Raw genomic sequence first — 72,089 nt, 5'->3', positions numbered from 1 at the left:
TCTCCTCTCACACCTTGACTATTTTAGCAGCGTCCTCACCAAAAACCCATTAATTGGCTCCAGACACTCCAGCCACCAGGCTCTTAACAAGAATCGATAGAAGCCCTGTGTTACTCTCTGTACATCCCACTCCCACTAGATTTGAAAATGGATTTTAGGATCTGTTCACTTTTCAGGCTTACATGCACTAATGTGTCATGTGTGTTGAGACACGCATGACACATTAGTGATCTGCTAACCACAATCTACACCGAAATCCATAGAGGCAGATATTTTTGGTTTTTAGTAATACCCTTTGTTTCATTGTGTAAATGTCCCTCTATTGCTGGATTCTGCAGTATTATCTTTTATCAGAGTTTGGCCAAGAATTTGAACTAAATGAAGGGCATTTAAACTGATTGCAGAAACAAAAGTCTAAATGTATTAAAAAAATTACTTGTTGGATGTACAAAAATAGACGGAAAAAACAAAAAACAACCACTGACCAAAAAAAGGTCCAGGTACGAAAAGGAAACGGGAACATTCAGATGATAAAACACACAACAAGGAGACATGCTGAATTATCAGTACACAAGAGCACGAGTGACAAGAGTCAGGTAAGAAAAAAAGGAAGGCATTTACAGAAGTGCAGAAACACAGGAGGAGAAACACCCCACAACACACAAAGTCAGTGATCATCAAAGTAACACAGGAATTAACTATAGCAATGACACAAGGCTGTAATATAAACAAAAACAGCACAAAGGAAGAAGCGACTTTAACCCATGCAGATGACAGAAGTTACTGAAGACATGTTATAGAGAACACGGAGGTGGCCTCCGACTCTGGAATCAAACATCCCGTCACATTTGTCTGTTTTCCACTCTTTTTTTTAAATGGTAAATGGCCTGCATTTGTATAGCGCTTTTCTAGTCCACAGGACCCCAAAGCGCTTCACACTACATTCAGTCATTCACCCATTCACACACACAGGCGATGGCAAGCTACATTGTAGCCACAGCTGCCCTGGGGCGCACTGACAGAGGCGAGGCTGCCGGACACTGGCGCCACCGGGCCCTCTGACCACCACCAGTAGGCAAACACGGGGTTAGTATCTTGCCCAAGGATATTTGGCATGCAGCCAGGAGGCAGCCTGGGATCTGATTAGTGGCTGACCTGCTCTGCCACCTGAGCTACAGCCAGGTGGTTTTTTTAATGACCAGAGGCGCTGCCTCCTGCAGGTCATTAGAAATACTACAACTGGCTACACTGTAGTCTACACTGCGTTTAGTTTACAAATTATAATATGATAAGCTTCCATATCTTGGTATCATAAGCTAAATGTAGCCAGTACAAAGAATGGCAGTAGAAAACATGGATCTTACAAATGACGGCATATCACTATAATTAATCACTCATCTATTGACCTTGAAGGAGAGGTCAGAGGTCAAATGTGCCATGATATTTTAAACCTTTATAAACTTACTATATGTTGACAGTACACATAAGAATCATAGCTTCTAAGATTTTTGTCAATTTTAAAAAATTGTCATGTTTTCCAGTAAACTCACAGATCATCCTCCAACCAAACAAATCAACATCTCCTTTAATTTCCTGTAATTTGTTCTCAGTGCGTTTTTCACTTGTGAGAAAAGAAATAAAATGTCAGGATTTACCAGAAAGCTGGTGCTCATCGCACCAGGTGCATTTACATGTGCAGGCAGAAGCTTGTGCAGTGGGCTGCAGCTGAAGCTGTTCGGTTGGGCCCCAGCAGTGCATGCAGGATGGAAATGCATGAAATTATCCTGAGCTACATCTAGAACTGACTTAACTGTGGAAAATCAAAAGGAATCAAAATGTAAATGCAAGCGCAGTCCATATTTGTCTTTTACCTTTCTAGCTGAAAGCATTTTCCAAGAAGTGCACAACCGTACAGTCTGCTCTGACGTATACATTTAAATACATAAACATACCCCCCTACCACATTACATCTCGTGTTACTGCCAGAATAAAAAGGAAGCACTGGCCCTCCAGACCAAAATCTCTCAGAGAGACAAGTGTGGGCAGGTTGTGCTCCCGCCTCTTGATGCCAAAGGAGTGTCTTCATTTGACTGAGAGTGGTAGCCTTGTATCAAGGCTTCCCACTGCACCAGCCTTCAGATCTCAATTTTCGAGATTTGTGAGCCAGAAAGTGAGAGAGGGAGAAAGTGAGCGGGAGAAGATAATCAGAATGAGTGAAGCAGCGAGACAGAGAGGGAGCGAGAAGACGACGGGGAAAGAAATTAGCAGGACTCTAATGTAATTATATTAGGGAGGGGTGTGCTCGAGAATATTTGCTAATAATTTGGAATATTTGAGGGATGAGGACAGGAGATAAAGGTTTTGGAAATAAAATAAAAATGACTGCTCGCTGGTTTCAAGCTCTCAGTTTATCGCAGGCTCACTAAGTATTGCTTGTTCAGTTCTTTATTGGATTCAGAGTCCGTTTTGCAGTACATTTGCAGGCAGCATGAAGTGATTGGAGTTTGAAAGTTTGTCGTGGATTTTGTCTTCATTCCAGCATTGATTTTAAAGGACTCTGGTTCTAATATACACCCACAGGACTGCACACTAAAAGAAGCCGGAGAAATGGGCTGAGAAAAGGGAGAAATGCTTCCATCGCGTCATTAATGAAAAATCAAAATATAATAAAGCTCCTAAAAAAGAAAAGAAAAAAATGCAGGGACGGTATTTGGAACGTGAAATTAAATTATGAGACATCAGTTAAAACATATTTGCACACTAAATGCAAGTATAAAGCTTTTCTCAGATATTTAAATGAGCCAATTTCAGCATTAAGCTTTTTAATAAAGTGCATCGTACACAATGAGAGGCGGTGAAAGGCGTACAGGAGGAAATAAAGCTGGAATTATGGTGTGGAAACTATGACGCTGCTCGCTGATTACATGGCCACTGGGAATCGGTGACAGCCTGAGTGGCAGATTTACTGACAAGCCGTCTGACTCACTGGGTGACTCGTGCTTATTTGTTTATGCTAAATTGGGAAGACCAGACATATTTAATGTACAAAAATATCAGGTTTATTTGAATGGAGCTTTATTTAAATATTAATCTCAGTGCTGGTGTGACCGGGAAAAGCTAGAGTCACCTGCAGTTTGGTCTTTCAAAATCTCTACTGGTTCATTTATGGTAGAGGTTAGCCGATCGATACAGATATCGTTAGGATAGGTCCCAAAGCTGGTCGATGCTTTGTTTCTGTCATGGTCCTCCGTTTTTTCCTGGGTTTGCTGTTTTCACCTCCTCCTGCAGGGCAGCGTTTGGAGCCCCCTTTACCCAGATCACTGTATATACTTACACAACTTTGTGGTAAAAATACATTCCCCTTTTGATTGCACAGTTTGAGTCCTGCCTCACCAAGTTCAGCATGTAGCACACTGACTTATGTTAAAGAAAAACAACAACCCTCAAACGTGCGCTATGAAAAATATCTGAACCTTTTTGTGCTGACTACCATGTCTATTTTATTTATAGCATGTAGCACATTTAAACAAGAAAAGCTGAACTGAGGGCTTTAGAGACGGGCACGTCCACATCTCAGGTCTCCAGAAATTAAAAATACATTATTATAAGCTGAAAGGTGTGTTTTGTTGTGTTAACTATTCTCTCCTGCATAAGCTCCCTTTAGAAGTTAAAAGTATCAGTATCGGTATCAGGATTTACTTGGTATTGGGTCGATAGCAAAATTAGCAGTATAGCTCAGGACTAATTTGTAGACAAGGAGCAAACTGAGTCCAGCTTTCAGAGGCTCCTGCAAATTCTTTAAATCTATTTCTGTCAGTGCTGCAGAGATATTCACTTTGTGATCTTAACACTCCACACATTTATACTGCATTCATACACCCTGCACTGTAACACACATCCCGATTACGGTCTCAGTTTAAAGTCAAGATCATTTAAAATGTGGCCAAAAGAGTCTTCCTGTAAAAAGAGAAGGGACACTGCTTCTACAAGCAAGTTTGGCCACTCGGCAGCAATTTTGGTACGGACTTTTGAAAATGATGGCTCATCCCGCTGGAGCACCTAACAAGAGCAATGCTCATTCGTGACTAGGGTAGGGAAGAAAAATGACAAGTATGCTCACTTACAGCTCACAATGAACATGCAGCTGTAACTGTGGTGAACCTCTGCTGTACATGTATCAGTGCAACAACATGCTTTAACAACAGTTTTTATGCTTCCTGCTCAGCTGTTGATTGGATCCTTCTGGGCTTCTTCTCACTTTGACCATTATAAATGTCTCCCACAGATTTCTATTCATTTAAGTTTCGATCCTTCCAGTCTTCAGCCCCACTGATGATCACACAATTCATGCACAACTAGAGGAATTTGAACAGCAGCAAATAGACACTGGTGAATTCTACAGACAAATAACATGGGCAACATCTTTACACAGCTGGTAAGCACAGTCCATCCACTGTGATGTTTCAGCACCAAGATTTGATTTCTGAACACCAACCAGAAGAACAGCCTTAGCTTGAAGCTTCTTTGTCTTAACTCTAATCCTGGTTCTCTTCTCTCTCTTTCTGCGCTGATCACACCTCTTATGGCATTTGGTCCAGCAGCTCTGGTTGACAACTGGAAATTGTTTGAAGGTTTTTGTGCTTCCCTTTGATCTTTGTATGACTGAGTAGAGGACTTCTAGCTGACTTTACTTACTTAAGCAAATACTTCTTAAAGTGAAAAAGAGGAAAATTAAAAGCAAACGGAAGTTTAATTTCAGGAAAGCTACAAGCCACATGTTTCAGTGGTGAATTTAAAATTCCAAGTTCACCTCTAGCTTTGGTCTTTGTGCTGTTGTTATCCTTGCGAATGACGTCTAACTGCTGATGCATGATTCCAGCTTGTCATGCACCGACCGTTTTCTATTATCTTATGTGTGCAGCACATGCAGGCTGGGTGGAAAAAGCATGTGTGCAGAAAACAACAGAAGCCATTTAACTAATGGTGTCACAGGGAAAGCTGCCTAACAGGACAAAAAGAGGGAAAGAGTAGAAGAATGAGCACAGAGACGGACTCTGGCAGACTCAAAAACACAGACGATAGAAGCCTTAGTCATAAGAATACGCAAAGATTTTTACTGCAGAGCTACAACCAGACATGCAAGAGACAGCAGGTGGATGGGTTTCCAAAGATGAGGCAGGCTGAGGTAAAAGATACATGTAAGTAGAAGGGGAACAATGCAAACCAAGGAGCTTGATTGAGCCTGACACGCTACCGCTTAAACCACTGATATAATCTGGCGGAGAGTGGGTGGATGAAGTCCTTAAATACCACATTTAGATGATTAGTTGACACAGAAGAGGTGTACCAGCCAGGAATTCAGCAGGAACCAGTAAGTGGGCACACCCCTAAGTGGACCTCATAACCCCAGTGAAACATGTCAACTCGCACACATTGTGGAGTTACACACCGGGAGGGGGAAAGAAAAGAAAGAGAGAAACCTACACTGTAGGCAAAGGGAGAAAATAAACACAATAACATAATAACTATTCCTTTCACAGTATAACCACAACAACATACACGCCAATGTATGGGCCCCAAAGGCACAACTTTAAGTTGATGCATGCATATGATGACAATATACACTACACTGCTTTGAAAAGTCATCATAATTTCCTTTGAACATTTGAGACCTCGTGTGCATGCTCACCCACTCATTCTGTCTCCTTATAGATTATTCTTTCCATCTCATTTTTTTTGGGGGGGGGGGGGGGGGGGCAACTCTGAAAGCCATTCATCGTCCCGTTTCTTATTTTTTCTGCCACGATCTGCATGTGTGCCTCGAATAACTCGTGTATGTGCGTGCCGTGTCGTATTTGTATGCCTTTGTCATATCTGTTCATGCCGTGTCTCTGTTTTTGTGTGCCACAGCCAGAGGCAGTGGTGGGAGGTTAGAGGTTAGATGGAACCAGCTTTTCAAACCCCAGGGATCAGCTTCAACAACAACAACACCCCCCACCCAGTCTGTCTGTCTGTCCAGCTCAAGCCTCCAGCCCAGATGGTGCCAAGCTCAGGGATCACCAGGCTTGGCACTGACATGCAGACACACTCGTGAACACACATACACACCTCCTCGAGCGAGAGCTATACACTACATCCCAAAGTAACACCTCAGTACAAACTGAGCAGCACCAGCACGCTCCACCCACCTTCCAAATCGAGTAAAAACGCAGAGCCTGGAAGCTCAAGTCCTGGACTTCCAGGAAAAACTGCAAGTGTAAGCAATTTGTGCATGTAGTTAAGTCAATGTATCATTCAGTGGAATATTTTAATTGAATGCATTATCAGTTTTACCCTAATCATTTTATAATGATGCCATGCTAATGCAGATGCAACCACAATAAAAGTCTTCATATTTATTGTCATGCACCAAAAGTCTTGCTTGAAATTAGAGCATGTTTGTGCTTTTCTCATAGGAGTCATTCAATGATTGGCATCAGTACTGAAGTATGATTGGTGGTTTGCCTTTATGTTAAATGTGGGTGTTAATTCACAGCATTTGAAGAAAAAAAAACTGTACAAGTTAAAGTTAGCTTCAGGATGAGTAAAGGTGCAAAATCCTAAATACCTACTTCACAGAAACAGGAAATAAGAGCAGCATTTGCATTTTTTAGAATAGTTAATTCCTCTGTGCTCATTGGTCCATGTGCTGAGCTGATGGTACAAAACAGGAAAATGATACAGCGTGGCAAACACTTGTGTCTTTGTGACGCCACCTGTTGTCAGTACACTGACAATCAAAAGTAATCTAGTGGTTTAACACGCCGCCCTCTCTTCGAAATATGGTCACTTTTGATTCCAAAAAACCAACATGGTTGTGACCAGAATGCTAACACTGAGACTTGAGGGTCCATTCTATTTACATCTTTTATATACAGTGTGTAATAAGATGCCAGTCTCAGAATGTGTTTAATGATGATGCTCATTATTATTGCTGTGCCAAATTTTTACTGTTAAAACTTGGTTGAAGGAATTTACATTTTCAGGCAATTCAAATGTGCATGTGTGTGTACATGTTTGTGTGAGTGGGTGGGTATTGTGTGCAAACAGATGCAAATTACAAATGATTTAAATCCAAAATATATGCTGCAAACAAATTATACAGAAATAATCCAGGAAGGGAGAGTAACAGCGACATGGAAGCCATGGGAAATGTGGAGAGAGTGAAAAAGAGAAGGAGAGATTTAAAGCCCTCCTCTCTCTCTCCTTCCTCCTCTGTGTGATGAGCTGACACTTTGTCCCACCCCTGTGGGAGCAGCTGGAGGGCTTTTCTAACCACCTTACCATCTGAGGATTGAGAGCAGGCGACTGTTACAAGCTGCCACCAACAGCAAAGCTTCTGACCTTCGACTCGAGTGCAGCACAAACTCGCCAAGGCCTCGCTAGAGCCGAGGAAACAGTGAGTAAAGATAATATGGCGGTTAAAAATACATCGTTCCCTCGCTCACCTGGAGACCGCTGGAAGCACTGTGAGAATCATGTTCTTTGATTTCTCCAGTGCCTTCAACACCATTCTTCCCTCGGTTCTAAAGGACAAGCTGGTGAACTCTGGAGTGGACCATCACCTCACTACCTGGATCCTGGACTACCTCACCGACCGACCACAGTATGTGAGGACTCAGGGCTGTGTGTCGGACAGGGTCGTCTGCAGTACGGGGGCCCCACAGGGAACGGTTCTGGCTCCGTTCCTCTTCACCATCTACACTGCAGACTTCTCCCACAATTCCACCCAGTGCTTCCTGCAGAAGTTCTCTGATGACTCTGCAATAGTCGGCCTCATCACTGATGGGGACGACAAGAAGTACAGAGGTCTGACCCAAGACTTTGTGGACTGGTGCCAGCTGAACTACCTCCAGATCAACGCCAGTAAAACCAAGGAACTGGTGGTAGACTTCCGCAGGCACAAGCATTCTCCACTGCAACCACTGAACATCCAAGGTATGGACATTGAGGCTGTGGACAGCTACAGGTACCTTGGTGTTCATCTGAACAATAGACTGGACTGGACTCATAACTCAGACGCCCTCTACAGGAAAGGGCAGAGCAGGCTGTACCTGCTGCGGAGACTCAGGTCGTTTGGAGTGGAGGGCCCACTCCTGAAGACCTTCTATGACTCTGTTGTGGCTTCTGCTATCTTTTATGGTGTGGTCTGCTGGGGCGGCAGCATCTCTGCTGGGGACAGGAAGAGACTGAACAGGGTGATCCGAAGGGCCAGCTCTGTTCTAGGATGCCCTCTGGACCCAGTGGAGGTGGTGAGTGACAGGAGAACGGCGGCTAAGCTGTCATCCCTGTTGGACAACATCTCCCACCCCATGCAGCAGACTGTGACAGCACTGAGCAGCTCCTTCAGTGGGAGACTGCGGCACCCACGGTGTGGGACGGAGAGATTTCGCAGGTCTTTCCTCCCCACTGCTGTCAGACTCCATAATAAAGACTTTAACTGATCAAGCACACACATCCATACATGTGCAATAACACTAAGTGCAATAATCCTTTCTGTCATCGTTGTATTTTTACTCAGTTGTATATAGTATTTGTATTCTATTTTTATCTTATTGTATATTTATTTTATTCTACTGTATATAGTATTTTATTTTATTCTATTCTGTACAGTTGTGTACTGTATTTATTCTTATTGTATTCTAATTTTTGCCTCATAACTTTTGCACTGTCCACTTCCTGCTGTGACAAAACAAATTTCCCACGTGTGGGACTAATAAAGGTTATCTTATCTTATCTTATTAAATTAATAATCAAATGTGTTATTTTAAAGAATAATGTAATATAAAAGGCACAGTTATCTCTTTTATTGTGAAAAGACTGCCGCGGTGAAAACACTCCAGACCAAGGGTGTCAAACCTAAGACCCGGGGACCAAAATTGGCCAAGCAAAGCCTCCAATCTGGCCCACTGCACAGCTTTGGAACAAGAGAAGGAGGGCACAAAGTTTGGAAATGGGACTTCTTTTTCTAATGCCAACATATCTCAGGAATAGGGTACAAACTTCTTTATATTGACGGAAAGGGGAATTTCACTGTTCAAGCACACTTAAGATAAACATATTGTATGTGGCCCACGATGACATTGCTGCTCCAGACAAAGACAAAAAACTACAGAAAAAAAACGTGATACTTTGATAAAAACAGGAGTTTGTAATCCAGGGTTATATACAGTCTTCATCAAAATGCTTTTTGCTCTTCGCTGGATATAAAGCACATATTGGATTCGACTAAGAAGTGATATGTTTTTAAATTTTCTTTGCCTTTCTGCTTTCCACATTATTTTCTCTCTATGTAGAGATGTTAAAGTTGTGTGTCTTCTAACTATGTTATTCAAAGAGAATAAATATATTCCTAAGAAGAAAAAAAAACCCAAAACCACACACGAAAAAGTAAAGGCAAAATATTAAAGAAAAAAATAATAATGGTAACGCTTTCTCATATGTGGAACCTTGCGAAACACACTTCACTCAGATCGTCTCCTTTTGAACAAAAAACACTATTTTCATCTGCACAGCTTGAAAAGCATAAGCTCACCTTGGTGTGTTTTCATGTGCATACAAGGAAAGCTGAAGGCAGGGGAGGAAAGAGCTCAACGCAGCACAAAGAAGTCTAACAATCACAGCAGCTTGACAACAACTCATGTCAGACCGCACATGAAAAGCAGGAGCTGCAGGGGTGGTGGGTTGCAGAGTGGCTTGCAGAGGTACAGCATGGCATGCAACAGCAGCTTAACCCTCACATACTTTTCAGGCTAAACTCGACCTGCGTTAACATTTGGCAGTTTAAATGTATAAATGTCGTTTTTTTTGCCTGTAATTTGATGATCTTTCCTAAAGTGACAAAAGACATAAGAGTATGAAACTCCTACATTTTTTTTTAAAATAAAAAACATAATATATATATTGCTTTGGGGAATCTTGGAACTGAAACTATATCTCAAGCGTCAACATTTTAAGTGAATATGTGGTGACTGTGTTCAAGCGACACCTTGAAACCATCATGAGAACATGTATTTGTCAAGGCACTCATAAGTCATGTGATGGCCAAACCCATGGCCACACTCTAAAGTCGGTAACACTTGTTTATTCTCATTTTTTCATTTGAACACAATAACACTTTAGTTTCCAAGAAGTTTATTACTTGGTTTGGATACATTTGTTCTATTTCTAAGCGCGCACATTTAGTTTACTTATGTATTCATACCAGTTCATTACTTTGATTTTTGACTAACCTTTGTTTCCTTTACTTCTTACCTGCCATGATTCCCGGGAGTTGCCAGACAAAAGGTGGTGGCCAGGGTTTGAAGCTGTTAAATACAAGGATGGATAATTGGACTGCACCACCACGTCCTGCTGAAGGGGAGAATGTGTGTTTTCTTTAATTAAAAAAAACAAGTATTTGTACTTAATTAAATATTGAGTGGGCAGCACGGTGGTTAGCACTGTTGCCGTACAGCAAGAAGGTCCTGAGTTCAATTCCACCATCAGGCCGGGGTCTTTCTGTGTGGAGTTTGCATGTTCTCCCCGTGTTTGCGTGGGTTCTCTCCGGGTACTCCGGCTTCCTCCCACCGTCCAAAGACATGCAGCTTGTGGGGATAGGTTAATTGGATAATCCAAATTGCCACTAGGTGTGAATGTGAATGTGAGTGTGAATGGTTGTCTGTCCTTGTGTGTTAGCCCTGCGACAGACTGGCGACCTGTCCAGGGTGTACCCCGCCTCTCGCCCTATGACAGCTGGGATTGGCTCCAGCACCCCCCGCGACCCTGAAAAGGATAAGCGGTAGCGAATGGATGGATGGATGGATAAATATTGAGTTTAGTAGTTTAGATTTTCTTCTTTGATCTTTATTTTATTAACAAACTAGACTGTACTGCATCATTTGTGTGGTTTATGATTGTGTTGTGTAGTTACCCCTCGTGTGTCATAGTGGGCTGATCAGCCATTATATACACCCCTGTGTCATTTCACTTTTAGGTCAGTTATGCTTGTTTGGGCAGTCATTTGGTGTCTTAACTTTGTAGTCTTTGCATGACTTTAGTTTTGTTTCTTTGACTTCTTTTATGAGCTCAATATTTATCACTTTTGTAAATATAATTTTGGGTTAAATAAATGGAAATCCTATTTTTCTAATAATTACTGTTACGATCAACTCCATTACAGTTCTGTTATTAATGTTAAACTAATATTGTGAATCACATTTTCTGTTAATGATTATATATTTACATACAATGTTGTATTTGTGTTTTCATGACTAAGGTAAAACAGGACATGACAGTTTTTCTCCAAAAAACACGTGTTCCTAAAAACAGACTCTGCTCTCTGAAACATTAGTTATGCATTAATCATCCATTTCTTAATTCTTCAGGCTAATTAACAGGGAAGTCTTGGACCCTTGACCTCTATCTGCTCCAAATAACTGAAAGCATGAAACAGTATATAAAAGTTAAATAGAATCCCTTCTGTGAAAGTTAGCAATAAGATGCAATAGTATGAGCCGAGCCCTCAGCTGATGTGGGCTGCTGTCGCTGGCATTAAGACTGTCTGAGCTTGTCTTTGTGGCCCACGTGAACTAATCCTATGCTCACGGTTTTATTTAGTACGCAGTAAATAGACAGTTTATATAGACAGTCAGAAAACCCTACAAACACACCTCTGCAGACCCGCTGTGACACCTTCCAGCTAAATCCACCGTAATCATTAGAATGATTTAGACAACAAGTAACACCAAAACAGACAAAACCTCCTCTGGCAGCAGCATGTAGACGAGCAATAGAGTATACTCCAAACATATGTCTCGATTGCTGCTGTTACTGTAGCCAGTGTATTTCAGTGTGTCGCCGTAAAGCCAGTGGGATTAGAGCCGGCCTGGGGTCAGATCTGGCCCCCTTATTGGATGTTGAAGAGTGACAATTTCGGAAAAATTACACTGAAGTTTGAGTTTTTAAATCTCACTGATTGCATGACTCATGATTCGATTCCCGGGCTTTTATAATTCTAAATATTACTCACATTTTTAATCTGTCTAAATCAAGGTGGTGGTTGAGTTGTGTTCGTTTTGTGTTATTTTGCAGTGTTTTCACTGCTCTGGTGTAAATGGTGTGATTAAATTAGGCTGTATGTGGCCCACACGCTAAAATAATTTTGGCACCTCTGCTTTAAACCATCTTTTGTTTCTCAAATAGAAACTTACATGCACAGTAGAAAGACTAAAAGGTGCTGCGTGCTTTTCGTATTTCCCTTGAAGCTTTTTCATTTCACGTATATGCTGGAATGTTTTTAACACAGAAAACAGAGATGAAGGGCTCGTGCTGCTTACAGCATTTCTCAGCACAAAAGTCAGCATAAAGCCTTTCTCCTTTAAAACGCTCCGTGCTAAATAACCATTCCTTTCATTTTTCTGGAAGATTTGTCCTTGCAAAACCTGTAATTTTCCTTTTTCTTGCCTGCCTTGCCTTTTAAAGACGGCTTAAGGAAAACAGTGACCTTATTTTAACCTGTATCACTTATCAGAAAAATATGAATGTTTTATTTGTATTCTTCAACGAGACTTATTTCTCCTCATCCTTCTGAATTGGCTTTTTCTTAGGAGATTCTCAAATGGAAATGACATGTTTGCTCTCCCCCGAGTGACCCTTGTTCATATCTGCCCCAGAAGCATGTCAAAATGGCACTTTTTGTCACTTTTGATTTCTGCTGCAAGCCCTCTATTACCACAAATACACCTGTCATGTGCAGCACTTCAGTTCAAAAGTCTGAAGGCACAGACTGCCTGGAAAAATCTTCATCCAGGTGAATTCATGAATGGTGTTCTTGCTGGTTCAGTAACTGCTACCTAGGACAACAAGAGTGACTCTGAGGATGAATTTAGAACAAGAAAGGAAGGGGGGGATCCATAGAAGCTGCAGTTGATATTTGGTAAACAGCAGATAGAGCTGTAATTGACTTGAAGCAACTGTTGTTGTGATTTGGCGCTAAATAAATAAAACTGAATTGAATGGAATAATCATATACTGCCATTTTCCCTGGACCTAGAGCAGGGGTGGGGGAACTCCATGCCTCAAGGGCCGGTGTCCTGCAGGTTTTAGATGTGTCGTTGATGCAACACAGCTGATTTATATGGCTAAATTACCTCCTCAACATGTCTTGAAGTTCTCCAGAGGACTGCAATGAGCTAATCATTTGATTCAGGTGTGTTGACCCAGGGTGAGATCTAAAACCTGCAGGACACTGGCCCTCGAGGCCTGGAGTTGCCCACCCCTGGCCTATACCCTCTAGGTCAGGGGTGGGCAATTCCAGGCCTCGAGGGCCAGTGTCCTGCAGGTTTTAGATGTGTCCTTGAACCAACACAGCTGATTTAAATGGCTAAATTAGCTCCTGCAGTTCTCCAGAGGCCTGGTAACGAACTAATCATTTGATTCAGGTGTGTTGACCCAGGGTGAGATCTAAAACCTGCAGGACACCAGCACTCGAGGCCTGGAATTGCCCACCCCTGGTATAGGCTCACAAACACACAACCTTAGCAGACAGGAGAGAAAGAAAAACAGAAGGCAGACCCACACCTGGAAGATCACGTCAAGCAACTTTATATTGAAAAGTGAAGACCTGGTAATGTTATACAAAGATCAGACTATGACCTGTGAGTCACTTGGTGACGGTGGGGAGAAAAAAAATCCTTTTTAACAGTAAAAGGAAAAAAAAAAAAAGGCTCAGGGAGTCATCGTAGGCTGGACAATAAGGAAAGAGACAAGAAAAGAGCAGTACCAGATGCAAAATGAAAGCATGTCCAACACATTTATATACTTGGGAGGTAGAGCGGGTCCTCCTAACAGGATAGTAGACGTGCTGTATATTTTTTTGACAGGTCGATGAGACTGGAGAAAGCATTATGACATCCATTATTATTATTATTATAAATATTAAATCAGCATAGCATTTTGTACATGACTGCACATGTCATTATCTCCCAGGAGAGATTCATGACTTTCCCCTAAGTCCTCCACCCTATGATGCAAAGATCAGTCTAGTGGTAGCAACAGAGGATCATTTCAGCTAGAACTTTTAATCATCCTCTTTACAAGGATCTACTAAAAAAAAACCATTTTGAAAGCTGAGAGGAATTACAGGAGTCGAAACAAATGCGACCGGATGAACGAAGAGCGGAAGAGAAAAAAAAAAAAAAATAAGGAGAAAGGTTAAAAACTGCAGAGAGGAAAAGTTTAGAGGAATCAATAATACATTTGGTTTAAACCATTGTACATGCTCTTAATATTCAACAGCTTGCTGTTGTAAAACACAAATGATTATGACAATTTTACCAAGCAGCCAAGCGTGCAGCTTGCTGAGATATTTATAAGACATTTCGATAAAGGATGTCTCACAGTGGGGTGGAGTGTCTACAACATCAAACTCAATTGCTGTTCACCACAGTTTTTGTCACTTGGCATTTACTTCAACAAACCTCAATGCAGCTGGAAAATCATGACGAAAACTCATGTTTACTTTTATGCTGTCATAAGACGGCACGGTTATGTTCTGAGAACACCTGCTGTCTGTAGTCTTTCATTAATTTTATCAGTTCTCGTCTTTTTTTACCGATGAGTTTTGGTCGTGCTTTCATCCAGCCTATATCACCCGGACTCCTGATTCTCTCACAGGGCTGTTAAAATGACTGAGCCATCTGTCTTTTCTTTGCATTTTGCTTCTATACCACCCAGACTTTGTTGTAATAGAATAGGACTGCAATAGAGCATATTTATGGATTTAATGTTTAAAGAAAATGCAGGTGTAGGGTTGTGAGATACTGAGTGGATCCTAGCCTCTACTGATCAGCACAGGTATCATCTGCAGAGAGAGAGATCTAGGTGAAAGTGGATGAGCTTGTGAGTTGCAGCAACAGTGAAGATTTGCAAGCTGAGGCCTTACTTGAGATTTCAGGTGAGCAGGTGGGGGTCCGGGGTTCAGCTGGGCTCCTGTGGAGAGTGGGCATGGAGGTGAGTGACAGGTGGTTCCAAGAATCCTCGAGGAGTATCAATTAAAGGTTGAGATTGTGGGAACACTGACTTATACTTCAGAGAACAGGCTGTGGGCTTCAGGCAGGACACTAGCAGACAAACCGTGTGATGGGTTGGTGGCAGTAACACACAAAGATAAATACATATCTGAGTGAGCCTAGCTACCACCGTATGAACTGACTTAGACCAATTGAAACAGCAGGTACTTAAATCACAGCCATAATGAGAGGATTCATGCCAGGTGAGGAAGATCAACTCAGCCCAGAGAACACTGACCTGCCCACTTCTCCACCTGGAAAACAAAAACACACCCAGAAGCACCCACGACTTCCCAAACCCTGAAACTTTTCAGGCTGCTTAAGGAAAGAAAAAATAATGCATAATAATATATAGTGAGTTTGTTTTATTGCCTTCTGACTGTGAGACCAACAAGCTTTGGCATTTACAACCTAAGTGCAATGTGATGACCTTACATATTTATAAAAAAAACCTTTTAAAAAACTATATTAAGACAAAATTCACTTTGCCACTGCAGTCTCACCAACCTTCACTCATTCAACATAATATGAGGTTTACAAATGAGCGAAAGCTCATTGAAGGCCGGACGGATGATTGACTGCAAGTGAAGGAAAACATTACAGCAGGTAACCGTAAGCGGCTGTACAGCAATGAGAAGCAGTTGCTACATGAACAACCACAAAATTATTAAAGGATAGGAAGCAACAGTAATGGAGCCGCTCTTCTGACAGACTCTGACAGGCAGACAAAAGCTAATCATCAAAAACATACCCACACTATCATCTTTTCAGTAATTGTAAATATGACAGAGAAAGCTACAGAAAGTAGTCATTTAGAGGAGGACTGCTTTACCATAATAGCTCAACCACAGCTCTAAATTACAGCAAAAGTCACTGTTGCAGACTGCTTTGCAATACATAACAGGAATTAAAGTTGCAGGATAATTTTGAAAAAAGGATTTTGCCTTTAGTCTGTCCTCATGAATCAACAGGACAAAAAAAGACGATCTTGCAATGAAATCACACCAGGAGCGGCTTCAACGAGTTCTCAGTGCATGCTAATCATGGAAAATGTGATATATGTGACTTTAAATCAGATAAGCATACAAACACAACATTTAAGAAGACTGTATGAGAGGGAAAGGGGAAACAAGCTCTTTAGCTTTTTTACCACTGACCCCTATTTTTAAACCCACTGGACCAAACTCACCTTTGATTTTGTTCTTTATTCTGACTTTTTATGCAGCTGTAAAGTTCTGTGACTGCGTCTCATGATATTATCTCACTGATAAAGTCCGTGTACAGACATACATGCACCTGCCAAAGGACACTGCACTTTCTCTGCAGTGAACTGTCCTCATCATAGTCCCGTCTCTAGCAGGAGTCCCCAGCAACACATTCAGTTGCTGGGGCAAAACTGAACCAGAAACTAAACTGGGAACAGCTAAGGCTAACTATGAAAACTATGACATGGGAACATGAACATGAATCTGAGCAGGAGCATGAAAAAAAAACAAAAAACAAGACTTGAGTCAGAGAAAATCTGAACGGAAACATGAAAAACCATGAATAACCCCAGAACGTAACATTATCTCATAAGTAATCAAAAAATACAAAATAACTGAAAATGCTGGGTCACAGACTCCGCCCCCTGACAGACCCTGAAATAGTTTAAATGGGTGAGTGGCTGGAAGGATGGATGAAAAAGTTTAGTAAGTCACTGTTACTACTAACCAGATACTATGAGATTTTCCAAAGAACTGACAGGCATTCTGGGTATGATAGCACACAAATGATCCATGCATGCAATATAGTGTCTTTCTCTTTAATTTAAGACTCCAAGTGATTTGTACAACAAATCTCTTTCACCCAATCACACAAACATAACTTACACTGCTTTTATCTATGCATAAGCACCTTATCTAACACCCAGGGTTTGGTCTCTGTGGTTAGCAAGTCTTTGCAGACAAGCTGACACCTTCCATGCAAACTATGGGTGACAGCAGCAATTTTGTAGTGACTAAGTCAATCAGAGGTATTTAGTGCAACATTGTCTTTGCAACTTATTTTACCCAGTTACAGCCAGCAACCACTTGCCAAGCAGTAGGTTCCCAAGGGTTCGCCAACCAGTGTCTAGACGTGTGTTTTCACTGGCAGGGCAAGACAGAAGTCTGTGGCTACTGTTAACCTCGGTCAACAATCTGTTTAAATATTCAAGACATGTCAAATGTAATGTAACTGTCAGTGGCTGCATTAAGAAAAGGTGAGTACAAAAAATATTTTAACGCAATAAGTATTTGCACAAATTTTATGTGTCTTAAGAATTTGTTTATAGAGAAAAAGGTAACTGGTTTTCCAGCTAAAAGTCTCGAAGCATCTAAAGCAGAGAACTCTAATGGCCTAATAATTAAACTGATTTAAGTCAACTTTTGAGTCTTTGTTTTGGAACTTCAGTCTGAGCTCAGAATCTTAACTGTCAAGTCTGCAGCTCTCAAAACTACCACAACCAACAGGTTCAGTGGTTTGATGAATAAAACATGCCTTCTGACTCAGAGTGATGTGATTTGTTTACAGATCACAAAGGCAAAGTTAGTCAGACCAAGAAAAATGTTGTAACCTTGGAGTGGGGGTGTTTGTTTTTTTTATTGTTAAGAAGTGATCAGAGAACAAACAACCTGCCTTTGAAGCTCCACCTGGTGTCGCTCACCTTCAGAATCTGCCAACAAAGATCTAACGCTAACCCCAAGTGAAAATGAAATGTTCCCCCGCCCAACCGTCATTGCTTCTACACACACAGACACTCATCACATCAGATTTTGGTCTTGTAGTAAGAACACTATGTTTTTAGCCATGCTTCCCATACTCTGATTTTCTGAGCCTCGTAGTGAGGGCTGCAGGTCTCCATCATTACAGGAGCAGCAGGGATGTTGGGGGCAAAGGGCAGTGCGAAGTAAGACGGAAGCGAAGCCACCCAACCTGTCGGAAGTTATCACCATGCTTCAGTGTGCAGACAGACTGGTCAACTGGGACTTCATCTGCTCTGCTACACTGGGGAATGATGGGAGCAGGCTATTTCAAGTTGGAGGTTAGCAAAAGGCCACCATGTGGAAAGAGGACTGACAGGCCGCTGTTGTTTGAGAGCTGGCATCGATCTGAGCGGGCTGCTTGACTGAAGCTGCTTTGCGCTGCTACAACTCTCAGGTCTCACTTATTTATTGTGTCTCCTTTTCTCTTTTTTGATGTCACCCTGTCTGCAGGGTAGCAATTGATTTTAAGGTACTTTAACTGAATTGTATAAAACAGGCAGTGGCCTATGCAAAATTAATAATCCTCCTAACCTGGCAAAAAATTTGGTTTGTTACAAATGCTAAACATAGAGTTAATTTATGTAATATATGGTGCACATATACACTATATATTACAGGCTGCAATAGGCCTAGACTGTGTTCTTAACTCACCACCCCTCTGCTCTACAGTCATTAGTTCTCATTAATCTTTGCTCTCTGTCTTTGTTCTTTCTCCCATTACTGGTTACGGCACATGGCTGCCCCTCCCTGAGCCTGGTTCTGCCAGCTGTCTCTTCCTCTTAAAAGTGAGTTTTTCCTTCCCACTGTCTCCAAAGTGCTTGCTCACATGGGGCCGTCTAATTGTTGGGATATTCCCTGTGTCATTGCAGGGTCTTTATCTTACAATACAAAGCGCCTTGAGGCAACTGTTGTTGCAATTTAGTACTATATAGATAAAACTGTATTGAATTCAATTAAATAGTAACCATGCATGCTAATAACACAATGTTTAAAATGTAATATTCCAGTTTTGCAGATGCTCTTCTTCGGTGTTAAAATGTTTTAAGCCTGTTACATGTAAAAAGTGATGGGACTTAAAAATGAGAGCTGCAGACAAGTTATTTGATTTGAAATCTCTGGACATACAAGCTGGTGTAACTGATGCTATACACTTTTGCATGTTTTTCTAGCTACAACTAAGAGTACATAAATTAACAACATTGAATGCTGATGGCTTAGGACTACTCAACACAACATTGCCAATGAAAGTATTTAATTTTAACAATCTTTTGTATATAAATTTAATAGAAATATCAACCTTTTTTCTTTATTTACATCTGTAACAGTGAGTGAGAATGGATGACAGTGGAAGGCGAGTAACTGTCATGGTACAACATGTGACTTTACAGTAAGGCATACTCCTGTGATGGCAACACTTTCCAAATGATAACTAAAAGCCAGATCAGGAGTTTCAAGAATGCAACTTAAGAAAATACCACCGATTAGAAATATGTTGCAGAAGCACACATTTCTTAAGGTGGAGTGCATCTGACCTCTGTGGGACACCATAGATTTCCCAGCTAATTCAAAATTATCAGTATATTTCACTTTGAAGCCCTGGGCTGTGATATATCAAGTGCTATATGAGCACACACAATCTTCTGTCAATGCTACCTTTGGTTAGTCCACGTCTGAATGGACTCTATCCACAACATTTTCCTTTGCCCACCTGCGGTCAGGTGGGGAGTAGCAGACTCACTCTCCATAAAGCATAAAATGGATATTAATTTATTTAGTTGTTCACTGTTCCAGGATAAAACACAATGACATTAAATGAATCAAAGGGTAAAATGTAAAGCTGGAGCTGTCTGCCAAGCAACCACAAATAACCCTTTCATTCATTAATTGAAATAAAGAAAAATGACCAAACTGCACAAATAAGCATTTTGTCACATTTTATATCGATATCTCACAAACCAGACACAAACTCTCTCTCTCTCTCTGTCTCTTAGAATATTATTAATGTGGCTCCAACAACATTAAAGACTTGTGCTTTTGTGTGATTTCCCTTTGCTCCTCTCACTAGTTTGAAGTGTGGAAGGCTCAGGTAGATGAAAGTGATGTCACACACTTTTATGCAATAATGAGAATCTGGCAGAGTTTCAAAATCTGCTGACATTGAAGTGCTACCAAAAACAATTTGATCAAATCACACCCATGTGGGTGATTAGCTGATTTTAAAAAGTCACCTGAGGATGTGCGAGGCTGTAGCTTTGACTTTCTAAACAGATCTGTACTGTATTTAATCTTACTGAGAAATCATAATGATAATAAAAATCAAAGCTATGCTTTCAGCACCTGCAGTACCTTGGAGCATACACTGCTTGCTAGCTTTTTCCTGACATCTGTAACACTGACAAAATCATTGCTTCATGTAATTCACTCATGTAGAATACAATAGAAGTCCCAGAAAATGTGTTTTCTCTCCGATATAAACCTGTGAGCTATGAGTGTGGCTTTCTGCAACATAATGGACAAAACTCCCACAACATTAAGATGTTATTCATTGTGAAGGTGTAACATGACAAAAGGCTTTTTTTGGGATAGTCCTCTTAGTGAGAACCCAACATGGTGTCTAAATAGAAGTTTAGCGTCTCTATCCAAGATCCCAAACCTCATATTTCCCCCAATCCACACACTAGAGTGTGTTTGTGGATGATAGATGGAGAGAAAAAAGCATTTGTGTGAATGGGTGAATGAGGCTAGCTTAAATATCCACAGGAAAGCGCTCTACTGTACAGTATAAGCACCAGTCTCTTCCTAAACTGACACTGACAAATGAAACTGCTTTGAATGTCAGAGCATTTGCGAGTTGTTTCTACTAACACTAAGTATTGTTTGAGGTGACTTTTTTTTAAATCTTCAAATATACACACACTTCATTGCGCCGCCAGACTTTTCAGAAACAAGTGTAATCAGGCCTTTCTCTCTATCCATCTTGACACCCTCAACATTTGATTGACTGGAGTGTTAAACCTTCTTTGATCTGCAGTCTATCATAAAAATTGTCATCTTGTCAGCCGTAACCCTCATATCAGAGCTACTCCCTTGCTCATCTAAAAAATTCATTCCAAAACACATCAACAACAAAGGGATGAGGAAATTGTCAAAGTATTGCAGCAGGATTGCAGCAAACTTTGCACCTCAGAAGATTCATTTTCTATCCAGCCATCTCTAAGGTCCCTCTGCTTCAGCTCTTCCTTCACTACCTTCTTTGTACTTTCCCCTCACTAAACCCTTTCCCCTTTTATCTGTTGTTGCTCCTTTTGTGTACACATGGAGCTCTGTTTTGTGATGTAGGCGCTTTGTAAGTTTGAAACATTGAAAATGAACAAAATGAATCAGCTTTGTGCGCTATGACTCAGTGATCTGGGAAAATCTGATTAAAATGATCTTCTTATCCATGGCTCACATTTGAAGAAAAAGTACAACAATGGTTTCATAATTATTGTATGACCGTGCAGTTTGACTTCTTTCCTGTGACGATTGCCGGGCAAATATTGACTTTGAGATGATTAACCTAATCCTAATGGATGGGTGGACGTGTTGGTTTGGTCTCAGCACTCGTAACGGCCTCCTGTTCCGCAGGAAGGGGCAGATGTTCCTGAGAACGAAAACCTTGGATGCCTCTTGTGTGCTAACACTCAGCAAATGGCTACTGCTGGTGAACACAGTGGAGTGACCAGACAGTTTTCTTGGGAGCTGCTCATGATGGGTAGAACTGTCACCTCACAGCAACAAGGTTCTGGATTCAAACCTTCTTTGGGTCCTGTGTAGAATTTACCTGTTTTCACTGTGTCTGTGTGGATTTTCTCTGCTTTCCACACAAAGTCCAGAGACAGGCACTTCAGTTGGTTATTCCCAATAAGTTGCATGAAAATTTGCATGAATGAATATGCGGACATGGATACAAGTGTGTATGTAACACTCTTCCGACTCGACCGTGTGCTTTCGTCTGTAGATGATTTGTGATGTCTTTAATCAGCTCAACATCTGTCTGAAGAATTAGGATTTACAGTAACGTTCAGCCTCACGAGATGATCTCGATTTCTTTTTTCACTAGTTCTCCTGTACATATATTTATTAGTTTCAGGTTGGCCATTCTTGTATTTTGCTCGTTTGTGTTGTTGTGTTTGCACATCTCTGTTGCTTGTGGGGCTCGCACACAAGAATTTCACTTGCATGTGCTGTGCCAGTGTGCCTGCACATGTGATGTGACAATAAAAGTGATTTGATTTGATTTGATTTGATTTGCCGTACTGACTATAGATTTTGGTTCAATACATAGAGAAATAGAATACTCTCGTACTCCAGATGTGGCTTCGATATAGCAGTACAGACAGTAATGAGGTCTCCACAGGGCGTGCCATGTCTGTGCCGAGTTTGAAAGTGGAGCTTTTAGAGGTTTTCTGTACATTTTGTTTAGAATTAGTTGAACACCAAGTGAAACTTAGTCATTTCAAAAGTCCAGGTAAAAGCCTGGGTAGGCAGTCACTAAGTGGACCTCCTGAGAAACTGGGAAGCAGGGTGTCTTTACTTAGGACAATACGATTTTCAGTTTCCGACAGAAAAAGGGGTACAAGGGCAAACTGGCAGAAACAGAGCTAGGGCAGATTTTTCAGACTGTATTAATACAATAACCAACAGGAGGTCAAGTGGGTCAACAGCTCAGGTGATGCAGGTGATGGTAACACTGATATAACAGCAGGTAAAGCAAGTGGGAGCGAGTATGATGGCACAAGGAGCTGAGAGTCAACAAGAAAGAAACAGCTGAAGTGGGCAACGTGCCATCCTTCCCTGTGCTCCCATAAGATCCTTTCTTTGCTTATCTGCTTCATGATCATCACTGTTGATATTAGCATGCAGAGACAGTGTTGCCTGTGAGCCCTGGGACTGCTACTTTGACTCAGGGCAGACATGATGTGCGAGCCAGAATAATGGAGCAGTTAGATGATGTGTGTGTGTGTGTGTTTGAGCGGGGAAAGAGGAAGGAAGGGAAAGGAGGAACGAGGGGTTTGTTTGGGTGTGCATGCCGTAGAGCTCTGTGTGTGTGTATGCAGCAGGTTTGCATGCATGAAGAGCGACTCTTGAAATGAGGTTTTTCTTGAACATGCATGCGCAGGATTAGTAACACTGGGGCTGGCACAGATTTACAGCACCTTACGCACACATCATGACATTTTATGTAACACTCATAAACTCAAAACATACCATGGCTTGTGCAGAGATAAACAAACCCTAGTCTACTGGGTGAAAATGTCGTGACTGTTTCCACCACCTGCTCCTGCTTGCTGACTTGAACTTTGTCAGCCTTTATATCTGTGAAGGGAAGAAACGTGACATTGGAGCCTAACGGAAGAGACTAGGCCAACACGTGAAGGCAGTTAGAGCCTTTATTTTGAAAGCGATTCATTTTTCACTGTGGACTAGTGGAGCTTTTGCACATTTTGATGTAAGGAGTAAAGTGATGCTAACCACTGCTCACATTAAATAGGTGATGGTAATTAATCTTCCAACTCACCATAGCAAGTTTGTTGGTATGTTGACCAGTTTGTTACAACTAATGACAAAATTCTAATTTCACATTTATGACAAAATTAACAGCGAGGAAAATGTTAATCCACAAAAACATTTTATTTCTTTTTACAGTCAGTGAGTCACTCTGTCAAGGTTCAAAAACTAGTGATCGTTTTTGTCGGACCTGCTGCTTATCCTTACCTGTGACCTGGACAAGGGTAGTGGCAGAAAATGAATGCATTTCAGCCTTTAAAGGATATAATCGTCATTCAGACAATCACTCAGCTCAAGTTGTTCTGTGTAAAAGGGGAGGCTGTGCTGTTCAGACTGTACGTCATTGGTTGCTGAACTGCGTCACTACCGAGGTTGGGTTAGTTTGACATTTTCTAGTTTTATAGCTTAGGAAATGCTTCTTTTAGTTATAATTAAAGTATAATCTTTATTTCCTATTTGAAGAGGCTCAGTGAAAAAAAGAAGTACTCTTTCCACTGCTGCTAAAGCTAAACATTGTGTTGTTGTGCTTTAATGATTTCTGTTTGCCTGCCATCCTTCTGTAGCGGCGCAGCACCACGGCACTGTTGACAACTTCTGCTTCAGAGGGACAGTTGACTTTCTTCAGATAAACGCTGGCCTGCACAGGCAAACAGAAACTTCTATCATTTCTCCTGGATGACTTCACTTACCAAGCAGATTGTAAGGCTGCAAAGATAAATTCCAAACCCTTAAAAACTATGAATGTTTTTGCAAATGGTCAGAAAGTGCACAGTAGGAAAAAGATTTTTACACACAGTAAAATAACTGCATTATAACTCTGACTTTTTCTAACCTATCATCTTGACTATGAAGCAGAGAGATGGCTGACAATGACAGGAAAGACGCCTTGTCGTGACATTAAACAAGAGATGACAAGATAATTATACTTTGTGTCATATTTTTTTCCTCTTCTGCCTTCCCGCCTCTTCACTGCGAACTTTGTAATGATGGTAACATAATGGTGGGAATTATGTTTAAATGATTGCAGAAGCTCAAGTGTCCACATGCTGCATAAAGCAATAGAATAACTGTGACACAGCTCAACCACACTTTACAGAGGGGGAAGAGAAAAACAGAGAGCACAGAGAACACACGATACAGTAGAACTGAATCATAAACCTGAGGTTACATTTAATAAAAGGCCAGTGCTGTTCACAGGGAAGCTTTTAAATGTCTTTTCTGAAGTGATTTGAAAACTAAAAATTACACCTCCTGAGCTCTTCAGGCAAGCCATCATTTAAAAGTGCTCGAGCAGTCAGGAGTTCTTCAGGATAATTTGTCTAAAAAAGTAAACTTGTCTTAAGTCTGGAAAGTGTTTTTCTCTTTTTTTTACTCCTTCAGAAACTAACTGAAAATGATGATGATGATGTATCATCTTCGGTCAATTAAATGCCGTTTCTGTTTATCTCCATTCTGGATATGCACCATTTTGCAGGTGCTTAAGCGCTTATCTCTGTTTTGTCTATGAATTCTAAATGTGCATTTTTTAAAAATGCTCAACTCTTCTAGCTTCAGCTTCCAAGAGAACTAAAGCCCCATCTGGTATTGACAGGAGACCTTATGCATGGAATAAGAACACTTCGTCTTAAATTTGAATAACTGGTACTGAGTCTATGACCCAGTGTTTATGTGTTTTCTGTTCTGTCTCCATGTTTATTCATCTGTTTCCCAGTCGTGTTTCTTGCCTCCTCTTGTTCCTGCATTCAGTCAAATCGTGTCTCAGTCTGTCTAATGTTTCCTGTTTTACTTTGATAGTCCTGTCCTGTGTGCATTATGCTCAGTTTTGTTTCACTTGTTTCGTTAGTCTGATTAGTTTGAGCTGTGTTTCCCTCCTGTTTCCCATATCTAAGTCCTCTGTCTTTCTCTGCATGTTGTAACATTGTCTCTATGTGGTTGTGCATCTCTCCTCAGCTCCTGATTCCCAGTTCCCAAGTTTCTAAGTTTCCAGGTTCCGGTTTACACATCTGTTAAAGCTGCTTCCGTCAGTTAACCTTAACCTTCAGTTAAGCGGTGCGATCGCGTTACTATTTTTCAACAAACAGACGGAAGCAGCTGATTACGTAAGTAATGTGGACGCTACAGCTTTAAGCAGCTCCCGCGGACAATAATCACGATCACTTTTTGGCACAACACCTGGATTTAAGGGGGCAAAACAATTGTATGAGTGCTGCTGTTTGACTGAGGAAGAATAAAGTAGTCGTGGTAAGCCAATCATCAGTGATATATACCAGTTTATAAATTGTGTTGATAGGACACATAAAACCAGAGTCATGATAAGCAACATATACGCCTGTTTTTCCTCAATAGTTTCGTCACGTTTACTGTCTAAGGACAGCGCAGCGAGCACTCTCTGCTTATGAGCAAAAACACGCACAAAAAAAATAAAACAAGGGACGTTTTAGGAGTGAGGAGAGAGAGAGAGAGACAGCAGAAAGAGAGAGAGAGCGAGTTTTGAGATGGAGAGATTTGTGACGTTTAGCGTGTTTGCAGTGTGTACTTACTGTGTTGTCTTGTGTAGTTAGTGTGTAGTGTTGTGGATAGTTTTGTGTTGTGTGTCAGAACAATGAGGCGACTGCTGTCTCCAGGTAGAAACAGGAGTGATACACCTGCTGCTGTCAGACCTGCAGGTATCAGGCTGTGATGTTCTTCTTTATAGTGGACAGAAATAATTTTTTTGGAGTGGCACAAATAATTTGTGTGGCATCTTACTGAATGCAGAACAGCTGATTGTTATGTAAATAGTTTGAAATGGTTATTAAAAAAATCAAGGTAAAAGGTAAATGTATCATATGCACAAGTTTTGCAAACAACAAAGTTCTTTGCAAAACTTGTGCATATGATTTTAAAATTGACAATTTATATTTGAATTTAAAGTTATGAAATATGATTCATTAAACATGTTTGTGTTTCTACTCTGATTTTATGTTTTTGTCTGATTTTAGATCAATTGTGTTAATACAGTAGTCAAAATGAAAACATAACTGTAAATTCAGACACGTGAGGTTGTGCTGAAAAGAATGATAATAAACAAGGCAAAGTAAATAGTTGTTAAAGGTGAAATGTAGAGAGAAAATCAAAAGTAGTCAAAAATGGCCAATTATACCCTGGACCCCAGAGGGTTAAAAGTTTTTTAAAGTAACGCAATAGTTACTTTTCAAGTAATTAATTACTTTTAGAATATTGTAACTCAATTACTAACTCAGTTACTTTTTTGAAGAAGTAACTAGTAACACTGGTGAAAACTATGATTCTCGTTTGGCTCTTGACGAAGGCGGTCGCACTTTTACTCTTCTCCTCTCCCTTATCTTCCCTGCTTAGCCTCTATGTCCTTGTCTAGTCTCGTTTTTTTTGTATTACTTTCCCTGAACACTCTCTCACAGTCTGTTTCTAAAACCTAAAAGAGAATTATGGATTTGATCAGCTGGTCTCTGAATGCTATTGACACCCTTTTCTCACGAGAAGTCTGGGCTCGAGAGAGCCCGAGTGTCCTGGAGGGACTTTCCTTGCCGGATACACGATGGACGGGTGGCAGACATGGAGGGTCGTGTGCCTGACGGGACTGTCGATCGAGGACGCTGAAGATATCTACCTATTGGGAACCATGAAAACAGGGTTCTTGCTGATTGGAGCTGGCTTGGCCCTGGCTTATCGGAGAATTAAGAAAGCGGAACCGGCTGTTCAAACCCCCCCAAGGCTGCCCGCTGGGATTGAAACGATGGGACGAGGCGCAACTTCTCAGAATGGTGAGTGGCAGGATGGCTGCTGTGTTGCCTGGGATTACTCCTCATCCCCTACCCAACCCTGTTGCTGGTCACGTGCTCTATAATGTTGTGCTGTGGACATTTATGTGCTTTCTGTGCAGAGGAGCTTTTTTGTTTCTTGTTCTCATGCTGCCTCCTATAGCCCAGCATGAGTAGAGGTCTCTTTTTTTCCTCTTGTACTTTCCCATTGTAGTGTACATTTCAGTGGTTCTGTAATGCAACCGTTCTCTGACTTGTATCCCCATGTGATGTCTGTGTTGTGTGTGTAAGGTCGGGGGCGGGTTCATTCCACTGCAGGGCAACCTGTCACTGCATGTGGTGAATAAAATTTGAACTTGAACTTGAACTTGAATTGCAAACAGGAGGGAGACACAGCTGAACCTAATTGGGCAAAACGAGACAAGGGACGCAGACCTTCAAAGTAAAACAGGAAACCCACAGACTGAACTTCCATACACAGACTCAGGGACACGAAACAGAGGGAAGTACAGGGACCAGAGAGACACGAGGAGCATAGAGAACTAGAAATACAAAACAGAAACCAAAACAATGGTAAACATGAACCAAGAAGAAACCACAGACTACTAAAACTAATAATACAAAATCAAGACACTGGATCACAGACCCAGGACCAGGACATTTTCTAGTTAATCCAATTAAGCCTTACATAGATGCTCTAATTTTAAATGCTTTTGGTGAATTTGCATTTCCTTTGTTTTATTACATTTGCTCTTTCTTATTATCAGCTTATAAGTCATCTATGGAGCACTTTGAACCTGAATCAAAGTTTAGTGCTCTTTGACTAATGCGTCTGCTCAGCGCAGTTAAATGAGACGCCATGGGGCCTGTTTGCGAAAATCTGGGACAGGGACCCTTTTTTTAAAAATATCACCTAAACTGGATGCTGAGACAGCTTGTGCATGGCTTGATGCCCTGGAAATGAGAACAGGGTAAGATTTTGAAGAAGAAGACTAAACTCAAACTTCTGTATGTGTTTTGATGTTTTTTCGCTAAAAGTATTGGAAGTAACCATTACAAATTAAAGCAGATCACAGCTATTTTGTAAAGGTTTTTGTACCTTTCTTTCAAGTCTGGAATAAAAGTGATGTTGTGCTTCATACATCAAAAGAAATATTTAAGTACAGCATCATTTTCTGACCAGACATTGACCAGACAGAATTTAATATCTCCATTTTGTCTGTGGACGGTTGAGAATGAACATAGAGTGACCTCTGCAGTAAACTCGATTTTACCGGCTCAGAAAGAAAGAATATCTAACAGCTGCTTCCCGTGTTTCAGGTAAGGGCTGGCTGGCAGCATATTAACAGAGAGTGAAGTCAAGGGGGAAAAGACTAAGATGGAAGTGATGGATAATGACAGATGACATGACCATGTTGCCATATCAGGTTTTGTTGACCCAGCAACCCAAAGAAGGCCTTGGCAGCCAGGCTCCATTTATCTGACAGGTGTCGAGAATCAGACAGGCTCAAGGGTTCCTCTCAATTTTATCCTCTTATCTTTCTTTTCTTTCCTCATCAGCCTTTTTTTCCCCAAACATTCAAATCCCCTTGAGCCTGTCTGCAAGGAATTAGGAGGATCAGGTTAGGGAGAAAAGAAGATGTGACGGGAGAGTGGAAGACGAAGGAGTTGGGCGTACATCACAAAAGAGGCAAAAACAAGTTTACAAGACAGTAAAGTAGAAGCTTATCCCTCAAGTTCTGTCAATTAATTCTATATGAATGAGACCACAAAAGCAAAGAGACTACAACAAAGGGTTCTAACAAGAGGAGAAATGAAGGGCAATGAACCAAATCACAGACAGTCAAAGATGATGAATTGCAACAAGCCCACAATGACTATTGTTAAAGTGTTGACCCCCTCAACCCCCAACTGTCTTATCATAATGATGAATATAAACTGTTACATTTTATAAAGCAAGATAAAGTGGTTAGTTTTCTCAATTCAGTGTAATTGGCTAACAAAGAATGGCATTTTCCCCACACATCTCCACCCATGTTGGACATGGTTGCCAACCAACAAGATTAAAGTTGCTGTTTTGTCAACAGAAAAAAGAGAAATTGCTTCCCTGCAGGATGTATGCTACTGCTATGACCCAACCACTCATGGCTCAAACTCTAAAGTTGTCGAGGACATTGGAGTATGTTCTGGATTTGAGAACCTTGTTTCTGTTTATCGTTTAGCTAGGTTTGGGTATCAAAACTACTGGGTGAGGTTGGGAAATAGCCCTGAACATTCAAAACGGTGCATTCATTCATCCATTTCTCGCAGCTAGATATGATGAGCAATTGATGTATCGTGCAGGTAAACCAAGGAGACTCTTCTCAATAATGTGCACCATAATTTCCAAAAATTAGCATCATCACTGTTCAAAAGAGTTTAAACCAGCAACTAAGACTGTAAATCTATGTAATCTGTGGGCAGACATCCTCTCTACTCTTTAAGATTTAAAGCTTTTAATCCCTTATAACCTCTATAAATAAACCCAAACTGAATTGGTAATAAACTAAGAGGAGGGTGATTTTTTTTTTTTACAGTCATAAACAACACAGACTGCTGGCTATTGCAGAGAATATTGGTTTGAGACACCGCACAGGCTTTATTTTTCATCAGTCACTTTAGTTAGTGAACCTGATGTACAGGTGGTTTTGTCAGCGTCACTAACTGGAGCCCAGTTCACTATTGGTGCAGCTGGTGTCTCAAGGCATGAGTGTCAAAGAACACCTTGTGTTTATTTCTAAAATGCTACAAAAAACTGCAGCATTTGATGTCCTCAAATTGAGGAGGATCTCTCACGGGAACAAAGAAGGAGGAGGAGGACAAGGAGACGAGGCAACAAGCAACCAAATCAGACAAACACTGAAGAGGCGGTTCAGTTATTAAAGCACCAGCCACAATTTCTGTTCTGCCACCTTCTTCTGGTTCCCCCACTGAGGAGAAGATGAGCTAACATGCACCGCAACAGCATCAAAACGGTTTTTAATCACACTCTGAGAGGTGTCAACTCATATCAGAGACATTCATCACTTCCCCCTGTGTTCTTTTGTAGATAAACATAACAATACAGAAAGTCATTACACAGGTGGAGAGATAAATCTTCAAAAAGATTTCCTCTTTCCTTGTCTCCATCAATTCTAAGCCAGGTACTGCAGTCATTTAGATTGGGCACTATCTACGTGTAGGGATTTTTGGCAAAGGCTTACAGAGAGCAGTGAGAAGACTGGAATTTTAAAAAAAAAGATGTGATGGGAATTTTGAGTAAAGACCAAAGAAAAGTTGTTGTTTTTTTCTTGTGAGCCACGAATTTGATGGAGAAAAAATATATACAGAGTTGCGCTGCTGACCGACCGTGTCCTCTCCCTGCGTTAGACGTCTGTGCCCTGGGCAAGTGCGAGGAGAAAATGCAAGCAGATACAAACATGAAAAGTTGCAGTGTCTTTGCATCCTCCTCTCTTTCTCTTCCTGTATCTTTCTGCTTGCTATCACTCCTCCCTACACCACCTCAGGGGAGGTAAATGACTGTGCTGTGAAGGCAGAGTCAAGGCTGTTTGACCTTGATAGCAAACCTGCATTCCTAAATAAATATTCAGTGGCTGAGGAGCGATGGCACGTGCCTTTAATGCTCCAGATAACAGGTTATGTACAAGGCCAATGCTTCAGTTTGGTGCCTAGTGCCACTATGGACTGCAAAGTTGAGCTCACAGGAATGATTCATTTATGGATTGAATAGCTGATCATCTGTAGATTCAAACAGACACACATTAAAGCTTTGCTTAATTTGATTGAATGTATACTTTTCATGTGCAATTAACACGCACTCAACATGTGATGTAGTTTGAACTTACATCCCTTGATGTCCTTTAATTTGTAAATCATTAAAATCACGTTTTGATGTGTTTTTTCCTGTGAATTGTGTTTTAAAGATTACACAAAATAGTTTCAGTGTAGTCAAAGAAAAGTGTAAAATCACTGGAAGCTAAAACTCAATCACTAGTAAAAAGTACAGCTCACGGTATCAGACGGTATCAAAGAAGAGGAAGCCCAGTATAACTTGAGTAGATTCACTGGGATGAGACAGTGGGATGTATGTTGGGATTGATTTGTATCATTAATACTTTTGCCATTTATTCTCCACCTTATTACCAACAAAGATGAAAATAAAAGATTCAAAGATATAAAGTGCTTTTAGTCTTTAAAATCCCAAATTTGCCCTGGTTTTTCCATAATAAAGATATATGGGAATGGGTGTAACCTGCTCAGTGGTTTTGGAGTCCAGCTTTAGTGGTTTAAATAAACATGTGAGCCAGAAGTGACTATATTTAGACAAGATACTGGAGAACAAAGATATGGTAGCTAAGGAACACTACCAAGCTTGATTAAGCTGCACTCACAAGTTGTACACATGCAATAAACAGACAGACCGAGCATTGCCACAAGCCAATTATCTCTCCAAGTAACTGACCAATAAAATAGTAGAAAACACCAAAACTGGAGTGCAGTATTCTTGGATGGCATTTGTCAGATAAATCCATTAAAATGCTCGATAGAGCATCGACACCACTGCCATGTTTAAGACGCCAAGCTCATTGATGGGAATATCAGCGCTCACAACGTAAGAAAAAGTTGCTACTGCTGAGATTGAATTTACCAATAAGGAATAGAACAGGCTAGAACCCAGAACTTCCTTCCACAAACTAACACAATAAGTTAAAGTTAAAGTAATAAGTAAAGCTGTGAAAAAAATACCACGGCCTCCATCAAATAAACAAAAATGCCAAAACGAGCACCAGAGGGTTCTGGAAAGCTGCTTGGTCTTGGAGACAAGACTAAGCACACAGTCTGTTAAATAAAGGACAGAGCAATCATTAATCACTCCCACCTGGTGCACCTGAGAGAGAGAGAGAAAGATGAGGCTGGTACGGCGAGTAATAGTTTTAAAGAGGTTTTTGCCTTCAGTTTGGAGAATCTAGTCAACAACTATTAACTTTAAAAACATAAAAACAAATATAAACAGAACTTGTCAAAATTAATACTCGTGCAGAACAGACATTAACAAGAAATAAAAAATAAACCACCTTTCCAGCAGACTAATGGAGGAAGGATGTCATTAAGGCTTGCTAAGAGCGTTTCATAAACCTGTGCATGCGTGTGTGTGTGTGTGGTTGGAGTGATATTCAAAGTGGGTGTAGGATTACCTAGAAGCCCTACTTGTTAGCAAGTAGGGCTGATAGATGAGACATCATGATTTGTAATGACAGCAGTGAGCAGAGAACCTGCAGAGGTGGAGGCATGCTCTGGAGAGGAACAATCATAGTCATATCATGTATGGTGCACTATGGAGGCACTAAACTATGGAGGCACTAGACTATGGAGGCACTAAGGTGGCTAAGAAAAATACAAGTGGCAGAGCTGAAGATGTTAAAATTTTGATGGACAGGATTAGAAATGAGTCCATCAGAGGGACAGCTCAGGTTAGAGGGGAAGGCTGAGATGGTTCGGACCTGTGCACAGTGGATATACTGGACAATGGAGATGGAGATGGAGCTGCCAGGCAGGAGGAAAAGAGGGAGACCACAAGGAAGACTCATGGATGTAATGAAGGACGACATGCAGAGGGTTGGTGTGTGAGTGGAGGATGCTGGGATAGGGTAAGATGGACTATAATATAAATGAATATAAATGGAATATAATGAAATACTGTTAGGAGATATAAACTATTTCTTTTTTTTTTCCCTTTGCGTCCTTCAGGCTAGTTACACTTTCCAGTTTCCATATGCCAAAAACAAGCAGTGCTACAAATACATTGGTATTTGTGGAGCTCCAGAAAGGGCTAAATTGTTTGTTTGCCTTAAACGCTAAAGAAAAATTGTACTACTAATGAGCAACCTAATTAGCTGAGCTTCTGTACCTCACAGGTAAATAATTAAGACTCACACATTTGTTTTCACATATCTACTGATGCAGGCTAGAGGAAGCAACACAGAGACAATTAAACCAAAAAATCCTCTGCCACCTGGACAATGACAGAGTCACTACTTATCTACTAAAGTTCAGCTCTATTTTTAAATGAATGAATGAATTTATTTTAATGAGTAGTAGTGACACTTAAAACATTAAACCTTTGAAACTTAGTTTCCTGTTAGGGAGAAAAAAACTGCTTCTCCGTTGTTTGATGATAGTTCAAATCCCCAAAAGACAAATTAATGAGGTACTTTATCAAATAATGTATGATTCTTTAAAAATACGTCTCGCTTTGTATTGCAAATGGAAGTAAAGTTATTTAAAGAAAAAAGTAGCTATTTTCTGCCCCAAGAAATAAAACAGCAGCTTCTACATTAACTAGAAATGATAGCAGCCATGAGCCAAACAATAGAGAAAATCCCAGCTAACAGCTAACATAAACATCGTGTCTGACAGAACAGCTTTTAAGGCTGAGGCCAGGACAGAGCCAAACGTGTATTTAAAGACACGTGAGCTGATTGGATGAAATACTTTAATCATTTTCGCACAGGTGTTCCGACCTGTTACCACACACAGTGGCAGCAGCATCCACCTGATGCGTGATGTGTGTAGAGATCTGACACTGTGTGATAAGCACCTGCAGAGCGGCCTCGGAGCACAGGCCGTGCTGCCGAGCAGCAGCCTCTGGGGATGAAACGGATCGAGGGAACATCCGACTGTAAATCAAAGCATTTTCTACTCTGCTTTTATTTTATTACACTTTGAATATGCACCGATATACCTGGATCCCAATAAAGCACCTTTGATTTTCTATCAGACTATGGATCTTTCCTCTGTGAACCCCATCACACATGACCGTGGAGCCACAATCGCACAAGATAACCTGAGAACAAGAAGGACGAGTGAGCTAAGAACAGTGACAGTAAAAAGAGAGCGAGAGAGAGAGGGATACATTACACCTCACTCTATATCATTTCACCTGCAACATATCACACACCTGGGAATGCATAATTCTTATTTTCAATAACTAGGTGAGGTAGGATGACAGATAAGATAGATTTTAGACTCCCAGAGGAAATTTGTCACAGGCGCATCTACTCAATGAATTAATATGAAAATACAGAGTGACACAGCCTTTATTGCTCACTGGCTCACACGCTGCTATTTTAACATTACCCATCAGTCAACATACAAATAACAACACGTTTGTTATAACAGTAACTGCACTCAAAGGGAATGCTACGCTTTCTGCTTTCCCAAGGCAAACAAGAACCACTGATGACAGTGTGCTTAGATGTTGTGAGACTGCAGTGATGCATCATATAGAAAGGAAAAAGTGCCAGTTAAATAAGAAAGAAATGAATAGATTTTCACACCTAAATATCTTAATGTCTGTGTGCCCCGTAAAGGCAAACATATTGTAGCCTTGAGGTGACTGTTGTTGTTATTTGGTGCTACATAAAAAAAATGAATTGAATTAACATAACATGCTAAAGACAAGATGCAACAATGCCTTGTCTCCACTCCATGAAAAATCAAAGCTGTGAGGAGCTGCAGTGAAGCCACTTAAAAGAGGTCAAAGCAGTCAAGAAATAAAGATAGAAAACATATTTGTATACGAAGATGATAGAAAATGATAGTTTGTTGATGAATCTGGTGACTGCAATTACCTGATGAAGTAAGTGATCCCCTTCACACTATGATGACTTCCACACAGCACCTCATAGCATTACCATTTACAAATGAAAGACTCCCACAATTCAAGGGGACGATGGAATATTTCTGTGTTGCCTCCAAATTCCAGTCAAAAGTCATTAACTTGCACTTCTACAGCAACTCGCAGTGCTGCTTTCTGACAAAAACATCACTTTTCATGCAGTGCCAGGAGCTTGGACTGTTTACTGTAGGTCCAAGCCACACGGGCCTACAGAGGAGTTGGAAACCTCCTGAAAACTGTCATGGTCCTGGGTCGTGTGACCCAGTGTGTTATGCTTAACCTATTTTGATGTTTATTGTTTGCTTAGGTTCTTTAAGGTAGTCCAGCCCTTTCTGTAATTATGTCACCCTTGCATTACGTCTCCCTTGCCCTTCGTGTGTTTATGTCTGTGTGTCTTGTACTGTCAAGTTCATGCTGTCAGTTATGTCACCTCCCCCTGTACTACGTCTCCCCGGTTCATGTCTCATGTTTCCTGTTTTACTTTGAAGGCCTGCATTCACTGTCTGTGTATTCAGCTCACTCCTCCTGTCCTGTCGTTAAGTTCATGTGTGTCAGCTGCGTTCCCATGTGTGGCCACTTCCCCTGATCATCCCTCATGTGTTTCTTGCAGTCTGTGTCGCGTCGTCTGTGTTATCTCCCCTACCCCTTGTCATAGTTCCCCAGCCTTAACTAGTCCTAGTTTGTACTTTGTTTAGCCATAGTTTTCCCAGTCTATGTTCAGGTTTTCCCTCAGTTGCTTTGCTGCCTTGTTCCTTAAGTTTTCGGCCCTAAATAAAGGCTCGCCTTCTGTTAAGTCCGGTTTTTGTGTCCTCACCTCTGTTTGCTCTTGGGTCCTCCACTCACTCCACACGGTCTGCCCCGGTGGCCCGTGACAGAAAACCAGTGGTGGTGAGGGAAAATTCGCAATCCCTGGCAGCTGGTGAGTGAAACTGACTGCATACTGTAGGTGTACAGAAACACAAGGCAGTTGTTTTGGTACTGAAAAATGCATCACAACTTCAAAGGGAAAGTTACAAATGTTGTAATGTGTGGTGTTTGGAGACCAGTAGGAGTCATCAGTCAAACTTTTGGTGACCAAAGTCCTCTGTTAGTTGTTGTGGTCCTGAATGTATTCATCCAGGTTTAGTCCTTTTTCCTTGTACTCTTGCGTACTAGTAACCTTTCGGCCTCTGAGTGTCCGAGTAGGAAAAATGAAGGAAATGCAGAAGTGCTTTAAACCTGAATTCTATCTGAAAACCAGCAGATGGCAATAGTCTTGGTTGCCAAAAGTCATCTAATCTTACAGAAGTCTATGGAAAACAGCTTTCTAACTTGAGCTCTGTAAACACGTTCCTGGACAGTAACATTTTGGAGAGTTTGGACTCAGTCCCTCTTCTCTGTCAAAACAGAGATCCATCTACAATTTCACTGTACCCACCTCTCCCACCACATTCAGTTTTTGCAAACAAGATGTCAGAGGTGAAAATTCTCATCTCTTCAAAATGGGACTACAGAAACCAGTAGCTATGTCCATCTATGACTTATGTGCTAGCTGACCAGCCTTAGCTTGCTTCCTAATGTACTTTCTTTCTGAGAAAAATACCTGAAGACAGCATCACTGTTCTGTCCTCATATGGACTTTGTGTTGAAATCGGTGTTGTACTGGGACCTTCGGTGACATTAGTCGAATCCATATCTAATCTAATGTTAGCTAGTGTTCTTCAGTGATGCCACTGACCAGAGTCACTGGAGCGATAAGCCAGTAAGGCTGAACGTCAAATCAATATGTTAGAGGATGAAAAAAGCCACATGGGCCTACTGTACTTTTAAGAACATTTATACATCAATCATAAAATGTAGCAATAAAATAATATAATGGACTTTTTTCAGGTCATTCCAGGTCACAATTAAAACTGCTCAGCTCCATCTTTCTTCCTAAGCAAATCAAACCAGTGTAAATCACTTCAGACACACCGTGACAGGACAGTTTTTCTTTTTATCTCAGCTCTTGGTCCCTGTGTCCTCGGCGGCTATCGATGGTCTTTGATGAGACCCCTGAGTGATTACAGCCGGGCTTCACCTCTGTGCCCCAAGCACCCCACAACCTCGCCTAATTTGTTTTCTCACCAAGCAATTAAAAATGCAGCATGAAGGAAAGGGCTGATCAATGATACCTGGCAGCCACAGAGGAAAAGGCTCAGGCTGTCCGGCCATCCATCTGTGGCCACCTGCTGTCCATTTATCTGTCCATCCACATAAGCACATAAGTTCCTTCTTTAATCTACCGTCACCCACTGCTGACCTTGGGATAAATAAGTGTTTGTCTTGCTACGTCTGTGCGTGTGGTTGACAGGTCAAGGTGGTAAAGTTGTTTGTGCAGGCTTGCGTGTATGTTCCTCTCTGGAGGTTAAGGCCACAGTGTGAAGCAAAGCACTCACATGTATTAACACACAGCTATACACACTCAATGGCATTGAGCACCTAGAGTGGAAGAAGTGTCTGTTTTATCAGCCAGAAAGGCCACCACAACAAACACACAAACAAAGTCCAATAGTCATAAAACATGGATTTCGTTTAGTTTACAAAATATGGATTGTAATGGGCATACAGGTCTACAGTTTACAACAGATAAAAACAAATGATGGTAAATGTGAACACAGGCCTATTAACATTATTCATGGAATGCCTTTGAATTTAATCAAATAGTCAAAGGATTTTCAAAGAAAGAAAAAAGCTAAGAAGAAAAATGAAGATGTCCAGTTTTTAAATGAATGCATAAACTGAAAGACTGCATGACTGTGGAGTAACAGGTAATATACAGGTGTAATAGGAAGCCGCTGAGCTAGCGAACTGCCTCATCACAAAATGCGTCTATTGCATGTATGAATTTCCATAGTTACTGTTTTTGCTCGTTGCCAAAAAGCAGCAGCGAGTGTGGGAGAAAAGCGAGCAGAAGCCCACCAAAAAGTGGACACCCACTTGGAGTTGGACGGCTTTAGATCAGCAGCAGTAACTGCTCCACAAAGGCAGAATTAAAAAGAAAAAAACTGTTTGTGTGCTGTTGCAAAAAGGCTGAGTTTCTGATTGCCTTTCTAAATTCCAAATTCTTAAAAAAAATTGTTTCCTGTGAAACATAATCCCACAAAATCAGAGACACAAGGTCAAGGCACAGGATGGCAAGAAAGAAGCAATCAGAAGAATTTTGATTTTCACATTTTTTTCTTACCTCTTATTTAAAGGTTTTAAGACAATTTGCCTGCGAGAAGTGTTTCATAACATGAAGATAGAACATCTACACTCCTTTATACAGCACAGATGTAGTTTGAGTACTGTTTAAGATTTATTTTAGAAGGACGACAGAAATGATGGAAAGCTAAACTGGAGCAATGATGACACTGTCCTATCCTGTGACCGGTCCTCTGTACTGCTGCCATTTAGAGAATCCAATTAGATAAGACCTCAAGCAAATGTCATCAAGACCAGCTGCTTGGAATCCCTCAGTCTGGACAGATGGATCTACGTGAGCCACCTGCTGGGATGTTGTCTTTCTGTCTGTGTGTGTGGCAGGAGTATTATGTACCTTTGTGTACATCCATGTATTTGTGTTTTCATCTGTGTCATTAGCACAATTAACAGCTCATGTAGAAGAACTGAGGACTTCAGTGTGTCCCCCGAGTATGGTGATTACATTTGTGTTGATGAGTCAGATGCTGCACATGAAGCTAACTATGTTTGCTAAACGTGTGCTCTCTTCACATGATGGCAAATATCAAAATTGTATTACTTGGCTTCTAAATCAAGACGCTGTCACTCAGGATATCTGAAAGCCTGGATGCACTGCACAGGATACAGGATGAAAAAATGTACGGAGTGAATCCCTTAAATAATTGTTTTTAAATAATACATGACTTCTTTTTATTTCCATCAATCCATCCATCATATCTCTAAGACTGATCCCAGACACTTTTCAGAGGAACCTCATTTCTGCTGCTTGTATCCCAAGCTTCATTGTTTTGGTCACTACCCAGAGCTCAGGACCAAAGGTGAACGTAGAAATGTAGATCAGCAGGTAAACTCTCTGTATCACCGTAGACGTAACACCATTACGTCTTACTAGGATGGTCAAAATACCCCGAACTCCTAAAGGACCCTAAGAAATGTGGTTAAAGCATCCTCCAGGTCCACAAAACACACAAGTTCATTATAAAAACAGAACTTTTTAAAACTTAAAACGTCACAATTACTTCAATTTGAAGTAATATAGTTATGCTGCTGTCTCATCTAGCAAAGTTCTAAATGTGGGGCTGCTGTACTTTTAAGATCCCGATTTCTCCAACTTTTAAAATATAACAATATCGGTGTCAGCTGGCTGGATAAGCAAATGTGTTTTATCATAGATTTAGATGAACAAAGGTGAACTCTGACCTGTGAGTCTGCCAGAGCCTACACAGAGACAGGGATCACATTTGGTTTTATATGATGTCAATGAAAGTCAGAGTGAATATTCAAAGGGTTTCCCAGCATGACCCTAGGGCAGTTAAAGCAGATATTTAAGCTGGTTTGGCACATCGGTCTAAAGGCAGCGTGTGCTTCGTGCGCTCCGAGAACATACAGGATTAATTTCTGTAGACTGAATCCCATCTGTCAGGAGAACTAGATTCACCAGAATGTCAACTTTGACAGTTATGACATCCACAAAAGGGTGCATAACCTGTTGTGTTTAATCTCTCTATAACATATTATTATTGGAATAGAGACATGGAATAATTTCATTATGGCTAAAAGTTCACGGTCATCTATTTCCTCACCATTGGGACCCATCTTCCTGGGCTTTCAATTAGTCGAGACCATTTCATGGTAATGCTGCCATGATAAGCAGCAAATGACCAGCTCAATTACGCTGCACACAAATGAAGCAGCAGTGGAACATTTTGAATTATGATGGGCAGTTACCTCTACACTCGTATAGCCTTTCAGCGACCTCTTCTTTTTGCTTTCATCTCTCTGTCTTCTCTCATTTGCTCTAATTATTCTTCACACTCTTTCCTTCTTTCTCTTTTTATTCCCTGATTTGAGTGGGAGTAATTAATTAAGACATGAGTCATAGGATGCAGGAATTATCCTTACTGGCAGCTTGTTAGAAATCACACTTCACTGTACAGGACCTGCTTGACTGTTGTTGAAAAAAAAAAAAAAAAACAACAACAATGCTGTCTTGGAAATGATGTGTGGATGGTCATGACCTCTAATGGGTCACAAGTATGTAATAAAGCAAACTGTGAAAGAGAAGAGATCCTTGTCCTTCTCTGTGAGGGTCAGTGAGAACTATCCCCTCATACACTGCAGCATCATGTGGCACACTATCTGCCTATTCCACACAGCCGAGAGGACCCAAGTTGCAAGTGTAGACGGTCCAGCTCATAGCAGCAGAATATAAAAAGTGAGTGGTTGAGATAGCGTGCAGGATATCAGTTAGTACCCAACTCCTGATGGAAGATTGCTAAAAGTAGCTGAGAACAACAACACTAAGGTGCTGTGGGACTTCAAGTTCAGGTAAGTACAAATACACTGTAAGTGCCCTGTACTTTCTGGGGCGCTGTCCATGTTATGGAGTAACTAAAGTATAAGTACCCTGCACTTACAGTGTACTTGTTTCATTGTTTCTTGCAAAAACCTGACATGTTGCCTACAAATTGTACGCAAGTACACTGTATTTGTGCCTTATTTGTGGGTCGTGTTATAAAGTGTTACCCAAGTTTAACCAGACATAATGGTGGCTGACAAGGAACAGAAGAGCACAGGTGTGATAGATGTGATAGGAACATGCTCCTTGTTATCTAAAATATAACCGGATGGTGGCGTAAATTCTCGACCATCTCACACTTCTGTTTAATCAGTTTTCTGTTTGACATTTATTCAGCTGTGTGAAAACCCCGGAGGAACCGTCCCGAGGGATTAATAAAGTTTTATTTAATCTAATCTAATAACTTTAATCTCAGCCAAACCGATTTACTCACGAACAAATAAAACACTGAAAAAGCCAAACAATAACAGTTTTAAGTTATCAAAGTGACTTATATATCATGTTTAACCTGAGTAGCGAAAGACCGCGGGGGGTTGAAAACGATGTGCCGGGAGTTCACTGTCCTCGCCGGCTCAGATATTTGAAGTTTACACAGCTACATTCTCGCCTGAAAATATGCTAAAAGTTCATTTTGCGACTCAGAAAGAGAAATAAGATTAATATTAAAACTAAGTAAATACCGCCATTGTTGTAAACTGGAATTGGCTGGCCCGCGCTATGAATTCTGGCATATGGTTTTTCAATTTTGTTGTTCGGGTGGAAAATCAGGAGAAATTCAGCAGAATGGTGGCTTCGGTAGATTTTCGGGAGGGGCACTGAAATTCGGGATTCTCGGAAAAATCGGGAGGGTTGGCATGTATGCCCAGTGGTAACAGGCTTGAAACAGACTTACCACACACAATAATGGTGGGTGTCACAGGCACTTGCTCCAGTTGTACCTCATCTGCCAGACATGCATCTTCAACACAGAAAAGCATGGATGACTCCTTCTCTTCAAAGTAGCTGAGCAGAAGCAGGACCATCTCTTTCACATCATCTGAGCAGCCACTCTGTGGTCCCCGCATCCTCTGAAGCCTTGCATAAGTCTGAAGGAACGCCTTGCTTTTGCTGACAGCAACTGTGGTCATGTAGTCCAGAAGCCTTTTCCTCTTCAAATCCAAATTTCGTGTGAATGTCTTTTTGAGGTCAATCCCAGTAAGTTCCTTGAAGTGGACAGACATGCCAAGTTCATCAAACCACTGGCCACTCCTCTCTAAGGCATTTGATACTTTTCCCCTGATTGACATGTTGACGCTGTGTGTAGTAAGTGGACTTCATTAGACTTTTTACCTCTTCTGGATTGGCGTCAGCTTGCTGGAACATCACCTTGAGTTTTTCCATCTTTTGCTGTTGGCTCTCTGAAGTTTTTTCAAGAGGCAGAAATTCTACATCCCATTGAATGCACCCGTATGTATCCTGCATTGCTGCTCTTTCTTCTAAAGGGATCTCGTCTGTGTGGTCTGAGTCAGTCTGATGTTTTCTTTTTCTTATTTTGGGTGTTGAAGTGCGCCTTACATTTTCAATTCTGTTCTGCAACGGTTTGATAAGGGTAAGGTAGCCTGCGCCAACAATATCACCCTCTATTACATCTTGCAGAGAATTGGGATATTTTGCCACCATTTTTTTTTTGCAATGTCAATTGAATGTTTTCTACCTACATGAGGGCATTTTTCCATCATTTCAGTCACAACAATCCGGACCATTTGCCTCCTCAGTTTTGGGCGAGGCCTTTTCCCCCTCTCAAGAAAGAGCATCACTTCTGCAGGAAGTTTACTCCATGGAATTTCAAAGTTGTCATCCCAATGTGTGTCACATCCTGGGCTACTGGAGGAGGTCGACGATAGACTTTGGGGTGAAACGGAGAGCAATGACAGTGACTGGGTGGATGAAGCTTCCACAGATGATAGCGAGCCGTTCTCTGGAGTTTGGGCTTTAAATGACAAAAAAAATACAATTATGATTCACACTGCATGTCTGTCCATGACCATCTCTACTTTTGATTTTGAATAGTTGTCTGTTGTTTTTACTTACATTTCTGTTTCCAAGCAGAAAGAAGCTTTCTTGCTTGTACAGGTCTCAATGCTGTCATCAAATCTGCCTCCGTTACGAAGCGTAGATCATCACTTGTCTCAACTCCAATGGACTGCAAGTGCTCTTCCAGTAGGGCTGTGCGATATGACCAAAATCTCATATCCCGATATAAGAATTCTATCGTCCGATAACGATATAAATCACAAAAATATAACATTTTCTGTAAATTCTGTGAATCTCGGGCAGCTCGACTTGCGGGAAGTGTTTCCAGCTGCGCGTCATGTAGCTGGAGTCGAGTGTTTTAACCGATGCATGAAACGATACATTTTTAGACTTAAGTTGTAACGGCCGCCGTTTTCTTTGTGAGTATTTATTACACGGCGTGCTGCGGGGAAAAGCCTGTTCTAACGTTTGAGTCTAAGGTTTATTTTTTAGCACCTGGCGGCTTTTTTTTACTTCTCATCCGTAAATAATCTGCTCTTTCACGTGTTTCAGTTTATTTTGAAAAGTCTCAACAGGATCTTTAGCTTTATTGTGAAAGGTTTATGTGGAACATAAACAAGCAGACACGCGATGCTGTTACCGTCGTTGTTGCTAACCACAACGCATAAAAACAGGCGCTTGTCCGTCCGTAGTGTGGTTATATTACATATAAGAGAAAGAGAGAAGGAAGAAATTAATATAGCCACGACAGTGACCATCAGAACCATGAAAAAATATTACCGTAAACAGTTTATTTTGCGACACCACGAAACAAAAGATAGCTAAAATGAAACGATAGATGTTTTTATATCATCATCCGATATATATCGTTATATCGAACAGCCCTATCTTCCAGGATGTTTTTGTTCACCGCTTGAAGTTCTGGTAGGACTTCCGTGATGGCGACATCTGGGAAGGTTCGCTCTGAGTCACTCATACTTGCACTGAAGAAGAAATGCCACCTCCACACAAAATAGAAAATCACATACAGTTCATACACCTAATGGAGCAGGGTATGGATCAGGTAACACTTATATTAATGTTAACCTATTTACAGTGAGAAGTGAGCTATTAGTTGGACATTATTGTGCCAGAATACTGTGCTTTAGTGGAATGACTCGGTATCCTTCAAGAATGTATGATACCAAAGGATAGAAATCAGGCAGGTCATTATTGTTGATACACTGTAACCCAAGACTGTCCTTTGTCACAGAATACAGATGGTATTCTGAGAGGAAGATGCCTTTGTGGATATCCATTAGATTCTAATGGATATCCACAAAGGCATCTTCTAATGATTAGAACATACACAGATGAGTCATTTTGAATCAAGATGAGTAGAAGTTCACCAAACTCCATACACTCGTCATTTCTGTACACAAGAAACTGTCCCTTTTTATATGCAGTGCCCTTGTACTGAATGTCTGTGGTAACTGTGGTATTGCTTTCTGAAAAAGCTAACTCCCTGACCGCATGCTGAATAGTGTGACTGCAGAGGTTGGGATAAAACGCACAGCTCTCCTTCACTTGCAGCAGTTCACGGCATTATTGCCCAGCTAAAAGATAAGCCTGATACATCTGATGACGTGTTGACAAAGTTTGACAAATATTTTTGAAGCTTTTCAAGTGTCTGGCACATCTTTTGAAGTAACTGTGTTTACATTTGAACCTAGGTGTCCATAACCTCATCAATGGACCAAATTTCAACAACAGTGCTGAATAATGGCGCAAATAGTGGTGCTTGGTATTCCCCCCCCCCCCAACAGCCCTTTTGAATGTCTCCCTAGTATGGCCACAACACCTCACTCTTGGAGCACTTTTTTGCCACATGTATCGCAAACCAGGTCTCAGCTGTTTGTGGAGGTAAAATAAGTCCACACATGACTCCAATTACGCTCAGCCATTGCTGTGAGTGCGCACGCCAAGGGGCTGCAAGACATTTATACAGCCGTATTTCGCACATGACTACGAAAGTCGGAAGAGGAAGTAATTCCTTTGAATGTAGACAATCCGAATGTTATAGTTTCTTTCCACTGTGTTCCTGTTAATGATAAACTACAAATTTATCCTAAATTACTAAAATATCGACATTTTAATTTGAGAATCGATTGGATTGGATAGAACATAAATGATTGGTATCGGAGGAATCGATATTTCAGGATCGATCCGCACATCACTAGCCTACAGTAGCTTACAGCTCTGTGGAGAGGAGGCACCATAGAAATCCTATGGGAGGCACTGTAAGTTTGTTTAGCTTGTAATAATGAGACATTGCTAACCATTGCTAGTCTAAGTATCACACTGCAATTAAAAGAAACATAAAGAATACAAGCATTATGACTGAACAGAAGCATTACTTAGGCGTTAAATAATACTTTCTTATAGGTTATTCTACAATAGGCTGCAAATAGCCCGAATGATTTAAAACAAAAAAAACACATAATGTAAACAATTGTAATTGTATATTTTCATGTAGCCTATAAATAGAGAGGCAACCTCTCAGGTTCACAATGACATCTTCTGTGAAAACATTTTTATTAGTCCTATCCCTGAATTTGCATCATTTCATGAATCATGTTAAAAGTAGGCCCAGTTCATCCATGCAGTATAAACTTGTAAAGTGACTTACATATAATTCTTGTATTTTTAAAAACAACTGACTAAAACTATAATTTTTACAATATTTGCATGTCAAATTAACATAATTGTTTTGTTACGAGTATTAAAGTATTTCACTGTTTTTGTTCAAAGTATTTGCAGTTTTAACCAATACATTTGATTATAATCACACATTGATGTTGTAAATATAACAAAAACATTATATTTAATAGTTTACAAAAGTCCACTGTGATTGAAGCAGAAACATTGTGTTTTTGAGTTTACTATACTTTTCTGTAGGGATTTTACATGGTTTTTATGTCAAATTCACTGCCATTTTTTACAGTGTAGAGCACAGGTCAGGAAACGAGACACAGGCGCAGACGATCTGGAATCATGGGAAGATAGAAGGAAGCAAAGCTCAACGCAAGACTCCAAAGAAACCATCTGACAAATTATAATAAGAACCCAGAAAAATCATAATTAAGCATGAATACAAAAAAAGTCAGAGGCAAGGAAACACCATAGGACAAAGGCACAAATAAAAGACGAGGCGGAGGAAAGAACAGATAGGAAAACAGTGAGAGGAACTACACATAATAAAACAGAAAATGAAGCTGAAAACCAAAGATTCAGAACAAACATTAAAACCAGAATCCATCTCAACAGGCATTCAAGGTCCAAGAACACAATAAAACACAGTACGCACTGGAAATATGAAGGAAAGTAAACAGAACTCCAAAACTCTGGATACGAATCAGACTCAGACCCACATTCTTATTGTTTATCTTCTGCACTTACTTCCAATATCATTTGTAAATATAATAAACTTCTGTTCAGCTCAAAGAAACTGATGAACCTTGCAAAACAATAGCAACCAAAATGTTTATTTCTCTGAATTCAACCTGAAATTTATTCACCTTTGTTTCATTTAGAACATTCATCAAAACAAAGCCAAAAAAAGAATGTGCTTTAAAACAGAGAAAAAACATCACCATAAGGCTCACATTATGTCTGATAGAGATGCACCGATGGCTTCTATATCGCTCTAGACTAGAAAAGCCTCTGTTCTCATGACTATATATATACATACATAATGCATGAGTTAACATACAGTGTTCTTCAGCAGCATTCTTTAGAAATTGCTTAAACCTTTAATATGATGCTTGTTCTGCTGTTGATCAAGGATGTGAAGTTTATCTAACTGTTGCACTCAGATTAAGTCACACTGGATACAGATTTTACACGAAATGTAAATGCAAAGAGAAAGTGAGGACTAACCTGACACACGTTTAGCATTTAAAGTGCTGTACGTCCTTTGATGTAGCTTCCTAACTATGGTAATATTTTTTATTTTCCAGCAGGGAGAAATCATGACAGCTGTTCTTCACTGACTCAGCTGAGGCACATCAAAGGCTCTTTATACACCAAGAAGAGGATATCACCACGTCCTCAGGAGGTAACCCCAAATGAATGAAGCCACTATAAAGCGGGATTTAAAATTTTATTTTTTAAAGATTTATTTTGTACATCACTTGGATACTTGCCTTGAGTATGAGTCAAGAGTGAATTTACTAAAGAGGTGATAACGAAAGTGGGAGGATTCCTGTAAAGTTTTATGCACATATTTGCCTTATCCGACAATTAAATTTGCCAACGTAATGCAAATGTTAATAGGAAATGTAAAGTTACACTTTTGAAAACATCCATCAATTACAATTATTATAAACACTCTACTTTTAAGCTTAGGATTACATTTTCCTTTTGGAGAAAGCTTAAAGTTAGGGTGGGATCAGCTGACCCTGACCATGCTGCAATAGACCTAAACTGCTGTGGGAATTCCAATGATGCACTGTTTCTTCTTCACTCACGTCTTTTCACGGCCCATGCATTTATACACAACTCTGCATTTAATCACTGGTTATTATTATCCTCTGGCTCTCTGCCACAGTGATTCTTTTGCCTTGTCTTCCCTCTCTCCCCTCCACCCGGTGGCAGATGGCCACCCTTGCCTGAGCCTGGTCCTGCTGGAGGTTTCTGTCTTTTAAAGGGAGTTTTTTCCCCACTCTCACCAAGTGCTTGCTCATTGGGGGGTCATCTGATTGTTGGAGTTTTCTCAGTTTTCTTTGTATTATTGTAGGTTCTTTACCTTTAAATACAAATCAAAAACAATGCTGGAGGTGAGCATTGTTGTGATTTGGTGTTATATAAATAAAATTGGACTGGATTATTGCGCCGTCTTGACTAAGTACATTTTAAGTTATACATGTTGCATATGGCAAAACTAAGATAATATACTCATAATATACAAAGTGTGAGGAAAAAATGTGAGAAATTGACTCTCATGTTCAGGAGCATAGCGTGGCAGTCTGCCCTGTTCTCTGTGCAGCTGCTATTTTTAGATTTCTCACTTGAATGTTCCCTTGCATGTGTGCCTCTGAGATGTGTGCTGGATCTCTTCCACTGTGTCAAATGGCGACCCTTCAACTTGATTTTCATTTTTCGTGAAGTGGACAAAGTTGCTGGGAGGCAAATCTGATGAGTGGTCCAGGTGGTGAGCAAAGATTGTTTGTATGGCCAAAAAAACTCCTGCATTTTAGATGCGCTCTTAGCTGGCACGAGATGACAGGTTGGCATGCACCGCAGGTCAGAGCTGTTCCTCTGAATGCCCTCCCTCATGTGCCTCAGGTCAGTACAGTAGAGGCTATCCTGGGGGATGACTTTATGGTGAATAGTATGATGAATATTGAGAAAAATGACAAATTCTCTCCCAGCACATGAAATTCCAATCAGTTTCAGTTGGAAGCACAAGTTGCCTTTGCTGTCTGTGCAAGTTTTTGGTCTGTAGTGAAATCTCAGCACACACTGTATAAGTGATCAAAACAGGACTTCCAGGGAGAGATATAAAAATTGCAGCCACGCTGGAAGCTCCCTGCACATGGAACAAAAGCTCACGCTGCATGGGATCTACATAATCCAAATCAGATATGGCTTTTGACTCTTTTGGGCCTTTTCTCTGAGCCTTTTGAATACAAGCAGCATATGAAATGTTATAGCAGTAACATTAAATTATAGTGTGTAGGTATGAGCAGGTTGAAGTGATGGTTTCTCCAACTGTGTTGGAGTTTTCTGAAGGAAACCCGAAGATTTCACATGGAGCCCAGATGATTCACCAAATGAAGACACTCACATCATTGTGTGAAGTGCACAGTGCACAATACTCAAGTTCCTGATGCCTCTGAGAGAGAACATTATAATTAGAATCAGAATAACTTTATTGTCCTCATCAGAGTAATTGTCATAATAAAAACATTGATAACAATCAGGACACATACAAACGTATATACAAATGAAACGTCAATACAATTATAGACATGCAAAACAGCATCGTATTATTAGCTCAGCGGTCCCCAACCTTTTTTGCACCACGACCGGTTTATGTCCGACAACATTTTCACGGACCGGCCTTTAAGGTGTTGCGGATAAATCCAGCAAAATAAAACCAGTAGCGGTACCAAAAAAATTTTGGTACCAGGGAAACAGAGTTGACGATAAAAACTGATAAAAACCCTGAACAACATAAATTTCACACCCGAGCCTCAACTATCACGGCCCTGTAACAAAGACTCCAGTCCATGGCCCGGGGGTTGGGGACCTCTGTATTAACTGAATTTGGCACAAACTGCCCCTTATATAACTCTTTAATAGACAGAGACATTTTACGACCTGGTGCTCAAAATCAGAATAAAACGTGTGTGACAGCAGACTGAGCTTCCATTCAGGCAACAGTGTGATGCAGCTTACCTCAGGGGTGCCCAACTCCAGTCCTCGAGAGCTACTGTCCTGCAGCTTTTAGATGCATCCTTGTTCCGACATACGTCAATCAAATGAATTGCTTGTTAGCAGGCCTTTGCTAAACTTGATGGCATGCTGAAGAGGTAATCCCATCATTTGATTCAGCTGTGTTAGAGTAGGGATGCATCTAAAAGCTGCAGGACAGTAGCACTTGAGGACTGGAGCTGGACACCCCTGGTTTACCTAATGAGGCTTGTTGTCAACCAGTGACTTTTCCAGCAGCTCTGATCAAAGTTACTATAGTTAACTAAAATAAACCAATGCAAACTAAACTAGATTTGAGTGCAAAACCATGAAAAGTAATTCAAGTAATAAAGAAAACTTTACAGATACTTACTTTATTTAATTCTTGTTGATGTGGCTAAAAATGTCTCAAGACTGAGAGAATCTAAACGAAAAACCCTGAAACTATCTGATGTTTGCGCTCCATCTGCATGGTTTTCCTCAAGCAATTTAAATGCTGAGTCAAACTGTCACTATACATTTACTCAGGCTCGGTGCCGCTCGCTCTGCTTCCATCTTGAGCAGCTTGGTCACAAATCTTTCTCTTCAGCATCGCGGCCTCTGCTGTTCACCCCGTGTAGACTCTATCAATAATAGACTTGACCTTTTGTTTGAGCAATTAACCTCGACTATCACCTCTCATTTGATGTTTATCGACTCACTAGCAAAATGCAGTCTTGGGAAACATACAGGGAATTATTGAAATTAATCTGGAGCATGAGCGGAGCTGTGATCTGTCGTCAGCTGAAGGTCGAGTGAACTGGTTGAGCGCCGTATCCATTTCATGTAATTATGCATGCATTGATTGGCTGCATTGACAAGCTTACAGTAACTACTGGAGCTAAATTAAAGAGGTTAATTAACATGAAGAGATTTTAGCATATGCCAATATGTAATGATGTGAAAAAAGCTGAGGTGTAGCAGTTGATTTTATGGTCACCGTGCTTTCCACTTCATCAGTTTGTGCAGCTCACTCCCTTTTCCTCTTGCATTTTTACACCTGCATCTCACTTTCCCCTTCTCCATCTTCCTTGAGTGTGTTACCATCTTTGCATCCTTGTATCCTGGCATGCTTATTCATCTTCCTTTAAAAAGAAGCCACGTTGCCCCAATTAGATGGACAATTTAATCTGATGTGAAGCGAGGACATTGGTGGTTTCTACAGAGATTGCATCCTTAATCAGTTTCTTTAGACGCGCCAGTAAAAAAATCATATTTTTTTTCTCTCCCCCGAGGCAGTGGCAGCTAAACAGGACACAGAGTACTATGTACCATCCCGGTTTAATTTCAGCAAGCACCATTTAGGCTGTGTAAGTGTGATTGCTGCTGTCAGTCACCTCTAAGCTGGTTGAAGGGAAAAAAGTTGCGGAAAAAAGTCCTGAAACAGTCACATTTATCTTTATTCAGTAATGTTCTCAGTGCACTTAGTCCTGCACAAAAGACTGGTGCACTGTGAATCATAACATTTTAATACAGAGACTACTAAAGGAAATGTGCGGCGATTGTTAGAGTTGTATCTATTTGACAGATTTCAACTTGTGCATGTAAATAAGTAGTCTTAAGTTAGTCACAGAGTTATTATTATTATTATTGTTATGTTGTGCTATTAGAAAACACTGCTGTTGTGATTTGCCACTATATAAATAAAATTGAATTGAATTGCATACGTTTTCATTGCTATGCAGACGATACCCATCTATATATGTCTATACGTGAAATCAGATAGCACAAATCATTTAAATTACAGGCATGTTTTAAAGACGTAAAGGTCTCAATGTCCCATAATTTCCTTCAATTAAATTCAGACAAAACTGAGGTTTTTGTACTGGCCTGGAAAATCTTAGGAACGTCGTTTTTGACCAGGTTATGTCCTTCAATGCATATATTAAATGCTCTTCATTAAGCATTGGTTTCATCTCCATCATGTCTGATCCTATTAATAGCCCGCCCTCATCCACCCAGCTTTTTGTGAAGTCTTTGGTCGTAGGGTATTACCAATTTTTTTTTCTTTGGCTTCTTGCTCAAATATACTCCGCACGATAGAGCACTGAGCTCTGCATTTAATCATTAGTTACTATTAACCTCTGTTTTTATTCCTCAAAATGTCTTTGCCCTGTCCTCCTCCCCTCACTCCCAACCGGCAGATGGTCACCCCTCTCTTAGCTTGGTTCTACTGGCGGTTTCTTCCTGTTAAAAGGGAGTTTTACCTTTCCACTGTCACCAAAGTGCTTGCTCATATAGCGTTCTTTTTCTATATAATGGTAGAGTCTTACAGTATAAAGCACATTGAGACAACTGTTGTTGTGATTTGATGACATATAAATTGAATTGAACTGAATTAAGCTTGCCCTATATGAATCAAACTTAAGTCATTAGTCAATAGCCAATGTGTTTCCAGGTTGACATTTCACAAAATAATTTTCATCGAATTTCCCCAAAAACATTGTTGACCATCTCCATCTTTTTTTAGCTGTTGTATTTTGTTACTCGGGCACAGTAAATGTAACTCCAGTCCAATAAAGGTCTGTGTTGTGGCTTTTGAATCTTAAATCAACTTGTTGTCCTTTTGATATCTTTTTAATAAAAGAGCAGACAGCAGTGGTGATTTGAGCCATCCATTTACTAAACACCCATCTGCCAGTATTCTGACACGCTCATAAGTATTTGAAGAGAAAAACACAAGTGAGAAAGATCCTCTGTGGCATTGCGCCTTAACCGGCGTCCCCAGCCAGTCACCGTGGTGATAACCAGTAAACAGATTTGACAGCTTTCGGCAAGATGGGCCCTCAGTTGCAGATTTTAATCTCCCCAGGCGAGCTCTGGCCTGCCTGCTCACCTATTTGTGTTTCCTCTTAAAAAAGCCCCAACAGCTCAACATAACAACATAGAAAAAGCTCAGTATAATTCTGCCTCTTTGAAAGACCCCATCTTTTTAAGTCTCTGCTAAGTGGGATGAGGAATAGAGGGATGAGAGGAGAATAAGGTGAAGAGAAACATGCCAGTCTTCTACTTCTTCTTTTTTTCACCACCCAGTTGTGGTCTGTCTCTCTGTGTGGTATATATGTCTCTCTTCCCTAAATCTTTCCCTCCTCCTTCTCCTCCCTGCTTCCTCAGTAATGAGCAGAGTAGTGCAGAGATTTTAGCAGCCTTCTTCTCATTCCTCCTCCTCCCTCAGCCAAAAATGGAGCAGAGTCTCTCTGGGAGAAGAGAAAAGCAGAAAGCTGTTTACTTGGTTTTCACTCTCATTATCTGCAGAACCGAAGGTCAGCCTGTCAATACACCCGGGCATGTTGGTCTTTAGAAGATGGGTCTTTCAAAAAATTGTGAATATAAAATAAAAAATTAGCTGCACTTCTGCCATAATCTTTAATGTCAAGCTGCAGGCTCAACAAGTTTCACTTGAAATGCACTGAGGTGGAAAGACTGGGGAAAGGGTATGTTTTGAATAGGAAAACAGTGAAGTGATGAGTTGCATGTTGATTAGCTACTTATCCACCACTGACAGAGTTTGACAAATTTCTCAAATATCAACTTTTGCATATTTATACAGACAGCAGATAACTTTCTTTCCTTTTTTATTGGTTCCTGAAAGTCAAAACACTCCCCTGGGAGGCTGGGGTATGCCGCGATTGGCTGAAATGCCAAAACAAGTGTTCACGACTTAAATAAATCATTTGTTCATGCGTCAGTTGCCAAGTTGTGGCTATAAAGATATTTATTTTAATGCACAATGCCTAGTACCTCTCCAGTGCAGACCTGGTTTCCATCCACCTGTTCTTAGTTCCCTTCATTTCAAGAACAGCTGTTCCTGTTCCCTGGCATGACTCCTTTTAAATTATGTACAGGGAAGTATGTTTGCCACCAAGAAAACATGCTGCTTTAAAAAAAAATCACAGGCCATAAATGACTCTCACTCAGTTTCATTGCAGTGTTTATGACAAAGCTGTAGTAATTCTTTTAAAAGTTTTTCTTTTAAGCTGGATATGCTGCCAGACACAGGACAAATGCACAACTGATTTCTTTTTTCATCTGTCACTGAAAACATAATAGTATTTTTAACAAGTTACGATGCTGCTTCCTAGTAATTCGTAACTCTTAAAATTCTTGTGGCCTCCAGCTATCAACAAAAGCACTCCGGTGTCTGTGGAAAACACTCTAACAAGTGTTGCAATGGGTTGATTTTGGTTGTTTGTGACAACAATTGTGAAATCAGACACTTCAGTGTGTGCATGTAAGCACAAAAGCACTGCAAAAAAAAGTTAAAATAAATAAAACTATAACAAAGAAGCAAAAAACATGAGCATTTAAGATTTTTTTTGCAAAAATCTTTTTTATAAAATGCGTCCCATTACTTTAGCTGTTCACGCAGCTTCACAGGTGCTACTGTAGATCTGAGAGTAATAAGGAGCTGCAGAAAATGGTGATGGACAGGATCTGCGTTAGAGGAAAGAAAAACAATCCAGGCAGGTAGAGTATAACATCAAGCTCACATCATAACGTCACTTTTTATTTACTGATTTGTGGATTTGACCCACAGTGGCTGGATAAACGTACCTAACTCAGGCATAATGAGGAGGAAACAGCATGACACTGCGAGCAGCTCGCTGTTGACACGTGAGGTATCGATCCACAATCTACACACTAGCTTCAAAAGTGGACGTGGACCACAAAGCTCATGAAGGCTCCTTCAAAATGATGTATGAATGCCTCGAGCAGAACTGGCTCCACCACATTAGCCACGAGCCCATTATTTGCTTATACAAGTGACTGGGCTGTTCTTATTTTGATTGCCTGAATGTAAATTTTGCAGCCATTTAATTACATGATAGTAAATTTAACATCACTACATAAATACTGTCAAGCAGGCCAGCCTTATTTCTTTTCAGCATCAACACAGGAGGTATAGGCATCCACAGTATTGATTAAATGGTAAAGATCATCAGGCAGATTTTGCATGACGAGCAGGCAGGATTATCAAAGTCCCCAGTTTGGGGATTAGTGAAGAAGCTGGTAGCAGGGGGATCTCTGTCAACAATCAATGCATCTTGTTGTGCAGCTGAAATTTGTTTCTACAATTGCATGAATTCATTAAAATAACTTAGGACACTGAGATTGATGGGAGACTGTTGCAGGGATCAATGTGATTGGTTTTACATTGAGAACAAATCACACAATACATGGAGAAAGCAAAGGCAATCTAAACTAAGTTAGACCTACATAAAAAGTGAGACAGTTAAAATAGCTTTAACCACAATAGCCTTGTATAACCTTGGTGCATTGGAGTTAGAGAGACCACGCTGCCAGACAGTCCATCATTCTCCATGAGAGGAATACAGTTATTAACTTCTGAAATCCACATCCAGTTGACAATGGTAGATGTGACTTCCAGTTCATTGTCATTTTTTTGGCAGTGAGCAGTAGAATTTCTGTAAGCCATCAGGCTTACAGAAAAGAGGCAAAGGGACTCTGGCAACCTGAGAGGTTGCCCAAGAGGTAATTTACAGGATCTAGAGGAAAGGTAACCCCATAAATCTTAGATTTTAAAACCTCACAGACGCTGCCAAAAATGTTGTAATTTACTATACTGCCAAGTGGAGTAAAGGAATGTTTCCTCAGCCAGATCACATCTGAAAATGAAGGTGATGATTTACTGTTCAATCTGCTGGTGGTGACCAAAAAAATAAAAACATAGATTCAAGAACATAGACTCTGAAGGGTTTCTAGGGTTAATTCAGAAGTCATTCAGGAGGGGCTCCTCTGCTACTTCTCTGCATCATGTTAGTTTTATGGTATCACCGTTCTGTCTATTTGCATAGGTATTTGCCTGGCAGGAGTTGGGAACTCCAGGCCTCAAGGACCAGTGTCCTGCAGGTTTTAGATATCACACCTAAAACCTGCAGGACACCAGCCTTTGAGTTCCTCACCCCTGGCCTACGAGACCCTGTAGAGTGGGGTGTCATCCTTTGCAAAAGTGTTCCTGCGCAGTTCTCTAAGAAAAAAAGTAACAGCATGATGCTTTACTGCGTGGAGGCCAAATGCTGACTGGCTGACACGGCAGTTGGAACTTGGAAGGGACTGAAAGTGGCATTCACTGGAAACAGGAAAAAATGAAAAAACAAAGATTTTTTTTTTTTTAAATTGAGCGTTTAAAGCAGGGGTGCCCAATCCCGGTCCTCGAGAGCTACCGTCCTGCAGCTTTTAGATGCATCCTTGTTCCCACACACCCGAATCAAATGAATGGCTTGTTATCAGGCCTTTGCCAAACATGATGGCATGCTGAAGAGGTAATCAAACCATTTGATTCAGCTATGTTGGAGTAGGGATGCATCTAAAAGCTGCAGGATAGTAGCTCTCGAGGACTGGGATTGGGCAGCCCTGGTTTAAAGCATAGATGGTGGATGTGGACCGGCTTTCCATAGCTTCATATGGGCTGCTAACACACTGCCAATACAGAACCATATTCAGCCCATTAGAAGAAGCCAGTTAATGTGGTTTGAGCATCTAAACTTACTGGAAGTTTTCCAGATATGCATTTACACAAGTATGTCAAAACGGAAGAAGACCCCAGGGCTGATACTGAGACTGATTGGAAATGAAAAGATATTTAAAAAGTAGCCTTCTTTCACTAACTACAAACCTTTGGTTATGGTTATTAAGTTGTTTCTTACCTTTCATTTATTTGATGAGACTTCCATAGAGATCATATGAAACTGTTTCAGAGAGAAAGGGGAAGGTGCAGATAAACTAACTACCCTGTGTGGTGTACACTGCCTCATTTTGGAAGTGTCACACTGCATTTAAAGGCAGAGGGGTTTTACTCGAAGGTTTGTCTAGAAAAAGGAGCAGTTATCTGTCAAATCAAGTCAAATCAAACAGCAGATAACCACCGCTTCAATTTGCATGAGCTTAAGTAAAAGTTAAGCAATGGATTTGTGTGAGAGTGGTGTGACATAACAGGGCAATTGTGTTGCAGTTGTAGATGTTATGTAATAAACTTTAATAATATCAATATTGAATTGTGTAGCACAAAAAGGTTTGAAAGCAGGTCTTAACATTAACACTGATTATGGAAGATGTAAGTGGTGCATTTGTGCTTAAATGCCCACCACTTACACTCAGCTAATCAAGCTCTGAAAAATGAATAAATAAATTAATAAAACATTAGCTGAACAGCTTGAAAAACTTGATTCTTATATTGATTTTGTCTTTAATACAAAATGTGAAGCTATGAAGTCCAACAGCTGTTCATGTGTAAAAGCAGGTAGACTAATGACACGCCACAGTATAGAGGACGCAAATGTTTACAAAACTTTGTGGCCCACACAAGTAAAAGATGTTTGAGCAGTTCAGTGTCAAGAAAAACGTTAAATTCTTCTCTGGCAGTTCAATCTGCAGCAGCTTGCAGCGGTAGCATGTATTTACTGTTTTGAGTGCCTGAGGAAAACCTACTTTTGGGGTATGATATTGGATAAAGTACCACCACTGGAGACACTGCACTGAAGACAGTTTTCAGGGGAAAACATTTATGTGATAATTTGTTACTGTGTCATGACATTTTAAAGTTCAACAGAGGTTTGTTAGCATTGTAAAAGTTGCATTTTAACCTGTGGTTACGCATTCAAAAATTTTGCAATATCGTGTCTAATCAATATTAGGAGCAGTGCTAGAGAAGAACAAACAGTTGAATCACTGATTTGAAGGATTTTGCAGAGCTTTTGAAAGGCTACATAAAAAAGGCACGGTAAGTAACCAGCTGTTCAAAAACAAAGGCATTAACCTCATATCAGCTGTAAAAGGTGGAAATTGTAAAACTGCTCTGGGTTCAGGTGAAAGTTTGTCTCGTTTCTAACAAGTGAATCTAATTCAGTGTTGATGATTATTTTTCACCCCATTCTGGTCTCATTTAAATAACAACTGGCAAGCATTCTTCATTACCATTTTTATTGCAAAATATCAGCAGGTATTTAATGACAATGTTGCCTTTTAATTTAACAAAGAATAAAATATAAAGTTATCATTTTGTTCTGTAACTAATACACAAATGAGCTGTAATCTATTGGGAAACAATGTAAACTGTAATCTAAGCAGAGTTTACAATAATATAAGCAAGAATGAGATGAACTTTTCTTTTTTTTTTAATTAATAAAATCCTTTAAAATGTATTTTGTATCCAGTAAAACCTTGCAAAGCCATTATTCATTATTATATTATGAGTTCTACAATCATGTTATATTATAACGGCTTTACATTTTTTTTTTTTTTATCTGTTGGAAAACAGGTGGTGTGATTTATACACAGTGGCTGTTCTGGGGTTCGTTGAGGCCTCAGATAGAAAATCACAGGGGGCCCAAACAGAGTTTGTTGCCATTAAGTTACAAACTGAACTGAACCAACAACAACAAAAAAACAGTATAATCAGTTAAAAGTAGAATTCTGAACTTGTAGTTAACATCATCTTTTGGTTGATATCATTAAATAAGAAAAAAGACAAGTGACAAACAATAATTAAACCTCCAAAAGAAATGATGCCAAAAAAACTCTAAATCACTCCATTACTGCTATTTTACAAGACATTCATTCACTGTTTGTTTCAGTAACATTGCCCAAGACCAGGCTGACTAATATAAAGTTTTAATACTGAAACTACAAGCTTCTGTGTTCAGTTACACTCAGTCACATAACAGACGGCAGAGATGGACACACCAGGCTAGCTCACTAATTGTCGTGGTCCTCCAGTCCCCATGGGCGTCTCTGCTGGTTCTCTCTGTTACTCTCCATGCTTGGTCTCTCTCTCTCTCTTCCTTTCTGTCTCTCCTGTGTGTGTGTGTGTGTGTGTGTGTGTGTGTGTGTGTGTGTGTGTGTGTGTGTGTGTGTGTGTGTGTGTGTGTGTACCCACCTTACCTGTAAGGTAAGGTGGGTAACCCAGACACTGTAAGGTAAGGTGGGTCAATAAAGCTCACCTGGGACAATAAAGCTTCGTCTTGCTCACCTTTTCATGATCAGCTAGTCTGCTGGCAGTCTACCTAAGCAGGAGACAAACCTTCACTCTTTGCCTGGGCGTTGTCGGTCCTTGGGGACCCCAGTCGGCCTCAGGCATGTGCCACCTCTGTTTCTATAAAGCAAATGCCTGGAAAAGCTGTCCTCTGGGATACTAAAATTATTTTTATAATACAGTAACTTAGAAAAGCCTTACCCTTCTCTATTAACATTTACTGAAACTTCTTCATGCTGTTGTTTCTGGTTCTCCTGTTAGTTGGCTGTTATTGCACGCCGAGCTGTCATGTCTGAGCTAAGGTCACAGAGCCAAAAGGAGCTCTGACACAGCTGAGAGAGGGAGCAGCATCTACATAGATTGCTAGCAGGCATGACTTGACCTCACTTTGCATGCATTGTTGTCTTTTGTATTAATTGGTGCCTCTTGTTTCAAGTCCCACTACTAGATCTAGGATCATCAAATACACCTTTTTTCTCCAGTGACTGTCTCAGTTTTATATTTGATGAAACAGCATGCACACAGTTTTATTCATGAATTTACAAAGTATTCTTCAGGTGACCCTCAGTGTCTGAGTGTGACTCCTATAAGGTGCTATATCAGTAAATTTAACAGTAATGCCTTGTAGCCCCTCGCACAGGTTCTTGCTCGAGATTGCTTAAGGTTATTTAGATTGTAATACTGTATGATCAACAACACTGTTACTGTTCACATCTCTATCAATAATAATGCAAATTAAAATAAACTGTGTGAAGTGCCACTGCGCAGCAGTTACACAAGTGTTTAGGCAGATCCCAGCAGGTCAAACCACAACAAAACACTGCAGTGTACAAATGTCAGTGTCGCTTAGAGCTCCGGCATCTTCATGTCTTTCTGTCTCTCTCCGTTTTACTCTGTACGTGTGATGGAAAGGTCACCTGCTCAGAAGGATCCGAGCCCTCTATGGCTGATCTCTTCATCACAGAGCTGCCACACAGACCATCAGTAAACATGTACGCACTCCACCTCCTCCTGACCTCCTCTTGTACCTCTCACTATGTATGAGGAGGTAGAGTAGCTCTCCACTAATAAGAGTTCATCTTGTCAAATGTGCCACATATACCGTGTCAGCATCAATAAAACACTCTCATAAATCTGAAATCCTGAGCACTACTTGGAAAAAAGAAAGAAAGAAAGAAAGCAGCCCAACTCCACTGGGGAAACGCCGGTAGTCACAGATGTTTGAAGGATGTTAAAGCAAAAGCTGTTTACTTAAAGGTTACGTTTTGAGGTCATGTGACTACAGGTTCATCTTTGTGACCTGCTCAGCAAAAAGACAAAGCTTACAGTTGGGAAAGGTTTGCTGTCTAACTTTGTTAAAGGGTTCATTTTGACAAAAATCCATGTTGTTTTCATGAACATTACCAAGTAGTTTTGGTAGTAGACCAAACCATAAGAATAATACCCCCAAAAACCTCAGTCATAATAATAAGAGATCTATGTAAACACAAACTGGTCTTACACAGAATGTGACCATGGTCTCCCAACTGAAAGAGTGAACTAGATATAAAACAAATTGTACAGCCACGATAATGTAACCCTCTGGTTTCCGAACTCAGCATTTTGAAACTTCGACTGTAATCTTTCATCTGATTTCATGTTTTTTGGAGCAACAAGTGAGCACATTCAGGCTTGATTTATCACTTACCACTGACATGTTTTGTTAGCATGCTCAGACGAGTGCCAAGAAACAGACCTAACACCAACATTTCACTCACTGATACTGGATTACAAACTTGGTGCCTTCTGAAGTACTTTCATGGGATCTGGCTGTGGTGCAGCAACAACAGCACAAACATACTCGAGGTCCAATTCAGAGAGTCCGCTGAAGGTGAAGGTTAGCAGACACTAGTCAGCTTCAGAAGCCTACGTGGGAACAACTGTCTGTTTCTGGTGCTAATCCCCCAGATTTAAGTCTCAACTGCATTCCAAGGATGAGTTATAAGAAAAGGATATCATGGCAAAAAACATGTTTTGTACTATAGTCATGCTATTTTGGTGTCTGAATTTTAACATGTGTGCCTATGCTGGCTAACTTTATGCAGAACTGCAGTATTTGGCGGCAGTATTACTACCATATTTTCTGCACTATAAGGCACACTTAAAATCCTATAATTTTCTCAAAAATCGACAGTGCGGCTTATAATCCGGTGCGCCTTATGTATGAATTCTGGTTGTGCTTACTGACCTCGAACCGATTTTATGTGGTACACGGCGCTCAAAAATCTGTCAAAAATGTTTTAGTATGACTTTGGTAGGCTACGAAGCCGCACCGCTTGATGGATTGTCGGAGCGTTACGGCTACCATAGTCAGGAGCCTCGTGGAGTAATCTGGGTCCAAAACGACGTCTGCTTCAGGTCCCAAAGTCAAACAAACACTGGAGCATCACAGAGTTAAAAACAGTCTAAATTCTTTCATCTTTGATAAAATTATCAGTGTTGCTGCTTTACCAGGTGTAACAATTAAGTTTAACATCCAGGAATCCATGAAAACAGAATTTATGAAATTTAGCAGGAAGTTAGCTTGCTAGTTTCCTTTTTTTTGTGCCTTTTTTGCCTAGCTTGCTAGTTTCCACCTAAACATAATATAGCATGTTCTGACTGAGAGATTTCTGAAAAAATAAAATGTACAGCTCTGCTGTCACTTCCAACATAAATGAAGACAGAAAACTTTTGGACCAAACTTCAGTCAGGAGAACAACTGAGATAATCCATCCACAATACGAGGTTAGTCATTAATATACTGCAACAACATGGGAATAGAGCAGCTGTGAGAGAATTCAAAATTAATGAATCAAGAGTACAGAAGTGGAGGAAGAATGAGTTGAGTAAAATTTGACTTTTCTGACTGTTTTATTTCGCTTATTGTGCCTTATAATCCGGTGAGCCTTATGGTCCAAAAAATATGTTACTTTCCTTTTTCAGTGGTTGCTGTGTGTGGCAGGCTGGAATGGAGGACCAAAAATGCAGACTCAAAGGCAGAAACTAAACTCAAAAGACAGCTTTATTGCAGGCACCGAGAAATACAAAACAAGTTTGGAAAACCACATGAACCAACCAGGCGAGGGGAACACACAGCGAGGGATGAAGGAGAATGCAACGCCAAACAGAGGAAGATGCAGACACTAAATACAAAGGAGTAACGTGGGAGTGAGGATCAGGAGGGAAACACAGCTGTGACTAATCACAAAAAGGAGACCAGGAGGAAGCAAAACAGAATACACAAACACAGGATACGGGAATGTCAAAGTAAAACAGGAAATACACGAACCTAGAGACAACGATAACTAGATGTAACATAAGGAACACAGAGGAGGCACAGTAACAAAACCTAAAGACTAGAAATCACAAAATATTAAAGAATAACTAAGGGAGCAAGAAGCACAAAAGACTAAACCATGAAAAACCACTAAATTACAGAATATTGAACACTGGCTCACCAGACCCAGGTACCCTAACACCTTTTGATTAAAAGAGCCCCACCAACACGGCCTCCCCTATTGAATTAGAATTTTCTCAGACTTTGTTCAGTGTCATTAGAGGACTAGACTTTTTTGGAACACATACTGTATATACTGCAAGTGTTTTTACATCTATATGTGTGATAAAACAAAAAAAAATCTCATTCGACTTCATATTTATTTAGCTTTTAATAAATTGTCAAGTATCATAACATGAAACAGAACCACAAAACTCCAAAATACAATAATATACATCAAAGGAATGTAGCAAGACTGGGGCCAAATAAATCTCTACTTGCCAGAGTGAAACATTTAAATGTTATGTAAATGTTTGCTATGAAGCTGCACTTTCTAATTGACTCTCAATTAAAAGTGCCAAAAATAACTGAGACCATAACTGAACTGCTGCACAGCAGTAAACCCAATAATTTAACTCTTATATGTTTTCTTTTCCAGAATGAATAATCCGCTTTGTCATATTGTTCAACATCATTGTGAATGCATGTGAAAAGGTGCTCCCTTTCTATTTCTTTAGTGAAAGGTTTTAAGCAATAAATCTGTCATGGTATAAATGTAAATAGGTAACTTAAAGCTGAGAGTATTTTATGTGTTTTAATAATACGTTAAAAAATATCTGATATGAATCTCATAGGAAAACTGTAGAAGTGCAAAGGGACAGAAAAAGCCTGAAGGAGGAATTGTTATTTATAAAATGGGTCTGTGTCTTATGTGCATTAGTGTCGAATACAGAGTGCGCTGCTCTCTTTCTCCTCAGGCAAAGGGTATGAATATAAATGATGGCATTTTACTTTGTGTAAAGATCCATGCATGGACAACACACATCTTAGCGCACACAGTGTACATGTCTCTGCAGTCACATGATTGAATACAGCATATATTACACAGATAGAGTACATACAGCTTAAAACACACAGTGATGTGTTTGGATCAGGTTGTGGCATTTTTACACCTTTATTTTGTGACGTTTCCAGACGTGCAGATCTTATTACCCTGACGATACCTGGCTGTCTTTTCGCTGCCTTTTTGTAGTTCCTCGTTTCCTTCACCTCAGTGTATAGCCTGCATGATCTTTGACTACTTCAACAAGCTGTTCAGTGTATGAACTGTTTTACAGTAGTAGTTTGTGGATAGAGTGGGAGGGGCAGTCTCACTACCAGTCTGGCAGAGTGACCAACAGAAAATGTCACTGCGATGTTATCTGTGTGTTTCCATGCCCTTTTTCTTCTCTCACTTCATCCTGTGCTGTCTAAACACCACCTCCTCTCAGAGTTCATGGATTCACCTCAGTATGCTGAGGTGACATTTAATCCTCAGTAGTCTTTTGGCCTGAAGGGAATTTTGCTCGTTTAAGGATCAAAAGAAAAACCAATAGTACACAAAACTCAAATTCATTTTATAATATTCTGCACATACCAAGGAACCTTGGTTTTTGTTCTCTATTACTTAGACTGGAAGCACATTTGAAAGGGATGTCTTAAAGGCCCCAGTATGAACAGGGGGCATGATTGCAACAGCCAAAACCTGACTGTTCTGCCTGCTGTAATCAGGAGTAATGCCAGAAAGTTGAGAGTAATGTCAACCTATGTTTAACTGCATCCATTTGGGGCGGGACTTCAGTGCTTCAACTGAGCCTCAGCTGCAAGCAATCAGCGGGAGACCTACTTCAGCTGACTCAACCGGCTCCTCCTCGCCAGTTTGTTCTACTCTTCTCGGTGCGGAGTTTCAACCCTGGCTTCACCATACTGGGACAGTCCCTGTCTCCCAGCCTGCTCGCCTGCCTGCCCTCTAACCCCCACACTTCAGCTTGAGACCCTCCAGACGCTTTCCACGGACCTCTGTGCCCTCCCCTCAGTGATACTAACCCGGACTGGCACAGTAAGGCGAACTATTCTCCAGTTTCTAGTTATCAAGCTCCAGTTTTCTCTTCCGATTATAACTACCTCTCCCTCTGTTACAGAATATTCATTCGGCTCTCTGACCTCTTCCTCTTTTCTGCAACTAGCCTTATTGGGGCCTCCTCGTCACTTTAGGTCACTTTTTTTCAAATAAATATCACTGTAAGCATTCCCCACCAGTGTTTGTCTGCATTTTTGGGTCCACTTTCCTGGGCGAACCTGTTGGTTCATGACAGAAACAGTGAAATGTGGATTATTAAATATTAGGTCTCTCTCCTCCAAGTATCTGTTAGTACATGACTTAATTGATCAACAAATCGATTTACTCTGCCTTACAGAAACCTGGTTGCAGCAGGATGATTATGTTAGAATGACTCGGGGGTGTTGATTCATTTAAACTAACTACCAGAAATCTCGAAGCACAGCCGAGGGGGCGGTGTGGCAGCAATTTTTCACACCAGCCTATTAATCAATGAAAGACCAAGACAGACTTTTAATTCAAGTCCTTAAAGTCATATTCTTTTATTGTCATGACTTTATTTGAAGCTATTTTTATTTTTGTATGATACCTGATTTATATAGAATATGGCTGAAGTAAACTGAAGTCTAAAATACTTAGTCATTTGTTTAATAGTAAATTAACTTTATATAATTCACATATAAAACTATGAATTGTAATTTTAAATGGTTTAAAAGCATGTAGAATAGCATATGTAGGCAAGTATATTTCTCCTTTTTTTTTATTATCAAGAATCAAAGACAAAGGGAAAAAAAATAGAAACAGGGCAGGGTTCAGCGGTTGAATCATCCGTCCCCACCAATGCCAAAACCAAATCTACGCCCTTGCTTCAGTCCCAACTGGACTCTGACTCCATTACATTTAGCCTAAAGATTATGTTGTATATATTCAATGCATACATTGAGTGGTTAAACGCTACCATTGAATGCAAACATAATAGAATAAGCACCATGGCTAAGGTGTTATTAGCTAGCACATAATGGTGTGGAATAGCATATGAAAAGCAACAAACGCAATTTGGCAACGCAGAAAGTGAAACTGGTGAGTTAATCCTATACCTGTTCAAAATTTAAAACTGTTAATAATAATAAAAGTAGAGCAAACATGTGTGTCTGGATAATGTCTCGTCCATGATAATATACTGATAATGCTTCTTTAGAAACAGAATTGATCAAGTTTAGTGAACTGCCACTAAATAAAAATACTTTAAGAAAAACAAGATTCTTGCACTTATAATACTTATAATGTATTCTTATAATACAAATTCTTTAGATGTTTTACTCAAAAGTTGGATTTTAGGTTTGTGGTGTAAGGATATATGCAACAGACATTCATTAAAAAGTAAAACTTTGTTCTTGGGTTTATTACAAATTCCTGATTGCCTCAGTTCTTTGTTTCTTCACTAATTATTTGGCCTCCTCTGCTCATCTTTTACACATTTTATTCTTTCAGATAATATGGAACAATATTGCTTTTCTCTCTCCTTTCTCCTGCTTTCTTCTACGCTGGCTCACTTTCTCTCCCTGGACAGTCTCTCAGACAGCAGAGTCACAAACCACATTAACCTTTAAGAGCTAAAAATCAATGTCCTGTTGTTAATTTGTGCTAATTTGCTTCCACTTAGTTTTACAGCAGCCTTCCCTTTCCACTTCCCACCCTGAATTTTTAAACATCTGCTTGCAGCTGATGTGAACATATGGCAGTTCTATCGCCTGCACACTTCCAGACATTAAGTAGTTTTGTCTGTCCTCAGTGCATGTATTGAGTGCCCTCTTGGGACCAGCCTATCACCAGGAAAAAAACACAAGTTGCATTTAGTCATAGTGCATAGTTTATGAGGGCACGAAGAAATCTAAATAAGACTCATTCATGTAGAATTTATTCCTTAGCAGTTTCAATTCACATTAGGTCAACATATATAGCTAAACCTGTGTGCATGTAGAGTCCAAGAAGATGAAGTTAAAAGCCATTCAGGGAGCACAACACTGAAAGAATACAGAAAATATATTAAACTGGTGAATGAATTAAGTTGAAAGTTGAAGAGAGTTTTTAGATTTTACAGCTGAGCATTGGGTGTAAACTTATGATGATATTTAATTGTGTATAGATCCATACCTCCATAAGCACATGTGCATTAGGAAGCCCATAACCAAAAGGTTGAAAACGCTACGTCCAGATGAACAGAATCAGTGGAAGAAACTTTCATCACTCATCCAAGTGACTTCTTCAGTCTCAGCAAGCTGCAGGTTTCCCCAATCTTATAAACAGTACATTTGCACAATCATTGAAACTAGTCCACTGAATGAACAATGGGCTGGGAGGTCAGTTCCTTCATCAGTAATATGCAAATTGTCATGCCCATTGATCAAAAACCCCTGATCAAAGCCCATTGGTCGAAACGAAAACAATACATCTGTCATGGTCCGGGTGTGTGCCAGTGTGTCTCCCTCCGAGCCGGCGTCTCCACCCCGGGGAGGGGCCTCAGTGTTTTTGCTGATCGCTTACACCTGTGGGTAATTTAGCCGGGGACTCTTAAGGCCAGCGTACTCAATCTCTCTTCGCCAGATTCTCTGCTAACATCAGTCAGTGCAGGCCACCACCATCATTCCCTATGTATTTTGTGAATCACCTTGCCTCACTGTATGTTTGTTTTTTGTGCGCCTCTCTCTCAGCTACACCCAACTGTCAACCCCTGTCGAAGAGCACCTATTTGGATGCTGGACCATCTGGCAGTCCCACAGGCTACACCCGAATTACCTACCTGCCTCTCTGCCTCCACGCCAGGAGTTTTTTGGATTTCACACCCGGACTACTCACCCCTCTACGTCATCTTCGACCTCCTTTGGCAAGTACGCAGTACGAAGAAGGATTCTGAACCAGCAACATATTCATATGTCTCCTTATCCGTATCTGAACATCTGCACTCTGTTACAGTGACCCCGACCTTTTCCTGGATCGAATGTGACTTGCTTTCCAGTCCAATCCCCGGAATAGCTGTCCTCTCTGACCCGGACCAGATCATTACTTAGTTTCAGTGGTGGAACGTCGTACTTGTCCACTCTCACCTTTTTGTTTATGAATATTTTTGGAAACATTAAACATTATTTTTAAAATCTACTTACGAGCTGTTCGGCGTCCTGCGTTTGAGTCCTGTCACTCGTCCAAAACGGTCTCGGCCGTAACAACATCCAGATGAACAGAATCAGTCTTTTAGGATTTATTTACCTGGATGACTGAGCATGCATCAAGACATTAGGAAGCTCAGCTCCTCCTGAGCAAAAAGGTGATTGCGCTCAAGTATGGTTCCATGTATCATGACAGTGTTCCAAGTTCCATTTGATACTTTTCCTGTCCTATCATGAATAAAATATAGGTTTATGAGATCTGGAAGTCATTATATTCTGTTTTCATCTATTAATTTTAAGCAGTGTGCCAACTCTTTTGGGGCTGATTTTAGTTCATTCCCTAGATTTGCTTTCCAGGTGGCACAGCCCTCACCTACTGACCTTTCTGTTGTAGGTGAGCACCCAGTAAGCCAGGCCACATTGAAAATGCCAGCTGGGAGCAAAATACGTGCATGTGAGCCCATTTTTGTAGGACAAGTGTGTACATGTGACACTGTGTGTGTGCGTGCGTGTGTGTGTGTGTTCAGGGTACCTACTTTAAAATCAGAAGCAGAGTTTGTCCCCTTGTTATTGTAGCATCTCATGTAGATAAATCAGAGCCACACTGTGTTCAGAGAGTGGTCCTGAAATCCATAATGGATCCGAATGTTTGCAAGTGAATACACAAACTCCAAATCCTCTGCCTGCTAGACAGGCTTCCTTTAAGGAGAAATGCATTATGGATGGCACCATGTCACCACCAATAGGCCTCTGGACCTGAGGGAAAGCCTTTGGATCCACTTCCTTGTCCAGAGTATACAAAAGATGAGTGTATGAATGAATGTGTAGAGAGAGAGATGAATAGAGAGGTAGATGGACAATGGTAGAGTGGATGGATGAAGGTTGATAGATGCATGGCAGGTGAATGGATGGGGAAGGTGTAAATCGTGTGCTGAATGTATATATGGGTAGAAGTAATGTTATGTCTCTACAGGGTCATTTGAGTCATTTTTCCCATAAATTTATGGCTTTGGTCACTTTATACCCATCAGATTGTCCAACAACACCTCTAGAAACATTTGAAAACCCTTAACGTATTTACTGATAATAGGGAACTTTAGTTTCACACCCAGGACTTAACTATTGTAGCTCCAACATCAAGTAGGATTTTCAGTTTCCATCACTGTAAAGTGTTAGTTCGGTTAGCCTTTAATGCCATTTTTTCTTGTTCTCTTTATTCCACGTCCCACTCCCTCCTGTTTTTTCTCCTTTCCTGACTACATCCCATCTTCTTTTCCTTCTTATCCATGTCTATGTTTCCCATTACGGTTTTTGCCTCTTCTTGGCTAATAGTCGAGTATCTGCCTGTGAAGCTGATGAGGCCCATTAGTGTGAGTGAGCCGCAACAAAGGAGGATCACAGCTCTGCAATGTAATGTGATGAGCTTCCTCACTCTTATCAATTCCAGGAAACATTAAAGGAGTACGGGAGGAAATGCTCTCATTTCATACACCTATAATTAAATGACACAGATGGGTTGATAGTCCCTGGACCATTGTGAATCCAAATTAGGGAATGTAATGAAGAAAAGCACTTTTAAACTGAATATAAACACACAAAGACTGCTGCATTTTGCTTGTTGCTTTCGACAAATGTATAAGCTTGTAGCTGTAAATAAATCGGAAAAACGATAAACAGCAATCTGTACAACGTATTACATTTTTTATTAGAAAATGTTTTGATATACCTGTATTAAATGTTGGGGTTTCTTTAAGAAGTTTTGAGCACCAAGAGAAGTCCTTCTGGCTGAATATTTTATACATGGAATATAGATGTAGTCCTACAACCGCTCTCACAGCCCTGTGCATACAGAATGTAAGTTATGGTTAGAGCACAGGGGGCTTGGGGATCACGGGCCACAAAGTGTGCTCAGACTGAAAATGAAACAAAAGTGGGAGGTGACACTGATGTAAAAGTGTGAGACACAAAGACGTAATAACAGCAAGAACAACGGTTTTTGTATGTTTGCCTAAATCTGAAAAACTGACTGATCAGACTGGCAGAGGAACCAGGTGGCACAACAGGAACATTTTTGCCATAAATCAGTAGTAATTCAGTCACAGATGAAGTTCTATGTATAAATCTTTATGTTTGGTGGATATAACTTGTTGTATAGCAGTTGTTCTGATCTGCTCCAACTGTTAAAGCTATTGAATTATGCTTTTTTTTTTGTGCAAATTCACCTGTTCAAACCTGCCAGAGCTGCAGTGGACAGAAATATTAACGAGACCTCTATTCTGAAACTTGTGTAAACTAAAAAAAGCATATGAAACAATACAGACATAAGATTTTCTTCTGCTATGGTTGGTTGTAGCTCAGGAGGTCAAATAGGTCATCTTCTAATTGGAAGGTTGGTGTTGAATCCCTGGCTAATCTAGTCAGCATGTCAAAAATCCTCGGGAAAGATATTAAACCCAAGTTGCATAAAACCTCAGAACACAGAGGTTGTTACAATATGAACACTAATATATCTGATATGTCCAGTAACCCTCTAAAATCCAAAGCTGTGTCTACACAGGAAGTGACTGGCAGCAAGGTGGTGACCAGAGACTGTAGAAGTTCAGTGACATCAGGTGACTACAGGCAAAAACTAACTACAGACAACACAAAGCATGCCATTCCTGAGATAATCTTTTCTCAATTTTGAGGTGAGTGTGAATGACACCTATGATTGACATATGACTAAATCAGAGGGTTACCAGGCAACCAGAGTCTGAATGTCTGCGAGACACCAGCTATTAGCTTCAAAGTGACAGTTTAATTCATTAATCGACCTTTTTATGGTTGCAGGTTAGGGTTCATTGGTGAGAAACTCTACTCAACAACAACAAAATAAACTATCACAGCTATGCAGATGACACACAAATATATATCACAATGTCACCAGGAGACCGAGGCCCTGTACAGGCTCTTGGTAAATGCATTGAGGAAATCAATGACTGGTTGTGCCACAATTTTCTCCAGCTAAACAAAAACAAAACTGAGGTAATAGTCTTTGGCGCCAAAGAAAAACGATTACAGGTCACCAGAGAACTTCAATCTATACATCTAAAAACCACAAACCAGGCGAGAAATTTGGGTGTAGTGATGGATGCAGACCTAAACTTAGAAAAACACATTAAGACAATAACAAAGTCAGCTTACTATCACCTCAAGAATATATCAAGGATAAAAGATCTGATGTCTCAACAGGACCTGGAAAAACTAGTCCATGCATTCATCTTTAGTAGGCTTGATTACTGTAACAGCATCTTTACAGGTCTACCTAAAAAATCAGTCAGACAACTACAGCTCATTCAGAACTCTGCTGCTCGAGTCCTCACTAAGACCAAAAAAGTGGACCACATCAGTCCAGCTCTGAGGTCCTTACACTGGCTGCCTGTCCGTCAGAGGATAGACTTTAAAGTTCTGATGCTGGCCTATAAAGCTCTGAATGGTTTAGGACCAAAATACATCAATGACCTCCTGATCCAGTATGAACCATCCAGATCCCTCAGGTCATCTGGATCCGGTCTTTTATCAGTTCCCAGAGTCAGAACCAGACACGGAGAAGCTGCATTCAGCTTTTATGCTCCTTATATCTGGAACAAACTCCCAGAAAGCCTCAGATCAGCTGAAACACTCAGTTTATTTAAATCCAGGTTGAAGACTCACCTATTCTCAGCTGCATTTGAATAAAGCACCAAATCCACACTTTTAAGCTTAAATTTCAAAACTTACATTTAACTACTGATTTTATCTACTGTTCTGATTTTATCTGTTTTGATTTTATATACTGTTGTTTGTTTGTTTGTTTGTTAATTAGTTAGTTTGTTTGCTTGTTTTAATCAATTTTAAATCATGCTTTTTATTTGTTCTTGTTTCTAATGTCTCTGTAAAGCACTTTGAATCACCTTGTTGTTGAATTGTGCTATACAAATAAACTTGCCTTGCCTTGCCTCAAAGCCTAACCCTAAAGTGATTGCTTTGTTTGTCTTCCTATTTGCAAAGAACAATAAAAAACAAAAACAAACAAAAAATAAAAATCCACCCAAAATATTCTGATAATATATGATTAGGGTTGGAGTTACAGTCAACACAGATAAAGATTTAGACCCCACAGGGTAACCACACTCCACATGTTTTCATAATCTCATAATATTCATATTTGTTTTGTATTTAATTAAATGGTAAATTGAAAAAGAACAGAACAAAAGCCAAACAGAAGAAACAGCCTCAGTAATCTTAGTATAACAGATGAACAGACACTTTGAGAGAAGCCCAGCACTCCCTTGGTACTAAATCGCATCCAGGCTCCAAATTCATCCTCATTAGTTTCCCATGATGAGTTTAATGAGCAGCTCGTTCGGAAGGTTTGGCTTGGCCGCTGTCCTCTGGGTCCTCTGGCATCACAGGCCCGAGAGCCCCTCGGATAGCAGAAGCTGATGAAGCGACATCAATCATCAAACAGAGGCGAGAGGAGATGTGAAGGAGAGACAGAAAGAGGAAACAAATCAGAGACGCAGAGAGGAAGGAGAAAACAAGGGAGAACGACAGGGAACAATGCACATGGAGCTGAGACAGGGTCTCCCAGTGGATGAGGGACAGTGGAGAGCTCATGATTTGCAAAGCCACATCCATCATCCTGCAGAGGAGACAGGGTAAGGGAGGAGTTGGGGGGGAAAGGAAAAACGAAAAGAAACGAAAGCTTTGAGGGAAATCAGTTTTTCTTTGACAGAAAGAAATAAACAGATTAAAGTAGCATAGCACTTTTTTCCATATGATGGTGAAGTATTTGGTAAATGTTCAAAAGTTCCTGATTCATGGATCAACAGAACCACCTGAATATTATGTCTGTGAAGGTTCTCAGTCATCCAGGTCATCATAGGTTCGTAGGTCATATTAGTTTCCTGTAAGTGTTTTTTAAGAGTGCAGACCCTGGTGCTATATCTTGACTGTCTATATTAACTGAACAGGACTTCCTCTACATGCTGCTATAGGAAAGGTTTTATTTAAGTTTAAACTAAATAAATACAACAAAGTGCTTGCACTGCACACATCACCAGTTGACTGTGTTAAAGCAATGATCATACTGCAGATTATGTTCATCCCCACAACTGCTCAACCAGCTGCTCCTCAGATATCTGAAGATATTCCCAGGCATACAACGGTGGCGTCAGATGCCTGATCGATCAAAAGGCCTCGATTAAACTCCACTGCAGACACAGTCACAGACAACTGGAGACCCAATGGCCAGGCAGTCATTCCTGTTATACTTCTCTGAAGTCCACCGCCTGTTGTTCGTGTGTAGTTATACTGCAAAGTAAATTCTCCACAGATCAGTCTTCGTGGTTACAAAAAACAGGGAGGCATGCAAACTTCTGTGAAGACCCCAAACGGTTGATTCTGTTCATCTGGACGTAGCGTTTTCAGTGGGAGAAACGTTTCATCACTCACACTTGAAAGATGCTACCCTTCATATCTTACTTATAGAAGTGTCTCTGTTGCTACATCTACTTATAAACCA

The 72,089-nt window shown here is 40.4% G+C and overlaps 1 protein-coding gene across 5 annotated transcripts; it reads left to right on the top strand.

Annotated features, from left to right (window-relative positions):
* Positions 1–42,690: 42,690 nt before the first annotated feature.
* On the top strand, positions 42,691–70,009 carry LOC308386599 (uncharacterized protein). 5 transcript variants are annotated; one of them, XR_013969822.1, is made up of 4 exons: positions 42,691–43,453; positions 46,496–46,593; positions 66,092–66,268; positions 66,354–70,009. XR_013969822.1 is itself a non-coding variant. In XM_080866255.1 (4 exons), the coding sequence occupies exons 1-4, from the start codon at positions 43,492–43,494 to the stop codon at positions 66,382–66,384; spliced, it is 360 nt and encodes a 119-aa protein (XP_080722381.1). In that variant the 5' UTR covers positions 42,691–43,491; the 3' UTR covers positions 66,385–70,009. The 5 variants fall into 5 exon arrangements, 2 of the variants coding, with proteins under 2 accessions (XP_080722381.1, XP_080722382.1); XR_013969823.1 differs by having other exon boundaries at positions 42,691–43,560; XM_080866255.1 differs by having other exon boundaries at positions 42,691–43,549; positions 66,092–66,264.
* The last annotated feature ends 2,080 nt before the right edge of the window (positions 70,010–72,089 follow it).

Source organism: Rhamphochromis sp. 'chilingali' (assembly GCF_963969265.1).
Source record: "Rhamphochromis sp. 'chilingali' genome assembly, chromosome: 19".
Lineage (NCBI taxonomy): Eukaryota > Metazoa > Chordata > Actinopteri > Cichliformes > Cichlidae > Rhamphochromis > Rhamphochromis sp. 'chilingali'.
Note: the sequence above shows the minus strand (reverse complement) of the source record. Positions and strands in the feature narration are given on the sequence as shown.

Bases quoted from the DNA above. Each gene is read 5' to 3' on its own strand.
- LOC308386599 (XM_080866255.1), top strand. From the start codon at position 43,492: ATGCCACCTCCACACAAAATAGAAAATCACATACAGTTCATACACCTA. The intron at 43,550-46,495 runs GTATGGATCAGG...TTTATTTTCCAG, and splicing joins CATACACCTAATGGAGCAGG to CAGGGAGAAATCATGACAGC. The intron at 66,265-66,353 runs GCAAGTACGCAG...ACTCTGTTACAG, and splicing joins GTCATCTTCGACCTCCTTTG to TGACCCCGACCTTTTCCTGG.